The 72,089-nt window shown below is 36.5% G+C and overlaps 2 long non-coding RNA genes across 2 annotated transcripts; both read left to right on the top strand.

Moving 5' to 3' along the window:
- The first annotated feature begins 48,983 nt into the window (after window positions 1-48,983).
- LOC113743397 (uncharacterized) lies at window positions 48,984-51,842 on the top strand. Its single transcript, XR_003461096.2, has 3 exons — window positions 48,984-49,190; window positions 51,179-51,236; window positions 51,788-51,842. It is a non-coding gene; the product is annotated as an uncharacterized lncRNA (long non-coding RNA).
- A 14,745-nt stretch (window positions 51,843-66,587) lies between these two features.
- On the top strand, window positions 66,588-71,249 carry LOC113743705 (uncharacterized). Its single transcript, XR_003461174.2, has 3 exons — window positions 66,588-67,118; window positions 68,439-68,520; window positions 69,493-71,249. It is a non-coding gene; the product is annotated as an uncharacterized lncRNA (long non-coding RNA).
- The last annotated feature ends 840 nt before the right edge of the window (window positions 71,250-72,089 follow it).

Here is a 72,089-nt window from a genome sequence, read left to right as displayed (position 1 = left end):
TTCTTTAATTATTTCAATTAGGTCCTTGCTTGTTTTAATTTCTTGAATATGGGTTGTTTACGTTCATTTAAATGTTTTAATTGTTCAATTTCATGTTTATTTTCATTTCTTATGATTATTTGTTAATTAAAGTGGTACCTTAATCATTTTTTTCGTGTTGGAGGGTAGAAAGAGAGTAACTTCATTTCATTAGGTCACCAACTCAAGGGAGGTATACTCTACTCTTTATTTTGATTTTACTTGATCCTATGTGCTCCTATGTGATTTTATGGGTGTAATTGCATGCTTTTTTTTGAATGTTTTCTTTATTTTATTTTATTTTATTTATTTATTCACTTTATTGGTTTTAATTTTGTATATTTATTTTAATTTAATTTTTGATTATTTGAAAGGTGATTAAATGCCAAAATTGTGATAGTTAGGGGGTTCAAGACATGTATTTAGATAGAATATGTAATAGTTAGGTAACTATTTTATTCATTCTTTCCCCCCTTAGATTGTAGTTAGGGTCCCCAAATGTAATAGTTAGGTCTCTATTTGCTTTTATTTGTTTGTGTGTTTTGCAAGCTTGTGTGCTTATTGTTATTCGCTTTCTTAGGGTCTTTGCATCTAGATATCATGCTTATGTGCTATGTGTTTTATGTGATTGTTTAATTGCTTTTACTATGTTTATTTGATTTGTTTAGTTATAATAAATGCCTGACGTCACCACACTAGTCTAACGCTAGTTGTGGCCCTATTTTCTTGATTTCTCGCTAGTCCAATGCTAGTGAAAACTTGTAGACATGGGCTAGTCCAATGCTAGACCCTTAGAGACCGTCCACGCATTAGATCATATTTGTGTGACAAATCATTACATTTCCTGCATATTTTTCTACTTTTTAGAATCCTTACCATTTTTGCATGATATTTCCCCCTATATATATATCCCTTATCGCATATTTCCCCTATATATATCCCTTATCCCCATGTGCAAAACATAACATTTTAGACATGCATTCCATTTAAGAAAATAAGAGTTAACTTAGATCATTTGCTTGATTAGATAGGAAATACACCTCGAATATGGGATATGGATAAGTATGGCTTTTCTAACCTTAGCACGCTCGTATTCCCTCTTTAAAAGGAAAAATTGAGTCACGAATTTTAACCCCCGCATCCGTTATGATGCATTCCTTTAGGTCATGTATATTTGTATAATTATTATTTTCTTTTCTTTTTTTGGAGTCTCATTGTTGCATATTTGTGACCTCTTCAAATCATTACTTTTGGGCGTCATAATTAATGCGATTTACATCAATTAAAATTCGAAGAGACATATTGACCCCACGATATCCTTCTAGGTTTAGGTTTTGCATGCATATAGTGACATCCAAATGTGATAAATTCTTATATTAAAAATAAGAAAATTTTTTGACTTATCACGCAACTAGTCTTGGTTAGGATGAAAGGGTGCCTTGGAATTTATCCTCGCCTTCCCTTTCTTCAAATGTGACTCCCGACCCCTTTTTTCTTGATTTTCGCAGATTTGGAGTCGTTTAAAAGGGTTTTCTATATTTTTTCTTTAAAAAAAATTCATTTTAGGTGATTTGGTACACCTTAACTCAATACCAAGTGGCGACTCCTATTTTTTCATTAAAAACCCTTTTTAAAATATTATTTTAGGTCAAAATCGTTGCACTTTAAGTTCCATTTAGGCCCATTTTCTTCATTTATTTTTCTAAAAATCAAAAACTCCTTTTTACTCAAAATAAATCAAAACTCATTTTTCACTCAAAAATTAATCAAAAATTCATTTTCTAAACACGTTATATTTTTCATTAAAAATAGGGTGTGACAGCTTGGCGACTCCACTGGGGACTTTAGAGAGTCCGAGCATTTGATTTAGTCAATTCTTTTCTTCTTTTAACCTTTTTATATATCACATTTGGAGGATTTAGGTTGCATTTTTCCTTTTTTAGGGTTTTTCTTGCATTTATTGCATTTTTCCTTTTTTAGGGTTTTTCTTGCATTTATTACATTTTTCCTTTTTTAGGATTTTTCTTGCATTTAACATGTGCAATCATCTCGATATCCGTGTATGTGATGAATAAAGTCTTTTATTTCATTCACTTATGTTTATATATCGCGCTTGCATCTTGGGGGGAGGGGACAGCCACCCTGGAGCCTTCACTCACATTTGATAGTATTTAATCTCTTCCTTCAAAAGGAACACTTAATACGTGCATACGTTTTACTTTATAACCCCTCATTTCTTTTTACTTTTAGTGGTTGTCACACCACTCCACCCCATTAAGATTTGGATCGATCCATTTGAACACGTGGCCGTGGCACGACGTGCGCGTAGCAATGTCCGAGGGATCACTCGAACCACCGACTCTTGGGCATTGGGATTGATGACCCTTCGCCTTTGGTCTGAAGGTTTGGGGACCTGAAACCTTCTCAAGTCTAGATGCATTAGTAAGCTCAACCTCATGCATCCACATTAGAAATCGCCTAGGATAGAGTTGATCGTACCTAACTAGGAACACTAGGCATGAAGGGAGGGATTCCACCCATTTTTCCTTATTTTCCTTTTTGCTTTTTGTATCATCTAATTGCCCCAACATGTTATATATATATATATTTTGGCGAAACCCCAATGGGGAAAGGTAGCCAACCCTAAATTTTATTCACGAACGGGAGAGTTACAAGAATAAAAAATAGAACAAAGACTGGAGTAAGCGAGGGCATAGCCAATCAAACCCTAAATGAGCACCTCACGAAGCCGAGGTACTCCGTGACGATCTAGAAGAGCCTCTCCTCTGACCCTGAGAGGCAGGGCCGCGTCTGAGACGTAGATGCGCTGCCCTCCCAATTGCAGAGAAGCCAATGCATCCGCCACCGAATTGGCCTCAAGAAAGACATGGTGAAGGGATGCACCCATCCGCTGGACCAAATGCCTGATTTCCCGCAGTACGATACACACCGGCCACTTTGACCCCATATCCGAGCAAACTAGTTGAACAAGCGCCTTTGAGTCTGACTCTACCGTCAACGCCCCCACCTCGCGATCTGCACATAACTGGAGACCGTGCAGGAGTGATTGCGCCTCCGCTTCCAACACATCTAACTCTCCGAACTCCTTATAATAGGCGAAACACGCCTTCCCACAGTGGTCACGCAGGACCCCTCCCCCAGATGCCCTGCCGTGTAGGATACTGGCATCAGTGTTAAGCTTGAGCCACCCGGTGGTGGCTTTTTCCAAGCAACGGGGGCAACATCTTTATCCCGCCTAAAGTGGCCTCCAAACCTTGCCCATGGACAGTCCCGATCACCTGCAAAGGAGGAACATGTTATGTGATTATTTGTTGAACTAACATTTCCTTGCTTTTTTGTCTTTTGCATTCACAAACATTAGAAAATAAAGAGTTCTGGCATGATACTCTTTTAGAACTTACCCTCTTAGATAGTTTATTGCACGTTTAAATTCCTATGTATTGCATTCATAGATTAATAATTGCATATCATTCTAGGCTCACCCTGGCATACAAAGGGTCCCTTAGGTCATATTTTCATTTCAAATTGCATATTTAATTGCTTTGATAAATGGGCATTATGCAAAACCTTAGGAGGGAATGCAGCATAGGGGATCCCACGATAGGAATAAATCACCTTGTGTCTCGGATATGTAATCCAATGAGACTTACACGTTTATATTTTTATATCATTCAAAGGGGTAGTGCACATGGTAAGGTAGGATCCGATCCCTATTACGATGGTGACATTGGTCTCGAAGATAATAGAGCAATTTTTTCACATTAGAATATGAGCATCTAACAATCATCTTTTGATTATTTTATCAGAATTGGTAAAAATCTCTCGCGTAAAGGACATTAAGTTAAAGAAATTCATAAATAATTCTTTATTGTTGAGATGATAAATATATTGAGTCCAAATCTTGATTTTAGAAGGCTCATAGACTAATGCTTTGCAACAAAATTTGTGAGTTTTAAAACTACAAATCGGTGGACAATCCAATCAATTTTGAATAAACCGTCAATACCATCCAATCCATTTTACCAATTTATTCATTTTTAAAACAATCTAGTCAATTTTTGAATAAATCATCACTCTATCCGATCTATTTAATCAATCAATTTCATTCAATTCATTTGACCAATTTACCCATTTTAGGGCATCCAGTCAATTTTTGAATAAATTATCAATTTTATCCTATCCATTTAACCCATTTATTCTCTTTTAGAGTTTCGATCTAAGGCTCACTGAATAAACTAGTCGAGACATTGCAATCCTTTCAAGTGTAGGCTCTTTCACACATCATTTTATGTGTCAGTCAAAGTGATCAATCCATTCGGATTTCATTCTCATTTTGTGAGGACAGATGTCTCTTGCCACACCAATCAACCAAAATTTTCAAATTGCTTATCACTCGAATATCAATAAGTTGATCGGATTCATCAGGTATTGTATAGTGCCTACCCTATAGGATTGCATTCTCATTCTAGGCCAACTCTTGACATAAAAGGGCTCCCCTATAGGACATGCATACCGATTTTAAAGTTTTGTTTACTAACTCTAGGTATTTTTCTTTTATTTTTTCCCTCCCCTGCATTTATAAAAAAATGTTTCGAAAAGGTGAAAATATTTTTCTATATCTGATAACAATTTTGGTCTAATAAATTTTGAAAATTACAAGTATTACTTGATTCTTAGGCAGACCCTACAATAAAAATTTGAAGAATCCATCTGGAGGCGCTAATCTAAAGCATCTGAGAGATTCCATAATTGTTTGTTAAAAAAAATCCTCTTTATTGATTTGTTAACTCATTTTGTTCCAAAGAAAAGGAGATAAAAAAATGTGTATATGTGGAGCTCTTTAGAAATTTTCTCTTTTCTAATTTGTATTATAGTTGAACAAGAAATTTTGTTTCAAATATTTCCAACAATAAAGTTTTTCATTTAGACAATTATTGTTTTGTATATAATAATGTATATTTCATTCTTTATTGCCTAATTGGGGGATTTCATGATGAATTTTAAGAAATAAGACTAAGTTCAGATTTTTCAACCTCTTGCCTGAAAATTCACAAGTGTATGTTTAATTCTTTAAAAACTTGGCATACACTATATTTGCGATTCAGATTATTCAATAAGAGCACTCAAAATCAAAGAGGTCACTCAAATATGAGGATTTGTCTCAAAAGACCAATGAGATACCTTTTCCCTTTCATTCTCCATATTTTGCCTACTTCTATTAACCCCTCAAAAAAAAATCCGTCACATTGATTGACAAACTACAAATTGTGTCTACTGTGTCTAACCAAATTCAATCCACATATAAGTAAAAGCAAGAATATACATTATTCTTATTTATTTTGAAAATTTTGGAATGATACTTCAAGCGTTCGTTTCTCTATCTATACAGATTTTATCATTTGTTCTCCCATTTGAGCCTTTAAAGGAATAATTTCGTTTCAAATAAGAGCCTTAATGATCATTACCCTATATTGCGAAAATTTTTAAATATCAAAAGGGAATGGATTCTCAATGAGCTATTCTTTACTTTGGTTGTCATGAGGCATAAGAATGATGCTTTGGCCATCGTTTCTACAATCTAAACATTGTTTACCCCTTACATCCTCATTTGAATTTAAATGGGTAGTTCTTTTCAAAAGCACTTATGATCACACCCCACACTGGGGAACGAGATTGGAGAATTTTCAAAAATAGAAAAAAGCAAAAATGCCAAAATTAAAAAGAAAAGAGGGAATTACAAGTTAGGGAAATTTGATTCTACCATTAATATTTGGGCTCCAATTTTGAAAAAAAGAGAGAGAATGGGCATTTATAATTTAAAAAGTTAGGGGATTCTCAATTCCATCATTTTTGGTATTTTGATATTGAGAAAGAAAAAAGATAAGAAAAGAGAAAAGAGAAGAAAAGAAAAAGAAAAATGTTAAAAGGAAAAAAGAATAGTAGAGAAAATGAAAAATGCAAAGAGATTCAATGCTGAATCCCCCAGTGAGTAATGATAAAAGTCAAATAAAGTCTAAATTTTTTAATCCAAAACTGGGGCAATTTTTTAATAATAATGATTTGACCCCTAAAACTTCTTTAATTGTTTCAATTACGTCCTTGCTTGTTTTAATTTCTTGAATATGGGTTGTTTACTTTCATTTAAATGTTTTAATTGTCCAATTTCATGTTTATTTTCATCTCTTATGGTTATTTGTTAATTATAGTGGTACCTTGATCATTTTTTTTCGTGTTGGAGGGTAGAAAGAGAGTAACTTCATTTCATTAGGTCACCAACTCAAGGGAGGTATACTCTACTCTTTATTTTAATTTTACTTGATCCTATGTGTTCCTATGTGATTTTATATGTGTAATTGCATTCTAACATTAATATTTGGTCTCCAATTTTGAAAAAAGAGAGAGAAGGGGCATTTATAATTTAAAAAGTTAGGGGATTCTCAATTCCATCATTTTTGGTATTTTGATATTGAGAAAGAAAAAAGAGAAGAAAAGGGAAAAGAGAAGAAAAGAAAAAGGAAAATGTGAAAAGAAAAAAAGAAGAGTAGAGAAAATGAAAAATGCAAAGAGATTCAATGCTGAATCCCCTAGTGAGTAATGATAAAAGTCAAATAAAGTCCAAAATTTTTGAATCCAAAACTGGGGTAGTTTTTTGGGAAGGAATGTGATCTTAAGTGCATTGTTCTTGAAAATCTTATTTCTTTAACTATCGTCTTCAAGCCATATTACAAGCTCGTAAAGTCTATCGCTGACTTATCTTCCATGACGACTTGAAGTGAGGATCATGCCTCTAAGGGATTTATCAATCACTTGTGATCATAAGACCATAACCTGTTTCTACATTTTTAACCATCGTTTCTACCCATATATTACTAGCTTATGGAACTTATATGTTGACTGAGTTTTCTCAAGAAATAAGAGTGATAAATGATTTACTTTCATCAAGATGTGATATTGAATGGGTTAGACATAATCTGGACATAAAAACAAAATAGATCCTGACATACCATCTCCCTGAGCCACCTCAAAAATCATGAATAATACCCACTTGTTTGATTCTAAAAGATAAGCTAACAAGAAGTGGTGACCCATTACCCTCAACACCGATTATAAAGCGAGGAAGGAATTTTTTACAATTTGGTTTTGTTTTGAAAGATTTACCATGAAGTCTTCTATGTGAGTTTAAACACGACATTTAAATTTCTTTATTTGAAAAAAAACAATTTTTATTCACATTGCATGTCAGTATGTGATCATTTTCTCAATTCTAGGAAACACATTTTTCTTGTTTTGTCCAAATAAATAAAGAGCCATCCGAACAAAATTTTTGCGATTAAATAGACCCACACTGGGGCAAAATTTTATAATATATTTATGAGATTTTTCAAGATAAGTTCAAATTGGGGCAAATGTTTTGTAATATATTTGTGAGATTTCGTCAAATAGGTTCAAATGAGACAAAATTTTATAATACATTTGTAGGGTATGTCCAAAGTCAAGTATATATTTCAAATTTTGATAAGTCAATACTTTGCATGAACCTTAATTGTTATATCATTGCTCAAAAAAAAAAAAGAGAGAAGAAAAGAAAAATAATTTCAAAAATTCAAGTGTTTTTGAAAAATCCCCTTAGTACAGGTTTATGACAGAAATTGATGAAGAAGTACAAGTCAGAATTATGAAAATTTGAAGATCAATCACGAAGGGGGAACAATACTACTACATGACAAAATGATGGATCGGATTGTTCATTTAGAAAAGTACAAATATCATAAGAAAAAAAAAGAAAAAAAAGAAAGAAAGAATAAGAAGAGAGAGAAGTCCAGTTAAAATTAAATTGGGGCAAATTTTAGTTTGAAAAAAGGAGAGAAAAAAAAAAGAAAAAAGGGCCCTACACTGAAGCAAGTTCTTAAAATTGCGATTTCAAAAGTTGGGTTGTATCCTACCAACCTCGGCAGGTTTGGATTTTATCCCACTGACCGTTTTTATCTTTTTATCTTGTTAGGCTTGGGTTGTATCTTACCAATGCCGACAGGTTTGAGTTTTATTCCACTGATCGTTTTTATATTGTTAGACAACCTCGACAGGTTTGGGTTGTATCCCACTAACCGTTTTTATCTTATTGGGATTGGGTTGTATCCCACCAACCTCATCAAGTTTGAGTTTTATCCCACTGACCGTTTTTATCTTGTTGAGTTTGGGTTTTATCCCACCAAACTCGGCAGGATTGAGTTTTATCCCACTGACCATTTTATTTTGTTGGGCTTGAGTTGTATCCCACAAATCTCGCCAGATTTAGGTTTTATCGCACTGATTGTTTTTATCTTGTTGGGTTTGGGTTTTATCTCAGCAATCTCGGCAGGGTTGGGTTTTATTCCACTGACCGTTTTTATCTTGTTGGGCTTGGATTGTATCCCACCAATCTCGGCAGGCTTGGGTTTTATCCCACTGATCGTTTTTATCTTGTTGGGCTTGGGTTGTATCCCACCAACCTCGGTAGGTTTGGGTTTTATCCCACTAACCGTTTTTATCTTGTTGGAGTTGGATTTTATCCCACCAATCTCGGCAGGCTTGGGTTTTATCCCACTGACCGTTTTTATCTTGTTGGGCTTGGGTTGTATCCCACCAACCTCGGCAGGCTCGGATTTTATCCCACTGACCTTTTTATGTTTACATATTTCAGCTCACGACAGAATAATTACAAGTAAGTATTTGGTGTATACATCTTTGTTTCGAGTCTCTTCGAAACTCAGACAAAGAGGAGCAAACTGTAAACACCAAAATTTTCATTTTATTTAATTCAATTTTGGCTTTATTTCTTATTATTTATTCTTGTTTTTATTTTATTTTAGTTGACTAGGTTTGCAAAATGATAGTTAGTGTTTATTTATTTTAGTAAATTAGGTTCATCATTTTTTCTTTTTAAAACATTTTTGCATTAAATTTCTGAAAAAAGAAAAATCTCAAAAAAATTTGTTTTCAATCTTTTTAAGTTCAATTTCTTCCAAATAAAATCTGCAAGGTAATTTTGTTTTGAAAAACAAAATAAACAAAATAAAAAAAATGCAAAAATATGTGGAACACATGCACAATAGATAGGTGGAATGCATGCAAATGGGACAAGTGTCCTCATTTTTTGTTGACACCACAACATCTAGAGGATAGGTGGCTAGGACACTTGGAAGCCTAGAAAAAATTTGAAAAAAAAAGCAAACAAAAGAAAATGGAAAACAAGGGAGAAGCTATGGGAATCAGGGAGGAGGAACCAAGCAAAGAAAAAAGGGTTTTGAGCTAAGAAAGGAAGCACGAAAAAGAGGGGGGGCTGCGGAAGGAAAAAAATAGCAAGGAAGCAAAGATAAAGCTTCTGGCAGCAAGGAGATTGAGAGGAAGAAACAACAGAAAGAAAAGAGAGGAAGAAAACCAGAAAAGAAAACAAGGGGAGAGAGCTACGGGAAGTTAAAGAGACAAGCGAGGAAGGAGAGAAAACGAGGGAGAAAAAGAAAAAACAGGCAAGAGGGTTGGAAGGGAGAGGAGGAGAGCATTTGAGGAGAGTGAGAGAGGAAGGAGGAGACCGTGGGGAGTGAAGGAAATTTGGGAAAAAATAGAAAGAGGAAAATAGGGTTTCGGGCAAGAAGAAAACAGAAAAAGGGAAAAAGGGAGAAAAAGGGGGAAGGAAAAAGAAGAAACCAGCAAAGAAAAAACCTGGGGAGAGTCTGGAGAGGATTAGGAAAGAAAACAGCAAAGGAAACGAGAGGAAAAGAAAGAAAATTGAGAGAGAGGAGGGAGAAAAATTTGCAGAAACCCATTATCAAGCTGACGAATCAGCCCTATTCCTTGCTGAATTTTGGTTGGGATAGTGCTTATTTCGGGGAGATTTCTGTTTTGCACCTTCCCTGGATATCTGGGAACAATTTTGATTCAGCAATCGTCGATCGAAAACACTTCAAAAGCCTTCAAATTGTGGTCCAAAGTAGAGACTTCATCAGCGCTGAATTTTTCTGCAGCAAAGCGTCGTGGGTATCATTTTTCAGAAACTAGCACGATTTCTTGGGGCGTTTCACGTTTGTTTCACTTCACCAACGTTCTCAGGTAACTATGATTTCTTTCTCTGTGAGATTAACATAGTTTTCATGAAGATTTAGGGCCGTTTTGTGTGATTTTTCTAAGATTTGCCATTGCAAATGATCATGACTATCCCTTTGTTGCGTTGTTCTTGTGATTATGATGGGTTTGGTACTGGCTATTTTATTCATTTGATGTGTATCAGGAACTATGAATTCCACTTAGAAACCATGGACAAAGAATGTTTTCTCCTCTACGCAATTTTTTGTAGATTAACGAATTAAAAGCTGTTCCTTTGGTTTCCTTTGCGCGTGATCTGGGTTGGAAATCTTTGAGGGGTGCATGGTATAAGAATGGATTTAGATGATAAGATGCATAAAGTGTTGTTTTGGCTTGAAAGATTGCTGTTGGTTTGGGTTTTGTTACCTGCGTCTGACCTGAAATATTTCATTGCAAAGTTGCAGATGGTTGAATAAGAAAGCTCTTCCAAGCTTTGCATGAAAATTTTTCAAAAATTGCATGTTAACCCCTTAATTTTTATCTAATGCTACTTTGGCCCAAAATTTGGGGAAAATATAATCAATTTTGTCCCGTCAAAATCTTAATTGCTTTTGGCATGCATTAATATGATTTTTGAGTAGATTATTTATGAGTTTTGGGATGAAATTTGAAGGTTTAATAATTTTTGATAGATTTATAGTTTTTGATTTGGATTTTTGAAAAATGATTTAGATTTGGGTAATATTTGTTGTTTGGGATTTTGTGAGAGGGTTTTGATTTATTTTTGTGAATTTTAGCATTTGGCTTTGATAGGTTTCATCTTAAGCCATTAATTTTATTTTATTTTAATTTAGACCCTAACATTTGTAATAATAATGATTTGACCCCTAAAACTTCTTTAATTATTTCAATTAGATCCTTGCTTGTTTTAATTTCTTGAATATGGGTTGTTTACTTTCATTTAAATGTTTTAATTGTTCAATTTTATGTTTATTTTCATCTGTTATGATTATTTGTTAATTAAAGTGGTACCTAAATCATTTTTTTTCGTGTTGGAGGGTAGAAAGAGAGTTACTTCATTTCATTAGGTCACCAACTCAAGGGAGGTATACTCTACTCTTTATTTTGATTTTACTTGATCCTATGTGCTCCTATGTGATTTTATGTGTGTAATTGAATGATTTTTTGAATGTTTTCTTTATTTTATTTTATTTTATTTATTTATTCACTTTATTGGTTTTAATTTTGTATATTTATTTTAATTTAATTTTTGATTATTTGAAAGGCGATTAAATACCAAAATTGTGATAGTTAGGGGGGTTCAAGACATGTATTTAGATAGAATATGTAATAGTTAGGTAGCTATTTTATTTCATTCTTTCTCCTCTTAGATTGTAGTTAGGGCCCCCAAATGTAATAGTTAGGTCTCTATTTGCTTTTATTTGTTTGTGTGTTTTGCATGCTTGTGTGCTTATATGTTACTCGCTTTTTTAGAGTTTTTGCATCTAGATATCATGTTTATGTGCTATGTGTTTTATGTGATATTATGTGTTCAATTGCTTTTACTATGTTTATTTGATTTGTTTAGTTATAATAAATGCATGACGTCACCACACTAGTCCAATACTAGTGAGAACTTGTAGACATGGACTAGTCCAATGCTAGACTCTTAGGAACTGTCCACACGCTAGATCATGTTTGTGTGACAAATCACTACATTTCATGCATAATTTTCTACTTTTTAGGATCCTTACCATTTTTGCATGATATTTCCCCCTATATATATATCCCTTATCATATATTTTCCCTATATATATATCCCTTATTCCCATGTGCGAAACATGACATTTTAGACGTGCATTCCATTTAAGAAAATTAGAGTTAAGTTAGATCATTTGCTTGATTAGATAGGAAATACCCCTCGAATATGGAATATGGACGAGTATGATTTTTCTAATCTTAGCACGCTCGTATTTCCTCTATAAAAGGGAAAATTGAATCAAGAATTGTAGCCCCGCACCCGTTATGATGCATTCCTTTAGGTCATGTATATTTGTATAATTATTATTTTCTTTTCTTTTCTTCGAGTTTCATTGTTGCATATTTGTAACCTCTTCAAATCATTACTTTTGGGCGTCGCAATTAATGCGATTTGCACCAATTAAAATTCGAAGAGACATATTGACCCCCCAATGTCCTCCTAAGTTTAGGTTTTGCATGCATATGGTGACATCCAAATGTGATAAATTCTTAGGTTAAAAATAAAATTTTGTTGACTAAATCACTCAACTAGCCTTGGTTAGGATGAAATGGTGCATTGGATTTTATCTTTGCCTTTCCTTTCTTCAAATGTGACTCCCGACTCCTTTTCTCTTGATTTTCGCAGGGTCTTCTTGATTTTTTTAAAAAAATTCATTTTAGATGACTTGGTACACCTTAACTCAATACCAAGTGGCGACTCCTATTTTTTCATTAAAAATCCTTTTTAAACTATTATTTTTGGGTCAAAATCGTCACACTTTAAGTCCCATTTAGGCCCATTTTCTTTATTTATTTTTCTAAAAATCAAAAACTCCTTTTCACTCAAAATAAATCAAAACTCATTTTTCACTCAAAAATTAATCAAAAATTCATTTTCTAAACACGTTATATTTTTCATTAAAAATGGGGCGCGACAGCTTAGACAAACCCTAAAATTAATAAATCATTTGCAATAGAAAAAATTAAACTGGTCATCTTAGTAATTAGATCATCTATGTCTACTCAAACTTTTAAATGTTTGAGGTTTATTACTAAATTTGTTGCCCACCTCATAATTGAGTAATTAATTTTTGTATGGGTTTTTCTAATAGGTGCCCAATGGACACTCATTAACACACCTAACATTCATATAACTTACCATGTATATACACATACTAATAATAATTATCCTCCCTTGCCTTTATATACTTTTCATATTTAATCTTAACTACCCCCTCTTGAATTTATTTACTTCCCTAATTAATTTTATATTTTCAAAGATATGACACCTGAAATATATCTTATGGACACCCGTTAGACAGACCCTTTTGTATAACAAAGCCAAGGGGTGCTTGGTTCAGACCTAGGAATCGAAATTGTAATTGGAATCACGTCTAAAAATTCAGTATGAGTTTTGATCAAGGATATCATTACAATGACTAGTGTTTGGCATATACTTATAAGCTTTTGGAACCAACTTGTTTTTCATTTTCTTTTCTTTATTTTTTTCTTCTTTCCCTTTTCCTGCTTCCTACTTCCCAGCCCTTAAGTGCTCATGTTTCAGCAAATTCTCTTGAACCATCACCAATCAACCTTGCAATCTGTGGAGCATGGGAGAGTGACTAACAAGACATGAGAGAAAGGCTTACACAAAAAGAAAAAAAAGAAAGGAGAGAGGAGTGGCTGCCATGCAGGATTGTAGGAGAGAGGAAGAGAGTCAAGAGATAATAAAAGGGAAAGATTGACAAGAAAAGAGAAAAAAGAATCAGATGGGGTGGGACTGTTGTGAGGACTCGAAATTTCATTTTTTTCTTACTTTCATTTCATTTTACTGGCTTATTTAATTATTTATTCACCCGTTTACTCCGAATAATTTATTTCATTCATTTTAAACCCATTTGTACGCAAAAATGTCTCATTTATATTTTAAAACGTTTCGCTAGCGAATGTAATTTTTTTTCTGCGGCTCGTTTAGCGAGAAATAACACATGCACGTTTTTTGAGGTAAATTCGATCCAAGAGTGCAATAATTTTGGAGTATTAAGGGTGATCAATAGTAGACTAAAAAAAGTTAACTGAGGAATTAGAGTAAGTGAGTTAAGTTAAACTCAATTAGGAGCACAAATTGCACATTAACCGATCGTTGACTTTTGGGGGCACAAGAGCACTTTATGTCCCATCTTCTTACACAACATCACATCACCACCTACCACCAAAACCTTTCTTCCTCTCCACTCTTGCCTTGGCCGATTCTTCCCCTCCCCATTTCCCCTCAAAATTTTCAGCTTCTAGTCTTCCATTTTTGCTCCACAAAGCTCTCCAAAAATTGCTTCTTGCCTTGGGTCTTCTTGCAAGCTTGGAGGAGGACTTAATCAAGGAAGGAACTTGGTGATTTAAGGGCCCAAAAACCTAGTGTTTACTCTTCTTTTGGCAGCAAGGTAACCACCCCAAGAACCCTTCAACTTTTCCTCTTCAATTCATAGTAGTAAGTTAGTAGTTAGTTAGTGATGGCAAGATAGTTGTTGGGTTGTTGATGGGTTCACAAGAACCTTGACATTAGGTAGTGGACTTGAGGAGGCTTTATAGGTAGTTGCCTTGAGGATTATTGTGTGTTTAATTGCTTGTTTGTTACTTGCTTTGAGGAGATATGGTGTAGTTTGACTTGAAAAGTTAAAAAAGAAAGCTAGAGGAAGATGCATGCATGCTGGCCGAAAATTGCTGGTTGTTCCTCTCTTGTTAATTTCAAAATTTGGATGCTATTTTGGTGCAATAATACTTGATACCTGTTGGTCGTTATATGTATGAAATACCTTCCAAAAAGCTTTCCATTTGGTTGTGTAAAAGTAGGGTTAAAATTGAGGTTGCATTTTGGGAAATTTTCTGAGCAGGAAACCCCAACCAGTGTTCACATTTTTGGTCATAACTTATTATCTGGGAGTTGAAATCGAGTGCCGTTTGTAGCATCTGAAACTAGACTCCGAGAGCTTTCCGTCGGTATAAAATGCACTCTCTGATTCAATCGCCATAGTGAACCGGTAAAAATGACCGAAATTCTTCACTGCTATCATCCGAGAAATAGTCAAAGCTGCACTTTATAACTCAATTTTGTCTATCTTGCAAACGAATTTTAAGGCAGTTCCTTCTTGTGAATTGTAGAATTTTGAATCTAGTTTTCAATGCCACAAACCACACTAAATTTTGAGTTGTGTAACTCTAGTTATGATCAGATTTTGAAACTCCGTCTAGTTCGTCAAAACTGGAATTTCGTAAAACAGGTTCTAAACTTCCATTTTCTTAGAACTGTTGTATCTTGGTGTAGAAAGGTCCGAATCAAGTTATGTCTATTGCATTTGAAACTAGGTTTGGAATTTTAGTTGTGGTATGAATTTCAAAGGTTGATTCCATTTCTACGAATTTTGCCGAATTTCCAAACCTTACTGAATTTACAAGCCTATTTTGCTCTGTCCTATCTAGAACAGTGATTTTGAGCTAAAATTTGAATAACTTTGAATTGGAGTCTGAGAAATGTGTCTTCTAGAAAGTTTTAGTGCTTTGAGTCTAGTTTCCAACGGTATAAAGTTTTCAATTTTTGGACTTAAGAAACTGGAGATACGATTTTTCCAAATAGTGTCACTCTAAACTGGAAATTTTCTATTTTCAACCAAATTGCTCTTTTAAGAACTTTCCACCTTCCTTTGCAATTGTTGGACTATTTTAAGTGCAGTTTCATGGTTTAATATGAGATCTCTTTGAAATTTAAACTCCATTTCGAATCTTAGTTTCCAAGGGATTAATCTCCTTTTTGTGATCCTTCTTGACTCTATAACTTCCCTTGTTTATAACACTTCTCTTCATACTGGAATTATAGACTTCAACCCTATTCTTATGGCCTCAATTTCCATGATTTTGAAACCAAAAAGGGAGCTTTTTGACTAGAATAATTCTTGGTGAATTTCACTAGTTTCATACTTGAATCTTGGAACCTTAACTTTGATATTTTTTCTATGAAAATGAGTGGAGTTTTAAACGAGTTTTAACTCCATTAGTTGGATAATGTGCATGCTCTTTGCTTTTTTAAGGTTTGGACATGAGACTTAAAGTTTTGGGAAATGAAAACCATTTACCCTTTTCCTCGATTTTCATGCTGAAAGTGAAAATGGTACTTTCTCTCGGATATGAGATTACTTACCACGACTTGAATCAAAAATCACCTTGGCTATGATTGTATATGTCTCAGGTGGTCACGAGAACTTCAAAGAGCTCGTTTGACTTCTCGCTTCACTCTTATTTTGCCCTTGGCTAGTGGTGAGTGTCAAGCGCATGTTAAATGGTTATGTGATTCAAATGTTAATTGTACAAGTGTTATACATGAGGCGAGGGTGTACTTTATCGCCCTCACCCACTCTCTCTTTTAATTACGTGATATTTATTACATGAATACATATGATTGGTAATTGTACACGAATATGTTTAACTCATGAGTTCTGAGCGGATGCATGTACCACACCAATTCGGGTGGGAGGTACCTCTCATACCGTCTCAGTGCTATAATTGATTTTCGGAGCGGTAGCATGTACCACACCAATTCGAGTAGGAGGTACTTCTCATGTCGACTCAGAACCATAAACAATTCTAAATTGATTGGAGCGATGTCTCATCGACCACTTCTACTTCTGGGGGGCACCCCAATCCATTGGCCAACCTTGTAACTCGAGTCGGCAAGGGCTTGGTCGAGAAGCTTGGTGAACCATGGAAAATTATAAAACTTGATCTTTTGAGATCTTGCTTGGCATACTCGAGTAGTATCGCCTTTTCTAAATAATGAGCGGGCCCGAAATAGGGGGTGTAACGGTGAACGGGATTCGTGAAGTAAGCGGTGTTCTACGGACTAAATATACCTACCCAATTGACGGAGTGTCATCACGTGGAGGTATATGATCGAGACTCGGCAAAACAAGTGGAATCTATCTCCTAAGAGCTCCCGTATCCTTATTGAGTGTGTTCTATTTTAAAATGTGAATTACTTGAATGTTATAGATTTATTTCTCGTATAAGTGTTATTGTTACTTGAACTATGTGGTTGCATACTTTCCTTGGCCACACTGAGCGTTAGCTCATCCCATTTCATTTGTTATTCCTTAACAGGAGAGTGACGTAAAGGAAGTGATTGGAAGTTACTAGTGAAGCCTAGTCTTTTGTATAGTTTAGTATTTTATAACTGACCTTTGGGGAATTTTAAGATTTGGAACTCGATGTAGTTGACTTGAGATTTGTATCTTTGGATGTACTTGTGCAATGAAATATTATAGTCGTGTTATTATTTTGGCATAGTTAGATGTAGTCATTGGAATTGATCTATTTTTCATTTAAGGATTGTAGTGAGTCCCGACGAGAGTTGGGCAGGCGGTCCGCCGAACCTTTTTGTTTACCTTAGGAGGAGGTGGGGTCGTCACAACTATTGCCATGGAGGATTGGAGGAGAGAGTGAAGCGAAAAGCAAGAGAGAAAATAATGGTGATGGAAGGTTACCGTGGAAAATGGGATGAGAGAGAAAAAATGAAAGAGAAAAAATGATGTTAAAGTGCTGCCATGGAAGTTGGGCCAACGTGATATAATGATAAAGACGATATGTTTTCTTTTGTTTTGTGAAGTCTTCGAGTCAAATTGAGTCAAATTTGGGAATCCACCAAAACCCTCCAATTTATTAGGGATTGAGAATTGCCAAATTTTAATGATTCATTCTAAGATTCTGAATCCAATACATGTAACTCAAACAACAAGAATTGGAATTATTTCAATTTTTTATTCCGATCCCTTTTTACCAAATGACACCTCAGATTCTTTTGTTTCATTTCAAAATTAATCATAAGAGATGTAACAAAAGAAATTTTCAAAATATTAATACAAACCTCCATCACAATTAAAAACAGTTGTTTGATCTTTACATTTTTAGATTTATAGACTTGCTGTCAATGTTTTTATTGAAACCTGCAACTTAATTTTTGTTTACGTTACATATGATTTATCCTCAAAGTTAAAACTTAGGCCTTTTTATTTGGATTTGATGCAGAAATTTGCTAAGGCTTAATTTTATGATTTTATTCTTTTCCATTTCTATTTGAACTTAATATATATTAGTTATTGTATTTATCCCACATTAGTTATGAAAGAGACAGTGTTAGATTATACAGACAAAGGGAAGTATAAGTACAAGCAAGCCGAGTTGAACACTGTGCTACTTGAGTAGCAACTCAAGCTCGAGCTTGAAAATACTATGCTTGAGTACTCATTGAACCTAATCAAATCTTACAAATTATTTAAATTTTTATTTTAAATTTTATACTTATTATTCAATTTTTAGTTTTTATATATTATACTTATTATTTAATATTTATTTTGAATTGCTAAAAATGATGGGTTACTAAAATTTTTTTCGATAGATTTTAGAAAAAAGATCACTGATATAAATGGGTATGTTTGGATACATGATTTTATCTATTTTATTTGGCTTCAAAATAAGTTATCTTGGAATGGTATTTGGATATGAACACATAATGTGTAACTAATATCATGGGTTAAATTTCTTCCTACTATTCATTTTCTAAGGGCCCACCCACTTTATTCAGATTCCTTACCTGTTCCACTGACAAATGCAGTGGTAACCATTAGCGTTTTATGAGGATGAAAAGCAAAAAGCACAATCGGCTCCTTTATTGCTCTCTTTCATCTAATTTTCCCATCCTTCTTTTTTGTTTCTTCTATTTGAAATATATGCATATATATAATATACAATTGGAATCATAAATACACATACACACACTTATATATACATATATGTACTTGTGTATATATACTTATACATATATATAGAGACACATACATATATATACATACAGATATTTATGTATGTATATGTGTGCAGTGACGGAGCCAGGAATTTTTCTTGGGGAGGCCAAAATTTTTCCTAACAATATTATCTTAATATGTTATGTTCAAAATAATTTTCATCTATTTAAATAGATGACATCTAAAAACATCAAATATTAACTTTAATTATAAAGGTATGTCTATTTGATAAATACGTAGCATAGCATAACGAGAATTAAGACAAGAAATAATTTTTGATTAAATATCTTATAACATCACAAACTATTCAAGTTACATATTATGAGAAGATGCTCCAATATGTCACCTGTGAAAAAAATATAACTATGCAGTATAAATATAACTATTTTTAATTAAAAAATATAAAAGTTATGTTAACATATCTTGAAAACTAGAGAGATATGGGGCTCTAGCCCAGGAAATGATTTCAGACATTGGGAGGAAAACTAAAGGGGGTAATATTGCTCTGAAGCTCGATATGATGAAAGCCTATGATTGGGTGTTGTGGCCCTTCTTGATTAAAGTTGTTCAAGCATTTGGTTTTGGGGAACGCTGGATTGATATGGTCTAGCGACCTATCTCCAATGTATAGTTTTCAGTGATTGCGAATGGTTCTCTGTTTGGCTTCTTTAAATCAGCTTTGGGACTTCGATAAGGGGATCCCCTATCTCCTACTTTATTTATTATTGGGGCTGAGGTATTGTCATGTTTATTAAATAATTTAGTGAACCAGTGGGGGTTTCAAGGTTTCAAAGTTTCAAGAGGTTGCCCGATGGTTACACATTTGGGATATGCAGATGATGTGTTTGTTTTTTCTAGTGAAAGTATGTCGTCCTTAAAGTTAGTGATGAGTTCATTGGCTTTTTATAAGGCTACTTCAGGGCAAAAGATCAATGTAGGAAAAAAGTTATTTTTTGGTGCATTCCAAATTATGTCCATCCAAGAGGATGAAAATTCAATGGATAGCTGGCTTTACTTTTAAGCCCTTTCCTATTAAATATTTAGTCTATCCTCTTTTTTGTGGGAAAAGGAAGACAGATTATTTTGTTGGATTGTGCCAAAGCTATTTTGCTTAGAATTGAATCATGGAAGAATTGGTTGTTGTCATTTGGAGGGAAGATTGTATTGGTGAAACATGTCTTATCATCTATGCTAATTCATCTTTTGACCATGGAATCGCCTCTCAAAGCAATCTTTAAAGAGCTTGACGGCATGTTTTCAAACTTCCTTTGGGGTTCTAATGAGGGGGGACCCAAGTATCATTGGATGAGGTGAAGGGACTTGTGTGTTCCATGTGAAGAAGGAGGAGCTAGACTAAGGTTAATAGAGGATATATATAGGGCTTTTTCAATAAAATTGTGGTGGAATTTTCATTCCAATACGTCTCTTTGGACAAAATTTATGAATGCTAAGTTTTGCTTAGAGGTGCATCGAAATCTGGTTTATGTTGATAAGGGCTCAGAGGTGTAGAGAAGGATAATGAAAGTGCGCCATCTTGCTAAACAGCACATTGGATGGATAGTTCATTCTGGAAATTCTAACTTCTGGTTCAACAATTGGTTAGGAAATGGAGTCTTGGCTTCTCGAATGGATAGTGTTTCAGATCATAAGGTTGTTTTTGCTGGTAATAGTACCTGGAATATTCAGCTCATTGCACAATAGGTGCCTCCAATGATTGTTGCTGAGATTGGTTGTGTCGCTCCATCTTCTGGTTAGCTTTCCAACTTGATGGTGTGCACATTGTCACAATCAGGTCTGCTCAATTTAAAGTCAGCTTTTGACCTAGTGCAGTATCACATTAATTGTTCCTTTTTGTTCAAAAGAATTTGGCATCAGGCATTGCCCTTGAAAATTTCTTTTTTTCCTATTGCATCTAAATTGTACCTTATGGAAATTTGGGTTTCAAGGGCCATCTAGATGTGTATGCTATTCTTATCCTGATTTTGAAACTTTGGAGCACGTGTTTGTTGCTGGTGAGATGCCTCTGCAAGTCTGGCATTTTTTTTAGTGATGCTGTCGATGTTTCTTGGACTGGTTCTTCGTTTCAAGTTTGTATGGCAGCCTTGTGGTATAGGAAGTGGTGTAATAAGTTTTTGGAGTTTGTTCATCATGTTCTTCCTCTGTTGATTTGTTGGCATCTATGGAAGTTTAGAAATAGTATGAAATATGAGAGGAATAGAATCGAATAGGTTAAGCTATGAAATTCAATCCTTACTGATTTGTTGGAATTGTTCAGGTTGCAGTTCCCGCTTTGTCAGTTTTCTTCATCTTCTTGGCTACAATTTTACTTGGAGATCTCTAGCTGGACTCCTCCAATATCACACATGTTGATAAAATGGATTCAGCCTCCTCATAATGTCCTAAAACTCAACACAGATGGCTGCTCCAAGGGCAACCCAGGCATTAGTGGAGGAGGGGAGGTGCTTAGAGATGCTCGGGGTAATTTGCTTCTGGCTTTTTCTTGTAGTTTTGGATTGGCTACTAGTTTGCAAGCCGAAGTTTGTGCTCTTCTCTTTGGAGTGAAGTTGTGTTTGCAGAAGGGTTTTAGTAGCTTTGAAGTTGAACTGGATTCGTTGGTCTTAGTACAAATTTTACATAGGAAGTCTAGTTGTCCATGGAAGATTTATAATGAGGTGCAGTAGCTTTTTGCTTTTGGATCTCACTTTCTGCAGATTAGTTATTGTTTTTGTCAGGCTAACCAAGTTGCAGATGTGTTATCGAATGAAGGTTGTTTGCATGTTAGTGAGGTGATTTATTCTATGAGTTCATCGTTACTACCCTTAGCTAAAGGAGCCAGGTGTTAGATAGGAAAGTTATGCATAAACATGTAAGGGAGTAGCCTTGTTTCTATTCATTGTGCTTGGTGATTTATCTAATAAATTAGGGGTTGGCGTCCCTCTCCATGTACGAGGTTAGCGAAAAAAACATATATTGAAATTTCGACCCCTTTTCTTAAAAGAAAATTGAATTGTATGCTCTTTAATAGAACTAAATTCACCTGCGATTGAATCGGTGCTAAATTTTTCAACAATTTCCTTTTCTATGCTTGTTTTGGAGCTTAGTCTTGATTATCTTCATAATTGAAAATGCTCGTTCTGTAGTTGTAGTTGATAAAGAAAGAGTAGAACAAGTCTAATAAATTGGGCTAAACTGTATATTTGTAATGGGCCAATAAAGTAACTATTTTTGTTTTACCCTATTTATAATTATGAATTTAGTCATTTTATTGTAATATATCAAATTGAGTCAACTTACTATGGATCATCAAATTATATGTTTAATTTTTTTGGAATTGTTTTTATTGGCAAAACCCCATATACGGGGGAGGGATGCCAGCCCTTAATTTTCTAAGCAAAAGTTGACAAAAATTACAAAGAAGTAGAATTGCACCCCCATCCAATGCTAACATTGGTGGGATGATCTGTTCGCAGTACAAAGTCTCACGAAAAGAATTGAAAGTTTGTCCAACCACAGCACCAACCGGACCTTGGGTGGTAGGTCTTCCTCTGAAGAAAAAATAACATCTAGACATAGTTTCAACGATGCTAGAGCATCCGCCACCCTATTTGCCTCCTGGAACGAATGGACCAAAGACACCCCCAACTCCGCCACTAGTACCCGAATATTCCGAACAATGCTACAAAAGGGCTAGCGTGAAGCCCCTTTGGATGCAACCATACTAACCAACATGCTAGAATCCATCTCGGCCATAAACCTTGTAACATTCCTATGTTGGCAAAGCCTTAATCCCGCCAACAATGCCAGAGCTTCTGCTGTGATAACATCGTATTCACCGAACCCTTTGTAAAATACAAAGACCAAGTTCCCTTTCACTGAACGAACTAAACCACCACCAAAAGCACCTCCCATTGAAACACTTGCATCTGTATTCAGCTTGACGGAGTTCATTGGAGGCTTCACCCAAGTAACAACCCGAGGTTGAACTCTCCTCCTCTTAACCTTTCTACACTGTGCCCAAACGAAGTCTATGAGGACAAAGAAATTTTGGCAATTTAGCTAGTTTTTCTACCTTGCATTTTATACATTTAGTTATCCATTTGTTTATTTATCGATTTGATAATGATTTTCTCTTAATGCTTTTATTAAATTTTACATGTGAAAGTTAATGTGTGGGGTAAAATGAAAATTTCCTTTGTAATGTGGTGTAAAAAGAAACTTTTGGAAAAAAAAGAGAACTTTAGTGCAATAAGAGAGAGAATTGGGACACGTGGAACTAGAGACCTCTAGAAGATAACAAGTGTTGGGACATTTGGAGTTAAAAAACTCTAGAAGGTGACACTTGTCACCATGGGAACCAGGGAAGACCTTTGACCAAGTTTTCTTATCATTTAATCTTTCCTTTCTTGCCTTAAAAAATAAATAAATAAAACAACCAAAATTAAGAGGAAAGGAGAGAGAGAGGGCCGAGAGCTAGGAAAAAAAAAGAGAAGAAAAGCTCAACTTTTTCCCTCCATTTTTGCTTCAAATCTTTCCCAACTTTGGATGATTCTTGAAATCTTGCTTGAGTTTGGAAGAAAGTCTTGCTTGGGGGCAACTCTTGGAGGAAACTTGGACTTATTGCTTGATTGAAATTGCTAGAAGAGATATTGGTTTGAAACCTTCTTTTTCCTTCAAGTTTCTAGTAGATTTGTAGTTAGAAGAATTGAATCTTTGATGGGTTATTGATGGATTTCCTTGAAACCTTGATTTAGGTAGATGACTTGAGGAAAATTCCTTATATTTTCATGGCAAGCTAGGTAGATGACTTGAGGTTCATTCTTGTGCTTTTATGATGAATGTTTATGATAGATTTTGGTGTTTTAGAGATTGATATTGTGGTTTGTGTGTATATTTCTTGAAAAGCTTGAATTTTGGTTGGATTTTGTTGCAAATTTTGGTGGAAAAATTCTGTTTTGAAAGCTTCTTGTTGGCTGAAACTTTTAAGTGCTATTAACCCTTAATTTTCAAGAAATTTTGGGGGAAATCTTACTCCACAAATCTTGTTCGACATTAAACTTTGATTGTGAGATGGATTTGAACCAAAATCATGAGCTTAAGTGGGAAGGTTGAGTCAAGTGTTGCTGAAAATTTTGTTCCGTAGGAGACTCTGAGCAGTTTTAAATAATTTATTATATTGTGGTGTAGGAAAATCCAAATTGAGTTCTGCTTTTGCCTTTGAAACTAGATTCAGAATAGTTTATACCGTACAAATTTTAGAATTTTTCTCAATTCCTATGAATATCTGTGATTTTTCAAAATTGACTGAATTTCCACACCTGTTCAGTCTTTCTATTGGATAAAATAGCAACTTGAGGTTGGAATTTGACTGACTTGTGGGCAGAATCTTGCAAATGTGTCTTTTGGGAAATTGTAACCCTTTGAACCTATTTTCCAATGGTATAAAGTTTATAAATTTTGGACTTAAGAATCTTGAGATATGATTTTTCAAATAGCGTCGCGCAAAACTGAAAAATTCTATTTTCTTAAAACTGTTCTTGCCTTCATTTCCAACTTCAAGTTGGAATTGTTGAACCATTTTGAGATTGGTTTTGTGTTTGGAATGGAGATAACTTGGGTGATTTGGGGTGATTTTCTTTTGAGTAATGTGACTTGGTATAGTGGATCTCATAACACTTTATAAATATAATTTTAGGACGTGGAAGTGAGGTTGGAAGTGCATACGAGACGAACACTTGAACTTGTGCCGTGGTGAGTGTCAAGTGCGTGTTTCTTGATATATTGACTTGAATGATATATGTTTCCATGTGTTATGTGTTTGAATATTGAACTTGATGGGATGAGGGTGTACCTTATCACATGTATCCTCCCCTTCTTGAATGATCATGTACTTGCTTGAAATTGATTGACTTGTACTTGTGCTTGTGCTTGTGCTTGACTTGTAAGTGCTGAACGGCAGCATGTACCACATTCAATTCGAATGGGAGGTGCCTCTCATCGCATCTCAGTACCTTTAGCTTGATTAAGTCAATTGGCGAGTTATCTCATCGATCCTAGTACTGAACAGCAGCATGTACCACACTCAATCCGAGTGGGAGGTGCCTCTCATCCCATCTCAGTACTTTTATCTTGATTAAGTTGATTGGCGAGTTATCTCATCGACCATACTTGTTCCTGCGCGGGTATACTCGAATATTACTAAAATCCTTGTGGACGTTCAGGCTCGGTAGAGGGTGAAACGGTGGATGGGGATTCGTGTCAAGTGAATTCTACGGACTTGTTACTTGCATGGTTGGCAGAGTGTCAACAAAAGAAAATGATATCCAAGATTGTGAAATGGCAAACTTGTGGATTAGCTTCTGAGAGCTCTTGTATTCTCTTAATGAACGTGCTTTAGTTCTTTTGTGGCTTTAAGTGAAATTATTTTTGTTATTCTATATATGTGCTACTTGAATTGATTTATGGTACTTGCTTTACTTGCTTGCTTGTTTTCTTGGTCTCACTGAGCTTCCGCTCATCCCTTTAAGTTTGTTATTCTTTAACAGGAATTTGAAGTGATGAATTGGAGGCCCTAGACTAGCCAGTTTTTGTTTAGAGCTAGTGTAATTCCTTGAGCAACTTTTGGACATTTGGAAGTGTAGGTTTCATTTGTATTTGAAATATTATGGTTGTAATAGTTAAAGCTATGGCCTAAAGATTATGGCTATTTTTATTCGAGAACTTTCCTAGTTTTAAGAAATTGTTTGGTTTGAAAATCTTGATTGGGTTCGAGTAAGTGCGTGAGTCCTGACGAGAGTTGGTCAGGCAGTCCGCTGACCCCTCTGGTTCGCCTTAGGGGGCGGTGAAGGCGTCACAGGTGGTATAAGAGTTTTAAGCTTCGAATCACTGTTGTGTATCCTAGTCTAAAAGGTTAAGATGGTGGACTATGGGACTCCTTCAAAGACTAAGTAGCATATAGAAAAGCCTGTATCATGACAGTTCTTGAGATTTGCTACTTCAGAGACTAACCCATGGGATTGGTAGAAACAAACAAATTGAGGGCCAATGAAATGTCATGTCTTAAGTGAAAGGCTATGTGTTTAGTGACAAGAATAGTAGTGAGAAAAATTGAATAAGACTTGAATAATCATTGTAATTGTAGAAATGGAAGGAATTGATGTGATTATTGGATGACATATTCTTATCCTAATCGCGTGATACTAGCTATAGAAGATAGAAACAGTGGTTGATAGTTGTGAAGGAAGAACCTATCTCCAGGTACAAGGACCGAGGCAAATTTTGAGGATGTAGAATGATTGCATTCGAGAGCTTGAAGTTAATGTGATGGAGGAGCAAGAATGGACCAATATTTTATGCACAGTTCAAGGAGGACGATGATTGCAACAGCCGAATGGAAAAACATATATGGGATAGAATAGAGAGGATAAAGTTTAAGGGCAAAATCTAAGACATGAAGGATCTGGGTGCTGGATGTAGGACTAAACCAAGTGAGGATATTGGCATTTTGAGCACTGTCGTGGATTAGAATAGTAACTCCCTAGTTAGGGTTTCTATCTATGATCGTTTGATTTGAAATTTGTTGCTTGCCTTGAATGTGTAATTTGCAAGCACTTCAGACTTGTTTAATTACTGATATAATTGGATTTGATAAATATTTGGACTTGTTATATGATTATTGCATTAATCTTGTAATATCTGATCATTGTATTTTGACTTATGAGTGACTAGTATTATATTTATTGATATATGATCAATGTATGGTTATGATTGCCTAGCATTGTATGCATCTATGATTACGTGGTCCCTGTCTTTTATGCCTATATGTCCTTAGCCTTGTGTGAAAAAAAAAACAATGAAGAATTATGGTGGGGGTATAAATCTAGGTCCCTCCAAGGTCGGGGAATGGATGTAGTTAGTACAGGAGTACAATTTGAAGATACATGATGAATACCTTATTACGTGATCGTGATTGGGGATAGTGGTGTTTGAGTTGCAAAGTCAAACGATGGTTCGCTTTTCGCTTTAGCACATGAGACGACTGGATGCTAGCAATGATGACTTGGTACTTAACCTATGTTTGATCATAATGGTATGTGAATGGAGATAGTCAGAATCTAAGGATTATAAACTTTTACTCATGTGGTGGTGAAAGATTTCGGTTCTATGATTACTAGTTAAGGCTTAACGATCCAGAGTCATGGGGATGGAAGCCATATCTTTGAGTTTTAGGTACAAGCGAGATAGCTTGTGGGAAGAATTTTAATGTATCTTTTGCTAATGAAACTTGTTTTACTTGACTTTTGGAAATTCTTGGTTCTTCTTGTTTAAGACTCATACTCAAGTTTTCCCTGATACGTGTTGTAAAGTTTGATGTAAAGAATTGATTTAAAAGTTTTTAGTCCAATATTTTATTTCCTCGCCTTTCTAGATATCCTCTCAAGATATTAATAGGAAAAGTTGATACAAATAGGCCTCTTGGAGCAGCTTGGAATTTTGCGACCTTGTTATCTTATTTTAATTAATTGGATGACTTTCTTTTAAGATACTTTCTTGAAACTTGAGTTATTTGGATGATTTTCTTTACTGATATTTTTTTTTGAAATTTCTTTAACCCTATATTTCATATCCTCACTATTATACCTATTACATAAAGTTGACTAATAGTTTTCATTAAAAAAAATTCTAGAATGTAAGCATTTATTCTTGAGAAAGTTATTTTAATGATCATCCAACCTATAACATTTCAAACATTTTACTATTGTTCTATAGATTTATGCTTCACCTTTGGTAAAGGGGAATGAATCCAAGAGCCCCTAGTGAATTTGATGCAAGGGTTGAATCGATAGGAGAACTGCTGACTTTGGACAGTAGGATATACCATTGTAGAGCTGTAAGAATTAAGTTTTGATTCCATGTTCAATTGAAGATGAAACAAAGGTACAATACGGAATCCGTTATGACTGTTAGGGTATTGGATTATCGATAGTTTATAAGTTTCTAGATATGCTTATTATGATATGCTATACAGGAAATCGATGCCATAATGATAGACAGTGACGAGCAAAGGTCAGAATTTCGAGAATGAAATTCTTTTAAGGGGGAGAGGAAGTAAGGACTTAGAAATTTTGGCAATTTAGCTAGTTTTTTCTACCTTGCATTTTATTCATTTAGTTATCTATTTGTTTATTTATCGATTTGATAATGATTTTCTCTTAATGCTTTTATTAAATTTTACATGTGAAAGTTAATGTGTGGGGTAAAATGAAAATTTCCTTTGTAGTGGGGTGTAAAAAGGAACTTTTGAAAAAAAAGGAGGACTTTAGTGCAATAAGAGAGAGAATTGGGACACTTGGAACTAGAGAGCTCTAGAAGGTAACAAGTGTTGGGACACTTAGAGTTAAAAAACTCTAGAAGGTGACAAGTGTCACCATAGGAACCAGGGGAGACCTTTGACCAAGTTTTCTTATTATTTAATCTTTCCTTTCTTGTCTTAAAAAAAATAAATAAAACAACCAAAATCAAGAGAAAAGGAGAGAGAGAGGACGGAGAGCTAGCAAAAAAAAAAGAGAAGAAAAGCTTAACTTTTTCCCTCCATTTTTGTTTCAAATCTTTCCCAACTATGGATGATTCTTGGAATCTTGCTTGAGTTTGGAAGAAATTCTTGCTTAGGGGCAACTCTTGGAGGAAATTTGGACTTGCTGCTTGATTGAAATTATTGGGAGAGGTATTGGTTTGAAACCCTCTTTTTCCTTCAAGTTTCTAGTAGATTTGTAGTTAGAAAAATTGAATCTTTGATGGGTTTCCTTGAAACATTGATTTAGGTAAATGACTTGAGGGAAATTCCTTATATTTTCATGGCAAGTTAGGTAGATGACTTGAGATACATTCTTATGTTTTTATGATGAATGTTTATGGTAGATTTTGGTGTTTTAAAGTTTGATATTGTGACTTGTGTGTATATTTCTTGAAAAGCTTGAATCTTGGTTGGATTTTGTTGCAAATTTTGATGGAAAAATTCTGTTTTGAAAGTTTCTTGTTGGCCGAAACTTTTAAGTGATATTAACCCTTAATTTTCAAGAAATTTTGGAAAAAATCTTGCTCCACAAATTTTGTTGGACATTAAACTTTGATTGTGAGTTAGATTTGAACCAAAATCATGAGTTTAAGTGCGAAGGTTAAGTCAAGTGTTGCTGAAAATTTTGTTCCCCAAGAAACTCTAAGCAGTTTTGAGAAATCAGTTATATTTTGGTGTAGAAAAATTTAAATTGAGTTTTTCTTGTTGCGTTTGAAACTAGATTCAGAATACTTTATACCTTGAAAATTCAGAATTTTTCTTAATTCGTATGAATATTTTTGATTTTTCACAGTTGACTAAATTTCCACCCCTGTTCTGTCTTTCTACTGGATAAAATAGCAACTTGAGGAATTTGACTGACTTTTGAGCAGAATCTTGCAAATGCGTCTTCTGGAAAATTGTAATCCTTTGAATCTATTTTCCAATGGTATAAAGTTTATAAATATTGGACTTAAGAATCTTGAGATATGATTTTTCAAATAGCGTCGTGCAAAGCTGAAAAATTCTGTTTTCTTAAAAATATTCTTGCATTCATTTCCAAATTCAAGTTGAAATTTTTGAACCATTTTGATCTTGGTTTGGTGTTTGGAATGCAGATAACTTGGTTGATTTGGGGTGATTTTCTTTTGAGCAATGTGACTTGACGTAGTGGATTTCTTGATACTTTATAAATGTAATTTTAGGATGTGAAAGTGAGGTTGGAAGCGCATACGAGACGAACACTTGAACTTGTGCCCTAATGAGTGTCAAGTACGTGTTTCTTGATATATTGACTTGAATGATATATGTTGCCACGTGTTATGTGTTTGAATATTTAATTTGATGAGGTGAGGGTGTACTTTATCACACTCATTCTCCCCTTCTTGAATGATCATCTACTTGCTTAAAATTGATTGACTTGTACTTGTACTTGACTTGTAAGTGGCATGTACCACACTCAATCTGAGTGGGAGGTGCCTCTTATCCCGTCTCAGTACCTTTATCTTGATTAAGTTGATTGAAGAGTTATCACATCGACCCTAGTGTTGAGCGGCAACATGTACCACACTTAATTCGAGTGGGAGGTGCCTCTCATCCCGTCTCAGTACCTTTATCTTGATTAAGTTGATTGGAGAGTTATCTCATCGACCATACTTGTTCTTGCGTGAGTATACTCGGGTATTACCAAAACCTTTGTGGACGTTCGGGCCCGGTAGATAGTGAAACAGTGGATGGAGATTCGTGTCAAATGAATTCTACGGACTTGAAATTGATATCCGAAATCGTGAAATGACAAACTTGTGGATTGGCTTTTGAGAGCTCACGTATCCTCTTAATGAACGTGCTTTAGTTCTTTTGTGGCTTTACGTGAAACTATTTTTGTTATTTTGTATATGTTCTACTTGTGTTGATTTATGGTACTTGATTTACTTGTTTGCTTATTTTCTTGGCCTCACTGAGCTTCCGCTCATCCCTTTAAGTTTGTTATTCCTTAACCGAAATTTGAAATGAAAAATTGGAGGCGCGCTAGACTAACCAATTTTTGTTTAGAGTTATTGTAATTTCTTGAGCAACTTTTGGACATTTGGAAGTGTAGGTTTTATTTGCATTTGAAATATTATGGTTGTAATAGTTAAAGTTATGGCCTAAGAATTGTGGCTATTGTTATTCGAGTATTTTCTTGGTTTTAAGAATTTGTTTGGCTTGAAAATCTTGATTGGGTTCGAGTGAGTGCGTGAGTCTTGGCGAGAGTTAGGCAGGCGGTCCGCTGACCCCTCTGGTTCGCCTTAGGGGGTGGTGGGAGCGTCACACAGTCTGAGTCTCCTTTAAAATATTCCTTCTTCAGCACTCCTGCCGGACTCAATTGATCAATAGCGTTATGGACCTAGCAAATTATCTGCTCAGAGGACATGGCCGAGCCCTCAAAGCGAGTGTTATTCCGTGACCTCCAAGTAAACTACACAATCAGGAGAGGAATAATAACCTGAAAATGGTTCCGTGATACAAAGTAATGTGAGAAAAATCAACTGACAAATCTCGCATTAACCCCCCTGCCCTGGAGAGGAATTCCGAAGGGATTACCAAAGTACTGCCATACCTCTGATGCAACGGATCGTACTGCAAATAAATAGTTTCCCATTTCTATAGCATTTCCACAACAACAACACCTAGAAGCTAGCCCTAGCCCCAGTCCCCGTCGCTGAAGGAGATCATCCAATGGAAGCCATTTCCGCAGCAACCTCCACCCAAAGAAGGAAATTTTTAAAGGATCACTGGACTCCATACCAGGGCATCAATAGTCGACAAATTGTTTTTCAAACGAAGCTGCTCCCAAGCTGAGAAAACAGAGAAATCCCTTGAAGATGATGCAGCCCATATCAACTAGTCCCGATGCGTCGGGAAGACTCGCAACTATAATATCCTGGACACCGTGCACTCTAGTAGCAACAGACGAAGCAGCTGCTTATTCCATCCATTAGACCTATATAATTCTCCTACTAATAATAGAGGGCTCTCTACGCCCGGCACCAGCCTAGCCAAGGGGACCTCAGTACACCACCTATCATTCCAAAAATCCACAAGCCACTTGCCCAAGCATCAACAAATGTTCCTTTCGGCAACTTCCCTAATCTCCAACAAGCGACGCCACATAATTGACGGCCGATCGATTGTAACTACCGAGGGATGAGCTCCTTTTATATACTTACTGTGCATGAACTTCGCCCAAACCGATTCATTTTCCCTCAACTTCCACCAGAGCTTACAGGAGAACGCCTTTGTCATTGAGTCAAACGAGCGGATGCCTAATCCTCCTTCTACTGGAAAGCACACTTTCTCCCACGATGCCCAGTGAACACTCTTAGCCTCAAAAGGACCATCCTAAAGAAATGCGTTGCAAAGCCTTCCCAATGCCGATAACGCAGCCATCGGAGGCTAGAACACTTGGAGCCAATACAACGGAACAGAGCTTAGGACATGGCATAGGAGGACTATCTTGCCAACCATGGATAGCAGTTTCGGGCTCCAATGGAACAACTTGTGCCATAATCAAGATAAAAGGCCATCAAACATGGCACAAATAACCCTGCCCCTGACTAACAGAATCCCCAAGTAGGTGAAAAGCAATCGTTGCTCCTTAAACCCGAGCACTGACCGTACTAAATTCAATTAAGCTTCTGTCACTCTAGATGATAGGGAAAAACTATTACTGTGAGAACCCTCACTTAAAAATATAAATTCTCCTAAATCACTTGCCTTGTCCTAAGATTAAATCAATTAAAACATTTCCTTGCATTGTATTGCATTACCTTTTATATGAATTGTAACATCTTCTTGAATTGGCATCATTTTATTTCACCATATACACTACGATCAAATATCCTTTTAATTGTGTTTGAGACTTTATGTGATAGTTTAAGGGTGTTAATTAGACATTTGTAATACTTGGAGGGAAGAAACATGATTTGGCTAAGTTTAAAGGAAGAATAGCCAAGATTGAGACAAGTGGCAAGGCCTTAACCATTCAACTTATTTGATCAAGGAAATTAGAAGAATTTAAACCTTGTTGGCTCCATTTTCTCCTTCTTATGGCCGGCCATCTTAAGCATCCAAGAGAAGAAGAAAAATTCCATTTTCTTGCTTGAAAAGCTTAGCTTGAACTTTGAACAAAAACCAAAAGAGAGGGAACCCTAGTTGGTTGAGTGAACTATCTTCAAGGCTTGTGTGTGATTCAAGCTTGGAGCTCTTGTTTGGTGGACTTTTCGGTGATTCAAGCTTCACTTAAGAAAGGTAATGATCCTTAAATCTTAGCTTTATTGTGTTATATCAAGTGTTTGAGGTTTTGATGGCAAACTAGAAGTTGAGTTGATGTTATTTGTGGTTAAATTCCTTAAGTTAAACAAGTGGAAGTAGGGTTGATTGTATGGCATGGCATGTGTTTGATATTTTGTCTAAGCTTTTTTTATAGTTTTCCTTGAGGTATTAACATGTTATGGACCCTCTTAAAGTTAGAGATAATTCTTGGAATGTTGTTTAAGTTAACAATAATGAAAAGATGGAGGTTGGAGTTGAATGTAAACTTGGGGACTATTTTCTTTCTCTTTGCTGCCCAGCCATGGAGTGGAGGTTTTTCCTTGATTTTTGTGACTTACTGAACCTTAATTAAGCTTAAGAAAACTTGGTTAAACATTGGACTAAGCTTATGTGTGAGTTGAGGTGAAATGGAGCAAGTAAAGTAGTTGTTTTGGACAAGATAGCGGACTGTTTTTGGTTCTTCCTTGTTGGCCGGACTGTCATGGTTCATTTCCTCATTTTGTGTATCGAATTTAAAGCTTAAATGGTGCTATTTAACTTGACCCCTATATTATGAACTTTAAGGAATTGAATTGGATGAATTTGAGCCAAAATGAATGAGGTTAGAAAGGAGGAATGGGGTAAACTTTGTCATTGTATCGAGCTGATTTGGACAGGAAAATCAGTCATCTTCTCCGGACTAGTGGTGTTGATAAGAGAGGAACTAGAGTTTACATTTTAAACCGTTGCAAAGCCCTTCGAGTCTAGTTTCCAACGCCACTAACGGCACATGATTCTGACTTTTCTACAGTGAGTTACGGCCATTTTTCCGAGACTGCGCGTGCATGACTGTTTTTCCGCGAAGACACTTTTGAATTTGAATAAGACTTTTCTTTTGCTCAACTTTCTTGCACTTGTCGAACTCCTTTTCTTATGACCTGTTCTTACATTTGGGCCTAACTTGCATGGTAAATTGAGTCGATTAACAACCCACTTGGTCACCAAATGAACTTATGTTTGGGTTGGAAAATGAACCTAGATTGTTAATAATTTCACTCGTTGCCCTAGGACTGGGAAACGGAGGTGAGCGTAACCAAGGAATTTGACGTATAAGCTCTGTATTTCTTAACAGGTGAGTGTTCCATTGCATGTTACCTGTCTATATGAAATATCTGAATACTTGATCTATGACTGGTTAATCTAAACATTTGTTTTGACAAATTTGAGACGAGCATGTATTGTATCACACTCGACCTCCTTTGATTCCACTGAGACTCTGTATACTGCTATTATAAGATGTGATTTCTCTATATTTGACTGTGTGTGAGTTGTTTGGGTGACATCCCATCAACTACTATGACTGTTTGGGTACCCAACCTCATAGGTGAGTCGGTTCTATCGAACCAGCAAGGGCTTGGTCGAGAAGGCTGATGAACCCTAAGGACTGTTTACTGAAATCTGGTATACTCGAGTATTACCTAATTATACTGTTTGAGGTGCTCGGGCCTGATAAGGAGGTTGACTGGTGGATGAAAATTGGAGTAAGTGATGTTCTACGGACATTAAATTCTTTGGTTTGCCAACGTTGACAGAGAGTCAACGGATTTTCGATACAATCAAGCTCAAGTGGATTTGGCTTTTGGAAGCCACCCGTATCCTTGAATTGAATTGTGATTAACTTGTTCTAGTATTGTACTGCGTTCACTTATTTATATTACGTCTCTAATTGGTTATGTGCTTACATGTTTATTTGGAATCTCACTGAGTTTTAGCTTACCCCACTCCTTTTGTTTTCCTTAGCAGATCTGGGATGGAATTGTGGTCAAGAACTTTCATAACCTTAACACTTATCTTGAACTTGTATTTTGGATTGTAACATTTTGTTTAGAAGATTTTACGTTTGACTCTTGTAAACTTGAATTTGTAAGTTTGCCGCATACTATGTAAATTAAGTTTGGAGTTATAAGTTTGACTTTTAGCTCTATATTCTAAGTTGGGAAACTGGCGTGGCAGTTATATTTTCATTATGGTTTGTACCATTTACTTCGAAGATATTTTGTTAGTTTTCTCGAATTGCTAACTCATTAGTCGACTGAGTCCCGACGAGAGTTGGACAGATAGTTCGCTAATTCTTAGGGTTCGCCCTGAGGAGAGGTGTGGCTGTCACAGTTACCCACATTCACCTTTTGTCCTAAATAGGATTGATAAAGATGCAAGAAATCCCTAATCGATGTCAAAGCATTAGACGAGTAGCGGGAGAATATAATTGTGTCGTCTACAAAAGCTAATTATGGGATTCGCGAGCCAGCCGACACAAAGTAATGACTTTCTTTAAAGTCTAATAGCTATTTTATTCCCCTCCCAAGAAACTCTGTCACAAATAAAAATAGCACGGGAGAAAGCAGGTCACCCTGTCACACATCCTGGAAGGACTTAAAAAAATGAAAGGTTCCCCATTGACTAACACCGATAATCAAGAATTAGAGAATATCCGAAGAAGCAGATCCACTTCTTTCTCAAAACCAAACTGTTTGAGCATAAAAAGCAAAAAGGACCAGTCAATCCTATCATACGCCTTTTCTATGTCCAATTTCAATATTAAGTTTGACTAAACCAATTTCCTATCCAGGTCATTGAGCAGCTTCTGAGCCAGTAAAATGTTATCCAGGATCCTGCGCCCTGGAACAAACCCTATTTGCCATTGCGAGATAATTTACGGGAGGATCCTGTTTATCCTATTAACCAGAATCTTTGAAATTACTTTAGAGCTCACATTGCAGAAGCTAATAGGTCTAAATTCCTGCCAATGAGACGCACCCTCCACTTTAGGTAGGAGGACCAAAAGAGGGCTAGTCCATCCCTTCGATTGCTCCATCCCTTTGAAGAAATCCTGCTCTGCCATAACGATATCCTCTTTAATAATATTCCAACAACACTAGTAAAAACCTGCACCAAACTCATCAGGACCCGGAGCACTATCAACATCCAATTTGAAAACAATATTGCGGATCTACTCTATTTTGGGTGGAGCTTTCATCATCTCATTGTCATTAATAGTAACCCTGGGGACGTCGAAAGGGAGAGCAATACATGGTACCCGCTGCCAGTTCGAGGAGAATAACCCCGCGACGAAGGAAACTGTTGAGTTCTTTATGTCTTGTAAATCCTCATGCCACCCTCCATCATCTCGCTTAATATGATAAATGAAATTGGAATTTTGTCGTTGTCGGATCATGGAATGAAAGAATGCAGTGTTGGCGTCTCCTTCCCGAAACCACTTAATCCTCACTTTTTAACGCCATAGTACGGACTCCATAGAAAACTCCATATTATAGTACACTTTGGCTTCATGGAGATGAACCTTAGCCCCTTCATCCCAGTAGGAATCAAATTTTGCCTCCCTTTGCTTTAGCAATTACTCAGCCATCTTTACGTTAAATGACACATTACCAAAAACCTCATGATTCCACCACTTCAACCTCTTTTGTACTACCATTAGCTTACCATAAAACTTAATCATCCCTACTCCTCGGACGTCTTGAGCCCATGCCTCCAAAACAACCTCTAGAAATTGAGGATGCCACTGCCAAACATTGAGGAAACGAAAATAGGATGCACCATAATAGCACTTGCACACTTAATCACCAAAGGAGCATGGTCCAAACATCCTCTTGCCAGGTGGGATACCCTCAAAATCGAATAAGCCACCATCCATTTTTCATTCACTAAGGCTCGATCCAAATGCTGCCAGACAAAACCATTAGTCCATGTAAAATGAGGACTATCAAAATTGAGAGACGAGAGCCCACACTTGAACATGGATGTATTAAACTTCTCCATGTTTCAGGCATTTGCCGGGGCTCAGCCTTCTCATTCCTCCACAGTGGAAATAACATTATAATCCCCCACTGCCATCCACGACTGATTGGAGGAAATAGACGATGCAATATTCTCTATTGCTTCCCAAAGGAGGCGTCATCCCACTCGTGTACACTTTGCATATATCCCCGGCAGCCAAAAAGAAGCCTCGGAGGCAAAAGAAACTTGAGCATGGATCATCTGATTAGCATTGATGCGCACAACATCCAACCAAAAACACCAAATTTTTCCCCCAATAAAATTGGATGAATGGTTAAAGTGTAACATCCTATGCATTTCCTCCATCTAGGCTATATCAAACATAGGTTCTATGAGAATCAGCACACGAACAGAATTTTCCTGACATAACTTCCGCAAATAACGCACAAAATCTCAACGGGAAGCCCTTTTTATATTCCAAACCAACAGATTAATTGGATCTAACATGGGAACGTAGAGTGTGACAAGTTTACGACATTTGAACCTGCACATTTCTTTCCCCCTTGCGTGGCCTGCCGTACCTCTTTTTCGTAGCTACTTGCTTATCCTTTGACACCAATCTATTGATTAAAGCTATATCCTTCTCATCTAAAGCAGCTGACTAGGGGCAGACATCTTCCAGCAACTCCGAATGTCGCAATTTCACATTTAGTTCAAGCTGGAAACTCCTCATATCCTCCAGCAAAACAGCCAGCTTTCCTACATTATGACATGAATTCTTACGCATCAAATTGCTTGCCCTTAGACACCGTAGCGATGATTTTAACAAACGGTCCACTGTAAGTTCTTCTCCATCCCCTTCTGAATCATCCATCAGGTGTTCCAAAGCTCCAAACGCATTTGAGAGTTTATAATAGACCGTCTGACATCCAAAGAAACTATAGAAAGACATGAAAAGAATCTGCTCGTATCCTGCAACCCAGCCAGCCTATTGGCCGACGAGTTCGCCTTTCTATACATGACTAATAATAGCTCGAAGACTCTTTAGTAATTAGCGGATATCCTTGATCATATTACATAAAGGCTACCCAACTAAGGAATTCACTCGTATTAGCCTTACCAACACTTTCGAGTCCACCTCAACCCCCAAGTTGGACATTTGTCCTTCCACACATAATTGAAGACCATATCTAAGAGCCATGCTTCTGCTAGGATAACCTCCATCTTCCCAAATTCCTTGTAAAAGGTGAAGACTAGCTCCCCTTCATGATTGCGCACTAGCTCGCCCCCTACTGCCCTACCCCCTCTAACTCTCGCATCCGTGTTAAGTTTTAAATAGCCTTCAGGGAGCCTAATCCAGGTAACAATAAAATGTCTATAAGATTTGGTCGGATGAATGGCAAATCATGCCGACACACAATCCAAATCCCTCTGAACTTGTGAAAGTCGTAGTCCTTTAGCCCTACCAAGCTGCTCCATAAAATCCTCCACCAACCAGATGACATGTGCTAAAGAGAACGCTACCTCTTGAAACATTGCCAAATACTATTGCTTCTATATGCACTAGCAAATGACAAAAGGAAGCATTGTTCTAATATGACATTTCGATCTCGACTGCACTGAGAGATACCATGACATCACCTTGGAAAATTTGTTTGCTGACCGAGTATCTAATATTCCAAAATATTTTTAAAAGTGTTCCCAAACCGATACTGCCACCGAGCCCCATACAAATACATGCATGACATCTTCTTCCGATTGAAAACAACAAGGACATCTAGATGCTAATTGTATGTCGCATAGCCTAAAGATCGATTCTAATGGGATGTAATTACGCATCATACCCCAAGCAAAAAATGACACTTTGAGAGGGAGAGCAGAGCTCCAAATGATCTTGTTCAACACTATAGTATGTCATTTTTGCCTCCATTCATCCCATGCAGTTTTAACCGAAAAATAGCCATTAGCAGATGGTTTCCATACCGTACATTCCTCTAGTGAAGGATCTAGTTGTAATTCCATAATCGTGGACACCAGGTTCATTGGCACAAGGCTAGTTAACTTACCCGCTTCCCTGCCATTCACCCCATAGAATTACGAACTATTTCCACTAATAGAGAGTCAGACAACCAATGATCGTGCCAAAAATCTATGAATCCTCGCCCTAAGCACCACTGCGTTCAACTCTCAATAAAATCCCTTACTTCCATCAACTACCTCTAAAGCGAAGAAGGACGCTCAATCACAACTATCGAAGGGTGATGCCCTTTAACAACCCTTTAATAAACTTAGCATGCATAAATGAAGCCCATATCGAGTTATTCTCACTTAGTCACTACCAAAGCTTACACAAAAAAGCATCAATCATATCCTCCAGGTGTCGCATTCCTAACCCCCCTCCTCCACTGGGTAACAAACTTTCTTCCAGGAAGTCCAATGCTTTTTGTGTTCTGACACATTCCTATCCGATAGAAAACCATTGCACATTCTTCCTATCTTCACCAAAACTTCTTTCGAAGGTTTAAGAACCTATATCAGATACATCAGAATAGAAGATAAAACTTGTCTCAGGAGAACTAGTTTAAAGTAACCTCGTACTCCAATGGTGTAGCCTTATCTTCATTTTACTTAAAACCCCATCATAGTAGACACAAAGTTATTTGCCACACATGATAGGAGCCCCTAGGTACGTAAACAGGTTATTCTGTTGCTAGAATCCCAATATAGATGACACTGGCAAAGTCTGCTCCTCCGTTGCATGCTTCGAAGTAATAAATGAACTCTTTTGGGAGTTAATCTTCTATCCCGAAAAAAATTGATAATCTTGAAAAACCCCTTGCACTGCCTCTAGGCAGTCTCTAGAACATAACCAGTATATCATTCGCAAATGCTAAAGACGAAACACGTACACCTGTAGACCCATAATATCTTCTCTCATTTTGTAGGAACACATGTTGAAGTCCCCTTCCCAAATATTCTGCAATTAGCAGGAAAAGAGCTGGAGATAAATGATCTCCTTGATGTACCCCTCGCGTAGACCGAAAGAAACCCGCAGGCTCACCATTTATTAGGACTGAGAACCATGAATTGACAGGGTATGAAATAGTAGATCAATCCCTCATTCTAGGAAACTGAAAGAACAGAGCATAAAAATAAAAAATGACCACTCCACCTAGTCATACGCCTTCTCCATGTCTAGTTTCAACATGACATTTGGATGATTCAACCTCTTATCCATGTCTAATGCAAGCTCCTGGGCGACTAGTATATTATCAGATATACTTCTACCAAGAACAAACCCTGTCTGCCACTGAGAATAAGATGCGACAGAAGACCATTAATTCTGTTAGCCAAAACTTTGGATATAATTTTGGAGCAAACGTTGTGTGACAGCTCATCTCACCCTAAGGCGAACCAAAGGGTTCGGCGGATCGCTTGCCCAACTCTCGCCAGGACTACGGAGTCGAATCACATAAACCCGATATAGCGCACAAACGAATACCCAAGAGAACAATCAATCAATCAAATGCCGCACTCGTCCGATCGTCCAATGGTTACAAGTAGCATCCCAACAAACGCAAAGGTACCATCTCAAATTAATACACTTACGGTACATGATAAAACACTTATATATATACATTGAAAACTTTACAATTAAAAGCGTGATACTTAAGTAAAAGACAATTAGGGTTCTGATTACACAAGAGCTAACAAAAGAACGTTTACACTAGCTCAATCATTTTCTCAAAATCACGGTTCAAAGTGTGGTTCCCTGTAAGGAAAACAAAGATAACGGGAAGGGGGTGAGCTTACGATCAATGAGGTACCAAAATAATAGCGAGTAGGAATCATGGAATTTCATATTCAATTAGTCACATATGCAAACCAAATAAGGAAATAAACAACACCATAGATAGAAAGGATACAGGTGGGTCTCAGGAGCCAAATTTCTATTTGTAGTACTTGATCAACCCGTTGACTCTCCGTCAACGTAAATAGAACCAACATATCCGTAGACCCCACTTTACACCAATTTTCGTCCACCAAACATACCCCTACCGGGCCCGAACGCCGAACAGAAGTGGTAATACTCGAGTATATCGGAATCAAGGGTCTCAATACCCAAAGATTCCTAGAACAGACTACTGCGGTTCGTTATCTAATTGACCAGACCCTTGCCGGCTCAACTCGAATAACTAGCCACAGGTGTTGAGCTCAGAGGTCACAGAAAGGTCGTTGGATACCAGCCTCCAAACGACGTCCGAACAGTCTCAGATACAAATAACAGATTTCACACAATAAATAGGCATATGAACAGACAAGAGAACGAGTGTGATAAAGTACACCCTCGTCTCAAACAGAATAAACAGATAGTGCAGTCACTTAAATCACAGATTGCAGGGGCAGAAACCAAGTTAAGCAGCAAATGAGGGGAGTGGTACACTCACCGGTTCCAGTACAGATACTTCAAAAGGTTTTTACCCAAAATGGCTTTAATCGCCAAGAAATCCTAAAATAATCAAGATAAAACAGTTATAGTTCGCACATCCACAAATCCAGTAAATGGAATGTATAAATGAGACTCGACTACATGTCGTATGCCTTTTAAGGTTCAGTACTAGTACAGAAAAATAAAATGTGAGTTTTGCGTAAAAAGATAACAGTTGGTCCTAGGGTTACAAACAACCCTCAAAACCCTTCATTTTTACTAAGATCAACTCAATTGAAGGAATCGCGTAGCCCTAAAATTTTGGACAGCATGCCCTCTGTATTTACCTATTTTCCAGCCACTTATGGCTTCATTATTTTCCTCAATCAATCCCAAAGTCATACACAATATAAATTCATCACAATAGCCGTTCAATAGGCTCAAAGGCATTCAAGTACAAGATTTAGCTAGGAAAATGACCGGAAATGAGCTTTAAGCTAGGAAACCAAAAAGGCAGATTCACCGCTACTTAGCGTATTAGACATAATCGAAACTATGCTTATTGGATTGAAGTGAACGATATACCGTTTCGAAGCTAAGACAGAGGGTTATAACTTTGATGAAGACTACTTAGTTCAGTTCTCACCCTAACTAGGTCAAATTTACCAAAACAACCCCAGATTTTTTAGTTCGAAGCTTACTGTGAAATTCAACTAGCAGTCCTGATTCATTCAAGCATATCTCAGCACACACAACTCCGATTCAGGTAATTCCAAAGCCATTTGAAAGCTAAGATACAAGGCTATAATTCTTCAGAAGACATCGACAATCAATTCAGTAATATTCCTGGTCAAACTAACCACTTACAGAGGCTGATTATCATTTTTGACAGAAACAGGGCAGCAGGGGTAATTCTGTCTTTTCACAGGATACGGAGGTCGGATTGGGCTGAAATTTTACAGGCAGTTATAAAACATCATTTCCTACAACTTTCATTTTTTTAGCTAAGGCTAATTCAGCCTTCTTCCTATCCAAATAGTACCGGGCAAAACTGAAACCCTAATCTGGAATTTTCCGCACAAAGTGGAAATTTTCCGCAATTAGCTACAATTTACGCACTATAGCTTCATTCTAGACTATCCCAAGTCATCATCCATGACCACACAATATTAAACATATAAAACAGAAAATTCAAGAATAAATATAAAAATTCACCAATCTCTACCAAAAGTCAAGAAATCTTCCACCAAATCACATCTTTAACCAACACAAGTCATTAATTTAACATTATCAAGACCAAAGATGGAATTCCTTAGCTACTCACCTTGCAACCTCAAGAAAGGAAGCTACTTAGCACCATTTTCTTCCAACCCACTTCACCAACTACTTCAATACCACCTAGCTAAGGGTTTCTATGGAGTGATTTGAAGTTTTATCGGTTAGATTTGAAGATTGGAGCAAGTTTTGGAAGGAATATGTTGAAGGTTTTTCTTTCTTTTCTCTCCAAGATGTTTGGCCAAGAGGATGAAGTAAGTGATGAATTGTTAGTCAATTTTGGTTAATTGGTAAAGGTAAGTAAGATGGTCAAAGTCAAGAATAAATCACAAGGTGACACTTGTCACCCTTATTTAATGCAACTCTATCCTTTTGTCTCTCCAATGATAATCCATCTAGGTAACTTCTAATTATCTCTTAACACCTGATAAATTAAACCCGGTATACACAATTTAACCTAATTGGCCGAATTTTATCAAACTTACCGCACTAGTGGATCCCACATCCGGTATACACTCTTAAAACCTTATAAACTAACTTATACTAGAAAAATGATTTAAAAACCATATTTACTCATAAAAATTATTTTTAACTTTTCCGAATAAAGAAAATGTGGAAAAACGTGCAATTAAAAGAAAATAAAACCTAGAAATTAAGAAAATTATGGGTCCTCACACGTTGCATAAGCTAATTGGTCTAAATTCTCTCTAGCTGGTAGCTCCCACTACTTTTGGGACCAGTACTATCAACATACTAATAAAAGCTCACGGTTGTTATGCCCCTTTGAAGAAATTCGTGACCACCTCTACCAAATCTGCTTCTACAATTGACCAACACTACTGATAAAAGCCAACTCCAAATGTGAGGACCCGAAAAATTTTCTTATTTTATTTTATTTTACTGGATTAATTAATTATTTAATTCGACTATTTAAAATCCATTTATATGGAAAAACGCCTCTCTTATGTTTTTAAAGCGTTTTGTTAGAAAAGTTACTTTTCGAAAACTCGTTTAGTTCAGAACAACGAGTACCCATTTTTCAAGACTACATTTGAATTGAGAGTGTATTAATTTTGGAAAAATAAGAATGATCAATAGTAGATTAAGAAAAGTCGTGAGGACTCGCAAAATTCATTTATTTTAAACTCCTGTTACGAGTTTATTTATATATTTAATTGCCTGTTTGTCTCGAATATTATTTTCTAACCTTTTTAGACCCAATTACATGGAATTATAGCTCCATTATATTTTTAAAGTGACTTGTTTCAAAAATTAATTTTTGAAAGCTCGTTTAGTGAAAATAGTGAAAACGTGTTTGGAAATTTTAACCGATTGAGAGTACAATAAGTTTGAAAAATTGGAGACTTGTAAAATAGTTCTAAAATAGGTAATTTTATGTTGAAATACTCAAGTGATAGTTAGTAGTACTATCGTTATAAGAATTTCTTAGAAGTTTCGCTTTATCTCTCTTAAATTGGGAATACGCGTTTTCACACGCGCGATTTAACTGAGAGACTTTAGACCATCATTTTGGAACAATTAAGAGTGAATAATATTTATATGAATATAAGTGTATTGGAGATTTAGTGCACTAGTGAAATAAACTCGAGAGGAATCGAGCACAAAACGCGCGCGTACACGCGCGAAGGAGAGTTGACTTTTGCACCAACTTGGGCCACACATTAAAGCTTCTCAAGGAAGCTTCATTTGATCAATACACTCTCTCTCCTAGTCTCTCTTGCCAGCCATCAAGCTGCAAAAATAACCCAAGAGCTCTTCAATTTTCCATCTCCAAATCTTGCAAAAATCATCAACCAAATCAAACCAAAATTGAACTACACCTAGTTGAACACTTGGAGATTGTATCTAGCTAAAAAAGGGGGAGCTTTTCACGATTTTCTTGGAGCAAGGAGGGACCAAAAATTTCTGTTTTGCACACCAAGTGAAGTAGGTAACGATCAAACCTTGAAAACTTGGTTTATGGAAGTTATAGTGCTCATATATACTCATGCATGTTAATGGGTAGCATTATTTTGAGGAAAATTTGGTTGAGTGGGTTCTATGAACTCCCACCTTGCATATATGGACTGATTTGTGATGTTTTGATGGTAATAATGTTTATTTAGTGTTTAAACTAGTGGATTAACGTTGGGTTGTTGATAGAAACTCAAGGATGGTGCAATGACCAAAAGTGACTATTTTGCCCCTACTTTGTTCGAGCACTTTGGTGCGAAATTTTGAGGTTCTAATAGATTTCTTATGTTTTTTATATGTTATATTGAATGTGTAAAAAGTTTCATTGAAAAATAACTTGATTTGGTCACCCAAATGTTGGATTTACGAAAGCTTAGAAATCTGGAAACTATTCCCGTATTCACCCAGGCAGTGTTTTTGTTTCGGCTATATCTTTTTACTCCAATGTCGAAATTGAGTGCCATTTGTGGCACTGGAAACTAGACATTTCCAACTTTCCAACGGTATAAAATTCACATTCTGGTTCTATCTGAGTGAGCCAAACCACTTATTTGAAAATTGCTGTCCTGTTTCATTGTTTCCTGGAAGGCAGCACATGAGCTGTAACTTGATGCTCATGAACGAGCTAGTTATGGGCAGATTTTGAAAACGGTTTCTTTCAGTAAATATAGCCCTATAAATCTAGTTTTCAACGCCATCAACCATGCTCAATTCTGAGTTAAATTGAGGGAGTTGTGGCCAAAGTTTTGGACTGACTCAGTAATGGAATTCTTTACTTTGGACCAATCCTTGACTAATCTTGGTTTGGGACTTGTACTCGAAATTCTTGGTGTAACTCACCTACCAAATATGTCTTGAACCCTTACTAGATTTGATTATTCTAAATGGGACATGTTTTAGGCATTTTCCTTGGTCACAAGTTTAGAAAAAGAAATTTCCATGCACAAGGCAGTTTTGCCTTGAAATTTTGGGAACTTGAGTGATTTTGTTAAGTGACTTCCCGTACTTATTTATCCATGAAATTTGGTAGAGGGATATCCCTTATATGTTAGAATAATTATACCAAATTTGGTACTATTCCGAGATCGTTTCATTGTTCAACTAGATTTCCAAAATTCATGATTTGAGTTTGGGAAACCCTTGTTTAACAAGGAAATTTTGGTAAATTTGGGTCACCATATCTTGGTGCTCAAAACTTCAATTCTTGTTCCGTTTGTTTTGCTCTAAACATGGATTGCAACTCTAATAGATTTCCAAATTGCAAAGGCTGGTTCAAATTGAGTGAATTTTGCCGAATTTTCAAAGTTGGCCAAAAACCAACTTAAAACTGTCTTGATAACTCAAGTTATCAACTTCAAGCCAAAATTTGAATGCCTTCCACTTAGATTCATGGAAAGGTTTCTTCTAGAAACTTTTAATAATTTGAAAGACGTTTCCAACGGTACCAAGTTTTCCAATTTTGGACATTCAGGGAGTGAGTTATGATTTTTCAAAGAATACTCCAAAAATAAAAAATTTTGGCCATTTTGAAAAGAATCCGCGCTGGAATAATTTCATAGAATCCGGCCGTGTATCCGGCCAATTCTTGGCCGGATAGTTGGCCTGATTGGTGGTGAGTTTTGAAAAAAAAAATTGGGTTTCTTCACTGCCTTGAATCCAGCCAGAAATCCAGTCGGATATCCGGCTAGTTCTTGGCCGGATTGTGACGTGGCAGGTTTACTTTCGACTTCGGTCGTTCGTTTTGAAAATGAATTATATGTACTTGTTTCCATCCAATGATTTTGAGGATGAAAATTGGATTATTCTTGAGTTTTTGAACTCCACTCTTGGGCCTCGATTTTACGAGGAAATTTAGGCTCATCATTGCGATATTTTCTATATTGTACTAGTGTGTGACCTTTCGTGATAATTGGGAATTTTAAGTGATAGTGTGTGATAGTTAATTGTTATTTTCTCAGACGCTCAAGGGGATCTTCAAGAGGAACTCGGAGCGGACGCCTAAACACTTGTTTGAGCGCTTACTCTCTTGTTTCAATAGGTGAGTGTTCCATATAGGAGTACGTAATTTGAATGAGTCTATGACATACTTATTCCATGATCATTAAGTGTTAAGTGCTATATGTTAAGTATTTACCACACTCATGGATATTTAAGTAGGGTATACTTGAATTACTCGACTTGAGATACTTGAATTACATATTTATGTAATGTGTCTAAATGATTAATGATGCTATGGCTGCATAAGTCGGTTGGAGGGAATCTCCTCGACTCTTAAATGGTAAATGTGGGACACGGCCAATGGCGGCCTATTAAAATGACAAATGTCTACCAATTAACCGTAATTACTTACCGTTAACCGTTAACCGTAACTACGTATCGTTTACCAACCTACTTGATTACCTATTTACTTGGTTACCTGCTTACTTGATTACTTGATTATTTGAATTACTTGATTACCGTAAATTACATGTTCTTATGAAATTGTCCACCCTCTTAGGGCGAGTGTGTACTTTATCTCACTCGACCTACTCAAATGATAAAATTTTACCATTCATCGGTTTACTTGATTACTTGTGCATGTTGTAAGCTCTAAGCTGAACTTGGGCCCTGCCCTTGGTTACTGACCTACTCGAGCCAGGATTGGGTTCGGTCGGGTAGGTTGGAACCCTGGGCCACCGTTTCAGTATACTCGAGTATTACCACTGGAGGGATAAGGCGATGGCCAGACAGTACCGTGGGGACCGGAAGTTATAAGGTGCAGTTGACTGAAATAGTTCCAATGGAACACCGTATCCTTCAATAGCCTTCCAATTCAACGAACGGACGCAGAAAGTACCCTACGATACCAGAGCACAGCTCCCAACAATGCACCAAAACAACAAGTCGAACAAACTAAGAGCGGTGCTAGTGCTAATCAAAATAACAAATTTTAGCAATTGGACACAATTCCACCCACAACCTCAACAACTGTCTCCAATTGGACAGTCAAATACTCAACTCAACCTACTAAAATCAGCAAATGACCCAAGAATAGGGAAATTCCAGCAACAGTAGTTCGGAGACTAACAGGAGCAACACTTTCAGCGCAAAAGCCTAATAGTCAATGGTGCATAACAAAAAATTAAAGCAGAGCAAAATTAAAGCAGCCACAAGAACCTCTTACAAATCGCAACCAATGGTACACAGAAGCGGCACCTAAATGCCCAACCCAAAATTGCAACGAACGCCCCACAGAAGCAGAAAACCCCCAAAATCAACTCCCAATAACTTCCAAAGAAAATAGCTATCAGAGGGTCTAGAAAATATCAATCTCAAGGGCGAAAAGAAGTCCCAAACAAATGAATTGGGATAGTAACTATGGCCATGAAATCAGCAATCAATGCACTAAGTATTATAGTTGCTGGATTGAACAAATAAATGCACAACTCTGCCAACTACAATTCAGCAGAGGCCCGAATACTTTAGCTACTTAAATCAACAGTCATAGGGCATCAAGAATTCAGCAAAATAATTTAGCAGGGGCCCGAAAACCAAAATTCAACATAGAACCCAAAGTCTGTGCCCAATTCAATCTAGAAATCTATTCCAGAAATAGTACTCCAAATATAAGTAATTTACCTTAGAAAGTTGGGCCAATAAATTGGGAAAAACAAATACCTCCGCTTCATACCAGAGACACCAAGCAGATGGCCATGGGTGGTGGAGCAGTGGAGCAGCGGAGGAGCTGTTGGCCGTGAGATGGTGACGAAGTGGAGAGAGAGCAGAGGGAGATGGCGGCGGTTGGCGGAGCTTGGTCGAACTGGTGGTGGCACGAGCTCAAGAGGCAGCGGCGCGCTTGGAGTTGCGCACGGAGATGTGGCGAGCTGGCAAAGAGGCGGTGGGCGAAGCTTCGTGCGCGCGAGCAGCGCGCGACGGTGGCTCTGGTCGCTGACGAAGTTGGAGGAGAGCTGGCGGTGGTCGCGCGTGGTGGAGCTCGTGGCGCGCGACGGCGGCTAGGAGGCGCGCAGTAGGGAGGCAGGCACGGCCGTGGGCTGTGGGTGAAGTGGAGAGAGGCTGGTGAGGCGGACGAGCTGTGAGGACCTCAAAAATTTCATTATCCTCTGGAAAATTAAATCAAAATATTATTGAAAATATTAAAATTATCCAATAATATGTATTTATATTTAAATAATATTGTTTTCAATCATTCAAATGTTACATTTCAATTTATTTGAATTTTTAAGATTTAATTGACGGTTCGCGTTCGGCAAAGCCCTAAGTTGAATTTTCGCGCACCAACGCGCGAATTAGTCCTAAGTTGAAATGTAGTATATGTGGAGGCTATAAAAAGGTATAATTAAGTTGGAGAAATGTTAGATGAGGAATGTGAGGACTCGCAATTTATTTCTTTTAAATTCCCATTCTGAGGTTATTTAATTAGTTAATTGTTCAATTATTTCGAATATTATTTTCTAGCCCTATTGGACCCAATTCTATAGCATTATAGCTCATGAGTAATTTTAAGGCAATTAGTTCGCAATTCAAGTCTTGAAAGTTGTTAAGTGTGAATAGTGCCCGTAGGCTCAGGAATAGTAACTGACTTGAGAGTTCATGAGCCCGAATAATGGGAGATTTATACCCTAGTCTTAAAATAGGTATTTTTATGCCTAAATATCCATGTATTAGTTAGAAATGCCATCGTTATAAGAATTTCTCAAAAATTTCACCTTATCGTGCATAAGTGGGAAATACGCGTTTTACGCGCGCGATTTATTTGAAGGACTTTAGAACCTTATTTTGAGGTCATTAAGAGTGAATGATAATTACATGAATATATGTGCATTAGAGGTTTAGTGCATAGTTAAAACAAACCTCAGAGGAAACGGGCGCGAAACGCGCGCGCGATACACTGTTCACAGTTGACTTGGGAGCACAAAAGTTGTACCACACTCAAGCTTCTTAAGGAAGCTCTCCATTTCAGATTTTTCCCTCCCTTTCCCCTCACCATAACCGCCGGTCTCTACTCTCTCTCACACTCCAAATTTCACAATTTTTCCTCCACCATTTTCTTGCTCCAATTCACACCAAATTCACCACACAAGCTCAAGACAACTTGGACAATCACTTGGACAAAGAAGGAGCTGCACATTCACGGATTTTCTTGGGGCTTTTGGGACACCAAAATCTGACCTTTTAGCACACAAGTAAGGTAACCATGAGCCACTCTTCAATTCTTGTTCAATGAAGGCTAACTCACACTTAAGAGCTTGATTATGCTTATGGGTAGCTTATTATTGTTGGAAATTGTTAAATGTGGGCTCTATGAACTCCCACTTTGAGTTGATGGCTGTGATGATGGTTTTATTGTTGAATTAGTGCTTAAGGAAGTAGATTAAAGGTGCATTATTGCTAGAAACTTCATTGAGCTCTTGAAGCAAAAAGTTCCGATTCTGCCCCTGCCAAGACCGACCTTTTTCATGCTAAATTCTGAGGTTTTAACGGCTCGTATTTGATGTTTTTGTGTTGTTGGAGTTGTGTGTAAAGTTTCATTGAAAGATATTGAGGTTTGGTTGACCAAAGGTGATGAATTCCAAAACCAGCAAAATCTGGAAATTTTTCCCGTATGGCTCAGGCAGCCATTTTGTTTCGATCATAACTCTGCCCTCCGACATCGAAATTGAGTGCCGTTAGTGCCATTAGAAACTAGACTCTTCCAGCTTTCCAACGGTGTAAAATTCACATCCTGGTTCCACCTGAGTGAACCGTGGCAGTCTTTTAAAGTCACCTGTCCTGCTCCACTGGTTCACTGGAAGCCAGGATATGAGCTGCGTTTTGTTGCCAGATTTCGAGCTAGTTATGAGTAGAATTTTAAAACGATTTCTTCTGAAAAATTGTATCCCTATGAGTTTAGTTTCCAACGCTACCAACCATGCTCAAATCTAAGTTGAATTGAATGAGATGTGACCAAAATACGAAAACTGCTCTGCTGTTGAACCAAACTGTCCAAATTTTCCCAGTTTGTGTTCGAGTTTTTGATCTGATTCTTGACAAGAAATTGAGCTTCATGGATTGTGTAAATGTTAAGCTGAATGTCTATGGTCATTTGAGGGAAAATTCACCACTTTCTTAGTTGAAATGATGTTGAGGAATTGAAGGAAAATGAAGGTATATGCTGTCCAAAAAATTCTGGAAATTTTCCAGATTTTAGTCGAATTTTGGGGGTCAATTTTGACAAATTTTTGAACTACTTGGGCTGTATACATGTTAACCTATATGGGTAGTATTGTTTGGGTGAAAATGTAGCTTTTGGGTAGTTGAAAAATTTTGGATAAATTGAAGGGGAAATGGACTACTTGCTACCGAATGCACCTGAAATTTTTCCAGCTTTGAATGATAATTGTGAACTGTTTTCACGATAACTTGAGCTCAAATGATTTGTGTATTAATTAAGGGGTTTGTATAGCTCAATTTGGGACAAAAATTTAGTAGAGGTTACGTCCAAAAAGTGGACCAAAATCTTATTCTTCAAGAAGATACCAAAACATAATTTTTGTTTGAAATTAGAAATGGTTTGACGTTTGGATTTCATCGTGGGTAAATGTGGACCAAAGTTGTCCCGAAAATGTTTTCTAGCATTAACCGTTGTTACTAGGTCCACTTTGAGTTGATAACCTTGAATTTTATTAGACCAAATGCCCTATTTTGAGGAATTTGTCAAATCTGGAAATTTTCCTAAAAACTCAAGTTTTTGTCTTCATGAAAATCATTGGACTAAGTTGGTCATGGAATTTGGCAAACTTAAGGAGTTTCTATTTTATAGAAATTCTAACGACTAGTTTTACTTGGTTTATATGATTGCCTCTTAAAGGAATTTCCCAAGATATGTTTGGGAAAAATTTGAGGGGAAAATTCCTCTAAATGGTTTAAATGTGATTTTTCTCAACTTGTGACACCAAATTGGTGTTAAATGGCTTATATGATTCTAGAACTTGGATGTTAGAATATTTGACGAATGTAGCAAGTTTTTGGGTTTTAAAGAAACCTCAAAATTTAATTTCACTCGATTTGTGGATTTCACTTTGAGAAAACAATTAATACTAGTTTGGGATTTTTGAGTGAAATTAAATGCTAGTTGACTCGAGTTAAATTCGCCAACTCAAAAGTGGAAATTTATGTGAATTATTTGTATGATTTTAGGAGTTGGTGAAGAGCACAATCTCGATCAAAGTTTGGAATTCTAGACACTTCACTTGAGGTGAGTGTCTCTTGCATGAATCGTTTAACTGCTAGTTGAACTACTTGTTAAAAGTACTTGCTAGAGATATCATGAAATGTTATATGCTATGTGATTGCGTGAAATGCCACAAGTACAAGTGTTGCAATGTCGATTGGAGCGTGGTCTCGTCGACTAAATAAACCAAACGGATGCACGTACCACGCTCTATTAGAGTGGGAGGTACCTCTCTGCCGTCTTGGTAAAAGTGCTTGCAATATTCGTGTTGGAGTCGGGCCCGAAAATAAGGGGGAAGACGTTGCTAGGAGATGTGTAGATTAGGGAAAATGTCTACATGGAGTTTAGGTAGTGAAAGTTGACGGAGTGTCAACTACTATAAATTTTCTGATCAAGTGCGTGGACTTTGGCTCCTGAGAGTCCCGTATCCTTTTCTTGTCATGTTATTTCGCTTTCTTAAATTGTTAAGTGCTTACTTGTCTATTTGTACTTGTTAAATTGCCTTATGTGAATTGCATGTTTCGAGGCACCACTGAGCTATTGGCTCATCCCTTCCAAATTATTTTCCTTGACAGGTTCTGAAATGCATGAAGTCTTGGAGAACTAGAACAGAAATGTTATATTTTGAATGCTCACTTTTGTAATTGTACTTTTGGAAACGTTAGTATTTTTTGGATGATTTTTGTGTTTTTGGGAAAATGTGAATCCTGTGGTGCTTCTGTGCCCTGGATTAGGAACTTTAAATTGTAAATTAAGTTGAATTTAAGTATACTAAGCTCGACGTTTTCGTTGGTACTTGGAATTGTGTTTTGGGTTGTATAAGTTGAATTGTATGAATTATTTAAGTACGTGACTTGCTCGAGAAGTAATGTTTATTTTCGATTTATATTTGGTGAAATTAGTTACTAGAGTGCGTGAGTCCTAGCGAGAGCTAGGCAGGCGACCCGCCAACCCTTTGGTTCGCCTTAGCGAGAAGTGGGGCCGCCACACGAGCGGCAAGAGGGCTAGCGGTGGAGCTGGGCGTGCGGCAATGGCGAAGCTGCGGCGCTCGGCTGTTGGAGGTGGAGGTCCATGGGCTCCAAGCGACAGGCGGCGGCGAGGGATTTCGGCCAAAGAGAGAAAAAGAAAAGAAGAAGAAGGATGCGGGGAAGAAGAGGAAGAAAAGAGAAAGAAAGAAAGAAAAGAAAGAAAGAAAGAAGAAAAAAGAAAAAGAAAAGAGAAAAAGAAAAAAAATTGGTTTTGGGGGTTTTTTTCAATGTTTTTTCCAATTTTTTTCGGATTTAAATTTTCAAAATTTGAATTTTTGAAGAAAAAGAAAAAAATGTTTTTTTTTTGAATTTTTGAATTTTTTAATTTTCTCAATGTGAAATTTTTAATTTTTAATTTTTTTTTTTTGGGTTTTGGGTCGTTAAATACAGCGTGGGCACGCCAAGATTATAAAACGTCCACTGACCTCAGGAGTCACTAACATGGCGTAGGCACGCCAAGATTGCATTTCCTGCCAATGTCACGAGATGTTGAGATTTGACCAACACCGCGTGGGCACACCAAGATTGGCAAACGTCCACTGACCTCAGGAGTCACAAACACCGCGTGGGCACGCCAAGATTGCTGTCCTGACCACAGTGGAGGAAAACATTAAGACCGACCACAACTTAAATAAGAAACGACATAATTAAAGAATTTAACAACGAAAAAAAATAAAATCAATATTTGGGTTGCCTCCCAAAAAGCGCCTTTTTTTAATGTCTTTGGCTAGACATTGTCATCTTTGCTCAGGGAGGATAAAATTTTGTGGCTCGTTTCAATACTTCATCCTTTATATAGTCCTGATAACTCTCGTAAATAGAGTAATCCTTGAGCACACGAGCTACAGTTTTCCTTGGACTAGCAGATGGCGCCAAATAATCAAGCAGTGATCTCAATTCTTCATCCACTTCTCCATCAAGAGCACTCAACGGTTCAAGATATTTGACCATAACTACTCTTAACTTATTTCTGCCATGAGACTCAAAAACTTCCAGTATAACAAAATCAATCTCATTAACAGAAATCATAAAGTAAGAGTTAAGAAAATGCGGGTTAGGGAATGGAGGTGGTGTCACCACATTTGATGATTCTTCACTGGATTCTTTCACTTGAATGGGTTGCGGTTGGGGTTCCATTTCTTTCTTTTCGGCTTCTTTTTCAACTGCATCTGTAGATCTCTCATTTTGACACTCTTGCATCTCCTCATCACTAGTCAAGCAAATTGCACTCTCATTTTCTTCAAAATCAACAATGGTTTTCGAGGGCAATTCTTCAATTTGAGAAGCCAATCGACTTATTCTGGATGTCAATAGACATATTTGATCTGCCAGATTACTCATTGCATCCTTCATCATCCCATTTCCCATTTGTGTCTCCTGTTGGAATTGATATGTATTAGTAGCTATTGATTCAACTATTTCTTCAAGAGACATACCTGACATAGATGATGATTCTTGAGACTCATACTGTTGAAAATTCATTGGCCTTGTTGTATAATTATAACTGGAGTTATCCCACCATCCTTGATCATACCCGTTTGGATTAGGGTTATACCACGTTTGAGACCAGGGTGAAAAATCTCCATAATTATTGAGTGGGACACTCTGATTATCTTAATATTCGGGGCACATACCGGTTGAATGATCCCTGACATAACAAATTTTACAGGTTGCAGCAGTCATTCTTTCTCTAATAGAGTTTAGTGCCTCTGAATATGCAAACTTAGCAAAAAAACAAGCCTCATTGCCTTCCCTGGAAACAAAATCCAGTCTATCACCAAAATACGAGGTGTTAGAAGCCATAAACTATATAAAAAAAATAAGAGAAAAATAAATAAAAAATTAAAAACAAGATGAACTCAAAAAGAAACAAATTAATCTGGCACCAGTCCCCGGCAACGGCGCCAAAAATTGACAGGGTGTCAAACCTGTGCAATAATAAATACCTGCTTAAATAAAATATAATTTCTGTAGATAGTGATAAGTAGGGTCGAATCCACAGGGATTGGGGATAATTTATTTCTTTTAGAGTCCGAAGTATGGGGGGTTTTTTGGAGAATATAAAATAACTAATTAACTAACTAATAAAACAACTAATAGAAATTAATAGAAATTAATCAATAACCAATATGACTTTAGCCGAAGGTACAACTTTTCAGACACGGTCCATGCAACTGATCATCGACGCAAAGATAATTCAATTACTCATTAATAGATTTGTTATGGTTGCCATACACGCGATGAACAACTAGCCTTTCCTTAATTTCTCGATAGTTAAGGTACGACCGTTAACTATTTCTCTAACCAAGAAATAACCCTAGGTACGACCATAGGATTTAATTACTTGACTGCATTAATAATTAGAAAAGCCCAACCCTAACCAACAAACACGCTACGAGGGTTTGTTTAAATTAGATCATACGTTTCCGTAACATGAAACCAATCACGCTAATCGCCACAGGTATTAATCGATAGAACAATTACGGATTCAATCAATTAATATGACAGTAGATTATTAGGTTAATTCGAATATCGGGCCCTTGACATTCAAATAACAAAACAATCATAAACAATTAAATCAAGAAACGTACAAATACCAATAAATAAAATAAATAAATAAAATAATTAGATCTCACAGATGTTCGGAACCGAGTCCTCAAATTGACCTTCGACTAGAAAAAATGAATTAGTTCATCTTCATGGAGGAAATCCCATGCAAAATTGCAGAAGTAATTATTCTAAAACAAAGCTATGTTTCCGTCCTCACCCTAGAAGAAAACGGCAAAACTATAAATAAAGTAATGAATACGAAGGAACTAGCTAGAAGCAAAAACAAAACGAAGCTCTCCTACTCTAAAACAAAAACTACTTCTTGTCTCGTGGTCCCCACGAATAAGGAACAAGCCACAAAGACTAATGCCTTTCTTCTCCTCTGTACGTTTGTTTCCTTAAAGCCAAAAGAAATGACTCAATGCTATCTATCTAGTGGTCCCCACCGAATTGAGAGTCCAAAGGCCAAAGAATTGGAGCTCTGCGAAGTCCTTGATTTTAGTTTCCTCTTCATAGGAAAGCTTCTAATCAGCAAAAGAGATGCAATCCGTCTGTGGCACCTTGTGGCCCCGGGTTTGTGAAGCTCTTTGGAGTCTCCCACATGTGGAGCAATTTTCCTCAACAGGTCCTCCTTTTTAGTATATTTCAGTTCAACTTCCCTGTAGATAGGTCCAAATACCAAATATAAGTATATATTAACAATTTAAACAATATTTGGCAAGGACAAAGGGGGAAATTAACAATAAAATTACTAACAATTAGCATCATATCAATTGTAGTGAGTCCTGGCGAGAGATGGGCAGGCGTCCCGCGGATACCCTTTGGTTCGCTTTAGGGAGAAGTGGGGCGTCACACCAAATCCATCCAGACCCGGGGCGCTCTCCAAACTCAAAGAGAGGCTGCCCCAAGACTTGTCTATTCGAAGAAAATAAATTAGCAAAAAAATTAATGGCTGAGGCTTTAATGCTGTCCATATCCTCCAACCATTGCCCCAAATCAGTTTTTAACCTCACTATGAAATTCATACTCCTTCTTTGTCTTACTCCCGATAGCCATTTGATCGCCACTTTCTGCTTCCAATACCCACATTCCACAGCAAGCTTTCTATTATAACTCGCTTTAGCTTTATGAGCCATATTCTGGACCCCTCGTCTCTCATTGAGTCATACTCAGCCTCTCTCAGCTGATACTCTGTTTCAGCCTCCTTAACCGTGCTGGCAACTATGCTAGCAACCGTGTCTCAGCTGATACTCTCTCATTCTGTTCCATTCCCACAACCATGCTCGCAACTTCCCAAGTTTTTTGGCAAATTTAAACATTGCCATAGCCCCTATACACTCCTCTGACACCTATTTAATAAGCTACTCAAATCCCTCTTGCCGATGCCATACACAGAGATATTGAAATGAGCTTCGAAAATAGTCATGCGCATCACATTGAATCAGCAAAGGTGCATGATTTGATCTCCCTCTCATCAAATGAGACGCTCTTGTAATGTCAAATGGTTCTCCCCATGCACCATTGGCTAACCCTCTATCTAGTCGTTGCCAAACCGAACCATTAGTCTAAGTGAATGACTGACCATCATATTCCACTGCAGAGAGACTACACTGAAATACAACGTTATTGAATTCCTCCATGTTTTTAATGTTCACTGGTTTTCTCCCCACGCGTTCATCTGCCGAGGAGATCACATTGAAATTTCCCCCAACCATCCATGCCCCTTCTAGCCGGACAAGCTGTAGAGCTTGCCACAGCCTATGTCTCCCAACGCGCATGCATTTTGCATAAATTGTGGAGAACCAAAAAGAGTATCTCGAATTAATCTTCACATGCATATGAACCATCTGTTTCGCATGCTCTAAAAAGTCAATGTCCATGTCCCTGAACCAAAAGACCCTGGCTTTTCCCTCTAAGTAAAACTGTTGCATTGTCAAAACCTAACAACATTCAGATATTCATCAGTTGTGATCTATCTGTCATAGGCTCTAACAATACCAGTAGCCGAATATGATGTTGCAAACATAACCTCTTCAACTGCCATTGAGCGTCTTTACGAGATATAACCCATATATTCCATACTAAGAAATTGGTTGACTTAATCGTTCAAGACAGTTGGAAATCAAATATGTGATTTAAACTCCAATAGTTTCTTGTTATAATTAGGTGGCCTTCCCTTCTTTATCAGTTTAATTAACAACTAAATGTCCTTAGCATCAAGTAATGTCGTGCAAGGGACCTCACTTTCCAAGAGATCCGCCTCTTTCAGTCTACTCTCCAGCCCCGCTTGGAAATCCATTAGCTGCTTGACTAAAACGGCCAGGTTCCCCTCCTAATCTGCAGATTTGAGTCTACTAATAATACCAACCCTTTCCTGCTGGTGCAAAGGCGAACTCGACATTGAACTAGCTTTTACTCTGTCCCTGTGCTTCCACTCCTCTAACGCAGCAACTGATTCGACAGATGGAGTTCTTTCTTCCCACTCTTTGGATACATTACTCATTGTTCCTGACCTGCAAAGCCAACATCAGGTTTCTTCCATACCACTTACAGATCTTTCCTATCATTGGTTTGGCTCAACTGCTTGCACATCAAAATTTCCTTACGGTCAACTACTAATGGAAGTCTTTGCTGTTCCAAATTCCTAGTCTCAAGGTCCAAAGAAGATGTCTGTTTTCCTTCTCCCTCGTCAGCTTCCGTATCTGTCATTTGTTGCATACTACCTTGACCCGTGGTCTTCTCATGCTACTCACCTATTATCGTTTTACCCTTGTCTAGCTGCTGCTTCTGAACATAAATGAGCCTTCGGACTTGAAATCTCTTATTTGAAATCTAATGAAATCTTTCATTTGAAGTCCACTGAAACTTTATTAGTCTTTGTAAAAGGTGACCTCACCATCAATTGTAAACTCTTTGTTCATATCTTCTTTACATGCAGGATAGATATCTTTGTCATGTTGTATTAACTGGCAAAACCTTTTCATCACCTGAGAACTACTTCTGAGGTGTCTTCTATCAATATACCGAATCTTTGTTTTAAGAAAATTTTCAGCAACCATCACCGAGTGTTCTTTGCTGGGGAAATCATTACTAAAGAATTTACTCGAGAACTTGAATAAGTCTTGAATCCTTTTTTGAATGCTCCTTCTATTCTAGAAACAATTGTTCTTAATCCAATTACTCTTCTGTAATGGACATCTTTTTCTTTGAATTTTTGAAAATCAATTCTGGTAGTTGGAACCTTGATCATGAAGTTTTCTGCTTTACCAATAGTGATAAAATAGTAAGCATCATATATCTTGATAAAAATCTGGTCCTGCTGATAAAAATGTTAACAGCAAAATATCTCTTGGAGAGATTGTTGGATTATTTGTGTAACAATCTTTGACAACTTCCTGAATCCATCTGGGCAATAGAGAAATCTCTGGAAAATGAGGATTGGTCATGTAGATGGAATTGATGGCTCCAAAATTATACCAATCTCTAATATCCTTTGCATCAACTCCTTGAACAAAGTTAAGCCGTGGATAAACTCCTGTAAAATCAATGTAACATGTATCTATATTGTTGAGAGAATATAACTCCTACATAATCTGTGCTTGTTCCATGATTGCTAGATGGTACTTAGATAAGAAATCTATAATATTATTTCTCTTTGGAATTGTAGTTCAGGTAATATCCGGCCTAAGAGAAATAGAATCATAAGCAGTTTTAATTTTAGCCTGCTTAGGCTATTGATTATCAGTTTCCTTCGTCTGTGATGAAGAAGTGTCTTTATCTGCAGTTGAATCTGCCATTATCTTTACCCATCTGAATAGGGTAAATAATTTATTTTTGGTTTGTCGATAATCATTGATTTTACTATGACTATTATTGCAATATAAGGCAAGTAATTCAGAATCTTCTTTGGGTATATTTGCAAAATTTGGAATTTTAAGAATATCGTGTACAGATCATTGAAGGCTATCAATCTTTTGTGACATTCGAGCAATGAGCTCATGAATCTATTCTTTCAAGTTTATCTCTGCCATCGCGAGTTAAAAAATCTGCAAGACAGTTTTTGTTAGATCTAATAATTTCAATATCAAAAGTATGCTCAGACAATAACATTTGTCATTTGATAAATCGTTTATATTCAGGCTTTAAAGGTAAATTATTTTAAATAAATGCTTTCACCTAAGTATTATCTATTCTTAATAAAAATTTCTTGGTAATAGAAAATAGTAAAATTTTTGACAACTTTTTACTATTGCTAATAACTCTTTTTCGTTAATATGGTATCTTTATTGTGTTTCGAAAAAACTTCCAAAAGCATAGCTATAAAGAATTTCTCCTATCTTATGGTGATTATTATTATAATCTATCTTCTTTAAAATACCACTCCAAATCTTGTCAGAACCAGCAATTTCTAGTATTAAATCATCTTTATCTTTTGGTAAAGATAATTTTGATAAATCTTTACAATGTGATTTAATCTTTTCAACTTGATCTTCTCAATAAGAAGAAAAATCAAACCTTTGATCTTTTTCCAACAGTTTTTGAAAAGGTTTTCTTATTTTTGCTAGATTTTATATAAAATCTGATGCATAATTTAGAATTGCAAGAAAACTTTGTACTTGTTTTTTATCTACAAGTTTATTAGAAAATTGATTAATCTTTTCAAATATACGCGATTGAAGTTTTACTCCTTTTCCATCTATCTCCATTCCAAGAAACTTTATTTATTGCAATCCCATTTTTGCCTTCTTTTCAGAAGGAGCTAATCCATGTTGTATGCATAAATCTACATAAGTATATAAATTTGTAATATTTTTTTGGCAAACCCCATTCACAGGATGAGATGCCAACCTTAGCTTATTAATGACAACCAGTAAAGAAAGAATTACAGAGAGTTAGAGAAGCCATAAATTAGGAGTACTACTCCCTCACAACTTCAATACGCATATTGGAGAATTACCGATAGTTTAATAAAACTGAAGCTCTAGTTGCCATAGGAAGATTTGTGAAAGACGTAGTGAACAACTCAGACCTTAACTACGATCCAACCAACGTATCTACCAGACCATTTGCTTCCCTAAAAATGTGAAGTACTGAAGTGGACAAGTCCTTCAACAAAGCACAGGTCCTCTGCAATAAGGAACACAAAGGCCATTTGGATATTGTCTCTAAATTAATCAGCGAGACAAGACTCTCCGAATCCACTTCTATAGGCAATCATCCACAATAATTCAATGAACACAATTGAAGACCATGCAACAATGCTAGACTCTCCGTTGTAAGTACATCCACTTCCCCGAACTCCTTATAGAAAGCGAAAATCAACTTCCCTTCAGTATTTAAGTGTGTAATATGTTGAGCAATACTATTGCTGGCAATTAGTATATCATCAACATAAACATGTATAAAAGGATATCTTTTAAAAATATTTTCCATTTTTCTTTAAAATATCTAGGGTGCATTTTTAATCTGAAAGGCATTACAAGCCATTCATATTGTCCTTGAGGGGACGAAAATGCTGTCTATTGAAATGCATTCTTATTTGCCAAAATCCACTGTTGCAATCAAATTTAGAAAATATCTTTTTTCCTGTAGTAGCATTAATCAGACTTTCTTTATGAGGTAAAAAGTATCCATCAAAAATAGTATTATCTTAAAGTTTTTTTATAATTAACTGCCATTCTAGGTTTCTCTCTTACAATCTCGACATGGTTTCTTACTATAAATGTTGGGGAAGAATGTGGAGATCTACTCTAACAAATTATTTTTAATTTTTCTAACTCATCTAATTGTTTTTAAATTCTTTTTTATCCTGAAGACTATATCTCATTGCATTAACTATTATTATTTTATTTTTATCTATCATTCTAATCTAGTCTCTTCTTATTCTTATCCCAGAACTGTAAAGGATTATTTGAATAGCATTGCTTAATCTTTGTCTTAACTGTTTCTAATCTTTCAACTATAGTTTTTATTTGTTTTGGAGTTTTATCTATCGTACAATGTCAATTCAGAGGACAACATCGGGACTGCCGTCGTCGGAGGTTTGCTTACCTGTGGTGTTCAGCGGGGATCGGACACGTGCGACACTGAGCCAGCTTCAGTTCAGAAGCAGCGGTATCATACTCGATAGAAGAACACTGCGGGTGTCAGCTGCGGATCGCGGTAGAAATATTAGCGGCGGCGATGGAGGCAGCGATGGAATAACTAATATCAATAGCGGCAGCGGCAGTGCGCAAAACACCAAAAACAACAACGATGGCGATACTAGGAAAGGAAGTCCGCCGTCGTCGTCGTCCTCATCCTCCTCCAATTACGTGGTGCGGCTGGACAAGTCTTCCTGCATCACTCGGCCACTTGCCGAGATCCTACGAGACCTCAACAAGAGAATTCCAGATAACATCATCAAATCAGCTCCGCATCTGGATCGGGATCATTATCCTACGTTCATCCCCTGGTACCATGCCAACCGCGCATGTTAAGCTTTTATGCCCCAGGTTGGTGTGGTGAAATACGTGATGTTATATTCTCTGAGAATGGAAGTGTTACAGTGGTTTACCGTGTCACCATACGAGGTTCGGATGGTGAGGCACACCGGGAATCAACTGGGACTGTGTCATCCAGCAATGGCCAGGTTGTAGATCTTGTAGCTGCAGCAGAGGAAATAGCATTTTGCCGAGCATGTGCTCGATTTGGACTAGGCTTATATCTCTATCCTGATTAATAGCCTAGTCACAGAAGTTGTTATTGAGAACATGTTTCAATGTTGTTTGTACATGTTATCTTGAAATGCGGCATATATCTTTTTTCCTGGTGTCGTCAATAGAGATATTGGCACAGGGTGGCTATGAATTGCTCTATATTGACTAAGTGGTGGTTGTGAATTTGGGAATGTTGAATTTGGAGATAATAGTACCCTTCCCCTTTCCTGGTTTCACCTTGTCTCTCGTCACCTGTGTAAGTTCGCCATTTCTTCATAAAGTAGGAAAGGCAAGGAAAACTGTAATTGCAGATTTAGTTAAATATGCTTCCTGGTAGAAACAATTGCAATTAATCAGCTTGAAATTATAGCATAAAAAAAAAAGAAGTTTTATCTATCGTACTTTTGATCTTTAAAATGGGTTTTCCTTTTGGAAATAATGGTTTTTCTTTGTATCCTATATCACCACGTTGGGCTGTGCGAGGTTGAAAGGAAATTAGTGTTTTTCTAGCATAAGTAGTTTTGAGTCTATTGACAATAATACATTGACCACATAGTGTTTTAAAATATATTTGTTATTTAAAAGTATCAAAAAAATATATGAAATAATTGAAGAAAATTATTTCCAAATCTATACCGGCATCATACAAGTAAAATGGGGGACATTTTACAAGAAATGATCCAAATAATATTTGAGGTGAAGAAATTCCTTCAAATAACCGTATCTTGTTATTAGAGATATCTAATCCAACGATATCATTTAATTTTTCTGAATATTGATTAGGAAAACATGTTCGTTTACATAAATAAGATCCTGATCCACTATCTACATAGGTAGCAAAATATTCTACTTTAAAATCTTTATAGGTTAGTCCAATTAAAATATAAATACTAGTTGGACTAGCAAAATATTCTATTAAAATCTATAATAGTTTCAATTGTCAAAGTGTTCTACCACATTATTACCATTATAGAATTCAAAAAAATAAAAATATCTATGAATTTCTTCTCTATATATCACGCTAATCATTCTACAAGGCCTATTTTTACAAATTACAAAGAGCTCTAAAAGATACAATCAAATTTAAATTGCTTTCAAATTCAACAAACAAAAAATCACTGAATTGCTTGTAATTATAACAATTTTGAATAGTTTTCTATAGTAATAAAGTTGTTAAATACTTTATGCTGAATTTAAAATTTTTTTAAGTAAATTATAGTTCCAGTACATAGCACGGGACACAATGCTAGTATTCTCTGTACAGATTTTTTATTTCTGGAGATGCAACATCAAGTCCATTATTGGCGTTCAAAGGTTGCGAAGCGTATCCATACATTTGTATCGTGAGCTTTTATTAAATAATTTATAGGTTTGGGTGGCCCAAATAGAGCCCTTGCACTTTGGAATCGCCACTGTGGACGTTTTGCATCCAAATCGTGGGCTCCCTTTAGTTGCTTTGGAATCGCCACATGTTGTAAATTCTAGTTCGTCAATGCTTTTGTTTGACTTTTACTTGTGTCATTATGGAATACACCAGCTCAAGTTGAAAATCAATAAGCCCAAAGGCCCCAAACCAATTTTTCAGTCTCCCATTTGTTTGGGGAAAATGACACAAAATGGAGTTTAGGGGTCCCAAGATTAATTACTTTATCTCATTAAATTGTATGATGTGAACACGGAGTCTCTAAGTGTGGAGCTACTTGCTCATTAGAGGAGCTGTCCAAGTCATTTGGAAGGAAGAGATTATAGACGAAAATTTCCAGCTCAAGTTTCATTAGTTTAGTAATTAGTTCGTTCATTATTTTGGGTTGAATTTTTAGTTAATAATCAGACCAGCCCTTATGCTTGGATCCGTGGTCTTAGGCTGAGTTATGGGCCGGGTTTCAAGGTTCATTAGTTGTGTCTTTTGCATTACGATGTAAGAAATGATAAAACATTATTTTTCCTCTTTCAATGAGAGATTATGACATATTTTCAGAACATCGTTTCTTGAGAGTTGCTCTCGTGGCTCTACGATCCTTTCTTGAACACCTAAAATCATCTAGTGTTCGTTAGGCTTATTAATCAAGTTCACGATCCTTGATCGTGGCGCTTTCTAACAATTCCTAGGATTTGCTAATTCGTAGGATTGAAGGTTGAAATAGTATCGAGATTCCAATCACAAGGATTAGAGGGGTCCGGAGTAGGAAATTCCGCCAATTCCCAGCCTGTAACAATTGCCATTGATCTGAAATTTGTTGTTGCGAATATCGCCATCAATGGGATTCACATCAGTTGGCATTACAGCTAGTTGTGATTTTTTAGGTTATATCCTTTGTTTTTGTTCAATTCGTTGGTGTTATTCTTGGTTAGAGTGAATTCGTTGCTATTCAAAAACAAAAAGAGCTGCTAGGGTTTTCGTCTTTGCGTCTTGAGTTTTTCTTGTTTCCATTAGTTTGTTTTGTTATAATCTATCCATAGCTTTTTGCCTTTGTTTCCTCGTGTTTCCAGTCCGGATTTTGGTATTAAATGCATGTTGTTTCTCTGTGAAATTTTTCCAGAAAATTCAGAAAAAAAATTGTTACTATTCATCATACTGTAGCTATTACTATTCATCATACTGTAGCGATTACTGTTCATCCAAGAAAAAAAAATTTGTTAGTGTGTTATCTTTCTTGTATTTGTGTCGAATTCAATAAAAAAATTCCAGCCGTTAGGTTTTCTTGTTGTGACCAAATTAGGGTTTTCGTTTCTAGTTGCTATCCGAATTAGTTTTGTTGATTACCTTTCGTTTCTTGTTTCCAACATCTTGTACTATTGTTGTTTTGGTAGTTTGGTTGAAGTTTTGAGTCAATATATATAGGTATATATGTATATATATATATATCAGTTGTTAGCCTTGGAAAAATTCTAGTTGTGACTTCCTTGGAGTGTGCGAGCCTTGTTCTAGGGTTCTTGCTTATTTGAGTTGTGAATTTGGAAAAAATTGGGCTGACCGTGCATAAATTCTTGGAACCTTGAATCGAAACTCCAGAATTCTTGAAGTTCTTGATTGTTTGAGTAACAATCTCGAAATTTCTTGAAGGTTTAGTTGAGATTCTTGAAGCTTATTAACCCTCCATTCATTCTTGTTGGAAACTGAAGACTCCACTTGGCTCGGGGTAGGTGCAGGTGGTTTTTAGTGTGATTATGTGGTTACAATATTTAGTGTTTTCTCCATTATATTTTTTTATAATTTTTTTTCAATGTAAGTGGGAAGCCATGAACTCCAGATCTCTCACTTACGCTTCCTACTCTTGTATAACCAACCCATTTCCCCTCCCCCTCCCCCTCCCCATTTTCTCCATTCTATTATTGATGCTTTATTTCTAATTTTTTGTAATGTTCCCAAATAAGAGTTATCATTATGAAATCAACAACTATTTTCTAGTTTTGTTATTTAAAAAAGTAACTTTACGAATTCTCAATGCACATACCAATTGAATAGTTTGAATTCAAGGGTTACACATGCAGATTAGGTTAATTTCATTTTGTACCTTTCAACTATATTTCAATTCTCATTTTGATTCATAAACTATAAATAGGGGCATTTTACAGTTTGGGGCTAATATGCCTCAATTTAGAGATATCATAAAAGGAGATAAAACAATAACCTAAAACATCCCAAAATTAGACAAAATAAAGGAGTTTAGGGACTAAATTGAGAATTGTGGTACAGTTTGGGGCTAATATGCCTCAATTTAGAGTTTAGTGATAAAAAATGCAAATCAAAGTATAGCTTAGGGACTAAATTTTCTCAATATAGAGTTTAAAAAACCAAAATGAAAATTAGAGTTTAGTTGAAGGTTGCCAAAGTGGAATTAACTACATGCAAATTCATCCAATGTCACATCATCAAAACATAATGACTATATGCCTCTATACAAAGTTAATTTTTAGAAAACTACTGTAATATAGGTACAAAGACATGATTAATTTGGTATACACATATAATCTTGTATTTATGTGAATTTAGTTCGAGTACCAGGAACAAACATATATATCTATATCTATATATATACTGCCTAAAAAAGTATGAAAGGGCTTGGTAAGCAGCGTATAAGTATTTTGTGGACTTAATGTTTGCTATATCCAAAATACGCCCTTTTGAATCAGACTTAAAAAAAATTCCAAAGTGCCCTTATTTTGTGGTCTTTAATTGTGGATTGTTTGATAGATTGTTCAATGAACACTTGGAAATATGACTTGCTTAAGGATATATTCTGGTTGGATAAAGTAGAGTTGCTCATAAGCATTCCAATTAGTGATGCAAATAATCAACACAAGTTGATTCAGCATTTTAATAAAAATGGTTGTTTTCCAGAGAAGAGTGCGTACCATCTCATCAAGCAACCAACTTTGAGTTGGGAAAACATACCTTCTGGGAGCAATGACACTTCTAGTAACCATTCGAATTCTAAACATTCCCAACAAGATCAAAGTTTTTGTTTGGAGGGCAAACAAGGACATTCTACCAACAAATTCCAAGCTTAAAAGTTGTGCCCTTTCTGTTTATCCTGTGTTCATTTTGTGTAGCACCTAAAGATAATATGAATCACATTTTCTTGAAATTTACTATTGCAATCTAGGTTGGGACACTAAGTTTTGTGAAGCATATGACTCTTTGGAACAATCGAAATGGTGTGGTCTCTGAGAGTTCTTTTAACGACCCTATTAGTCTTGCTTGTTATTCCTCTAAATTACTTCAACAATTTCAGGAAGCTTTCTCAATCTCTACAAACTTAGCACCTTCATTACCAAGATTGTCAAAATCACTAATTAAGTGCGTTTGATAAAATTGAAGTTTGAAAACTGAAATTTAAAATCTAAAGTTTGAATCTATTAAGTTATTGGACTATTAAGTACTAAATCTGATATCACTACTATAAAAATGACCTTTAGTTATACACTTAATATGATATTTTCCTGAAAGCGTCACAACAAAAAGTTAACGTAACATGCAACAGAGAACATCATTAAAGTGGTAAAGAAAACGAGTACGACATCGTATCACTCTAAGTTGTCCTAATAGAAATAATAAATAAAACCCGAAGCGGGAAAGAGAGTGGTGCTACCCTTCAGTGCCTTTTTTCAGCATAAATTCTAACTCCTCTCACTTTACTCTTTGCTCACCCCAGTTCTCTCTCCTCAAAATCACTTTAACTCCTCTTCGCTTTGCTCTTTGTTACTCTTTGTGTAAAAATTATAATTCCTCCACCCCTCTCTTTACCGAATCTCTTGTTTCTTTCTCTTTCTTCTACTTGATTTTTAGTTCTCACCAATTTGAAGGCAAACATGTAAACTTTTGAAGAAGGTAGTTTAATCAACAAATTGGTCAAGAAATTTTGGGACTTATATGGCTTCCACGGCCCACGGTGGTGGCTCTTCTGTCGGAGCTACAACGGGAGTGGTTTTGTGGAGTTTGTATGGGAATTGGTATATGAAATTTTTAACAACCTATCAGCTTTGAGATCTGCCTGGTCCGGAGAGCAACGGTGGAGCCATGGTTTTGATTGGAAATCTGTAGGGAACCCATCTAAAGTTTCCTCTTAAGGGTCATTCTTGGATAGTCTAATGGGAAATAAGGATACTTCATAATTGTATAAATTAAGGTATGGGGATAGTATATTATTGCATTTCTTAATATATCAGTTTCTCTTACTCTTACTTGATAATTGATTATTGTTATTATTGTTATTATTGTTGATTTGCTATGATTGTTAATTTTATTGCGTTCAAGTGTTGATTTTTAATATGTCATGGAGCTGATTAAATCTATTTAGTTTCATTGTTGTAGTAATTTGTGCTGTTAGAAATTTAGTTGGATTTTGTCTGATTTCATTTCTCTTCTTGTATGGTTAGCTAGCAATAGTTCTAGATTAGCAACCTCAAAGAAGGCTTTTACAAATCATTGGTTATTACAGCCATATGCTGTACGATTTGATAGGAAGAGGGTTGATGACTAACGTGTAACCTTTGACAGCACTAATGGTTAATCTGCAGTGCTTGTGCTTGAATATAAGAATCGATATAATAGTATCATACTTCTATACAATATGGCTCTGGTTTAAAAGAAGGCTAGTGTCCTCATAATCTAGTTAGTTGAGTTTGGATATTAATTGTACTGGGTTGTTAGGAAGCTGTATATGGTTTCTTTGTAGTGGTAACTGTCATGACCCAAATCTTTTCTGAAATAAGTTTGGCCTTTTTTGCTATTTCCCTTTGCTTTTGTGTGTGTGTTAATCAAACTTATTTCATGGTTATATGCTTCAAAGGTTTCTTCATGAGCTGTCATTTTTAGTGCTTGGCTTAGGTAGTTTGAGGAAGTCAATATTGTTGATATCTCTATTGTTTTCACGAAATGCATAATCCTTGTCTACCAAAATTACATGAAGTTGCATATTCTTCTTATTAAAACAAAATATGCTATATAGGTGGGTCTTGCTATCGAAAGCATAAAGCCTCCCCAAAAAAAAAAAAATCTCTCTCTCTCTCTACCTTCTCATGCAGGGAATGGGATTTGGAAGTTGATAGTATAACATAAGATAGCATTGTTCGAAAGGCTGAAGGAATTATTGCATTAATTTAAAGAAATTGCTGATGTTAATTCACATTTGAACTCACTCACATGAATGCTTAAACTACATATCTGAAGCATCTTTAACTTTTGGAAGCTTGGGTTTGTCAATTGGAGTTCTAAAATATGGTTTGAAAGCCAACTAACATAGAATTTTTCGAGAGGTGAATTGCTAATAAAACTTGTGAATGCCTATTGAAAAGTAAAGAATAAACTGAATTTCAAATGGTTGGGCAAAGCTCATTTTGTGGGTCAATTTTCTGTCTAGTTGTGATTTCTTTTTAGTTCCATTTTGGTGGATTGATTTGTGGGAGTACTGTGAAGTTTGATTAGTTGAAGTCATTTATATGATCAGGTTGAAGTAAGATTTCATCAATTGAAGAGAGGCTTGTAAAATGTTTAAGAAGGTAGTAGCTAGGACTTATTCAAATATCTAGGTATGATGGCTCTCACCTTTACTTTTTTCTTCTTTGTCATGGCTGAAATTTCTTCTCTATTAGTTGGATTCTCTAATTGTACTACTTTTGTATGTATGTATGCAGTATGTATGTAATGGTTGATGATTGCTGAAGATTGAATTCATGTTAGACGTGTAGACTAAAAAAAAGGAAAGTCATATTAGATTAGACATTAAAACGCCTTAAAAAAATTTTTTTGGGCAACTTTAGTTTGCTTTGCTGATGTCAAAATATATCCCTTGGAAACAAATAAATCAAGGGTACAACAAAGTACAAAATTTTGAAAAAAAGGTTTGGTTTGGAGAAAAAATGTAAAAACTAGAAATATTTAACTAATTGACTGCTAGAATAGTAGATACATAACATGGCCTAACAACCAAATGTGAGTGTTTTTTCACTAATGGCTGATATGGAATGATGCAGTTGTGGAGAAATGCAAATTATCAACCAAGAAAAGATACATAATTACACCAAGTTCTAACAAAATTTAATAGACAGTGACAATAGTTAAAAAAAACATTAGTATTGTTACTGTGGTTCTAGGAACAATATTTAATTTGATTAAGACATTGAACTAGCAAGAACATAATGTACTTTTGATATGTCAATAAAGTTGTGAGAATTTTTATAAATCTATGCTTCACCTTCAGTTGCCATAAGATATTCTAAGTTATTTTTGTTATTTTTGCCATAAGATACTCTAAGTTATTTTTGTTATTGCTTTTGTCTAGTCTATCTTTCAAATTTTTAAAGGATCTAGCGGTTTTGGGGCCATCTAGTGCTTTTTTAGGGGAAAAGGTATGGTTGTGCTCATTGGGACCATCTAGTGCTTTTTTTTAGCTTCCTCTTTTTCCTTTTCACTTAGTTGACTAATTGGACTTATAAAAAGATTTATATTTCTTGTTGATTTTACTTTTTTTTTAAATGTGATTTCCTTTTATTTATTCCAAGGAAACGGGAGATAGTTACAAAAGATATAGAGAATAAGCTGGCAGAGCCCAACCACCTAACAATGCACCAGCCTAAAGGATGGGAATTCTCTAGCATCCAAAGCCAAACAGTCGCGGATCCCCTGTAGAAGGTGAGACAGAGAGTCAAAGGCCATACTCGGGTACCCTTGCAGAGCAGCTAACTTATCAGCAACCATATTTGCCTCACGGAAGATGTTCTGAAATGAAAGAGACACCTGTTCCAGAAGTTTGCGAATCTTTCTCAACACATTGCAGTACGACCAACCTCCCAGGGCCGATGATTTGACTAGCGACACCAAAAGTGCTGAGTCCACTTCCACCAAGACCCCCCGTAGCCCCCTTGCAGCACACAGTCACAACCCCTCTAGTGCAGCTAACGTCTCAGCCTGCAAGACCCCCTTCTCCCCAAACTCCTTGTAGAAAGCGAATATAAGTCTACCATTCGAGTCTCTTAGTGCTGTTGACCACACTAGCCCTCCCGTTGACCACACTAGCATCCGTATTTAACTTGTACCGCTGAGTAGGGGGTTTCATCCATGTTACCACCGCTGTCTGCCGTGTACGAGTCACCGAAGATGCCAAGCTCGCCCAATCGCTATCCAGATCACCATAGAACTGTGCCTTCTCAAGTTTCTTTGCTCTTCCCAAGTCATATATGAAATTAACCACCTCCCGGATGACCCTCCGAGCCAAAAACTCTTGCCCTTCAAACCTTGCCTTATTTCATCCCTGCCAGAGGAAGCATGATACAAATATCGGGAGGATACATCTGATATGGTGTGTCGGGATGCGAGGCACAGATGTGCCCCACTTCTTCCATAGAAGTTGAAGATCATCAAGCGGTAAGCGAAGCATGCCAAACATAGTACCAAAGTGCCCACAAATCTCCTTTGCCACCGGACCACTGACAAACAGGTGGGGCACCGACTCCTCCTCCTCCAGACAACAAGAGCATCTGGACACCATGGCCAGCCCCTTTCTGCGGAGCACCGAATCTAAGGTGACAAAGTTATTCAACAGTCTCCAAGCAAATATAGACATTTTCAGCGGAACACCCCTATTCCAGACCATACCATGCATTGAGAAGGCACCTCAACGTTGTCGACATAGCTCCCATGTTGAGATTAGCGAGAAACACCCCGTAGCCGACCCCGTCCACATGATCCGATCCTGCCCATCAAGGTCGAATGGAACCTCCACAATCACATCCACGAGGTGGCACGGAAGCCATTGCAGAAGACGGTCCCTGTTCCACCCTTCTCGACCTAAGAATTCCGCCACCAAGAAATGAGGCTTGTCCCTATGTGCTGGCAACAAAGAACTTAAGGGTCCAAGCTCACACCAAGTGTCTAGCCAAAAGTCCACCATACCCGGACCTAGGCTCCATGTAATGTGAGCATCAGCCATCTCCCGTATACCAATTAGGTGTTTCCATGTCCCCGTCGGTCGTGCTACTTCCACCTGGAGCGGATGCTGGTCCCCGACATATTTAGAGAACATAAAGTCCGACTAGATGATTTTACTTGGCTTTATAGGCTGCAATATTTTTATTATTCTTAAATATTCTTGATTTTGCTGTCTCATTTAATCAAATTGATTTGTTTTAAAGTTTGATAGGCTTAGACACTAAATTGCTTTAAAAAGCATTTTTTTGGGTTGGTAAATTTCCTTTAAAAAACTGCCTTTAGGTAGCTTTACTGTTGTAATATTCCAAAAGTAATTTGTGTCTTCTATTAATTTCCTTGAAATTAGTTTTCTTATCTAAGTAAATGTTTCATGCAAAAATCAGTAATAGTTTAGGTAGCATTATCTTGTAGATGCTAATGAAGCTTTCTTCTTTTTTTTTTAATTAGAATCTATGTGAATATGTCACATGGTCAAGTGATGAGTATAAAGTTGATTTAGAAGATTTTCTTGATTTTACATTTACGAATGAGAGTATATGGGAGATGATTTTTTGCCCATGCATTTGGTGTGGAAACGGGGTTTTTGTCATGAAAGAGCAGACCAAATCACACTTGATATGGAAAGGGTTTATTAAAGGATATACTCAATGGATAGCTCAAGGAGAGCAATCTTCGAGTGTGCATCGTACATCTTCACGTCTCTTCAAATGAAGTTCCACCACTCAATCCCATAAATGATATGCAAGGATTGTTACAAGATGCATTAGGAGTTCTAAACCAGGACCTAGATATGGAAAAAAAATTAGAAACAGAACAGTCGAATATTGGTGCTGAAAAATTCTACAAATTAATAAATTATTCGAAGCAACCACTTTATCCAGAATGCCCGCAATTCTCTAAACTATATTTTCTAGTGTGCTTGTTGCATATTAAATGTCTCAGTAAAATACCCGATTCTGTATTTAATATAATTCTTGATTTGTTGAGGCAACCACTCCCAAAAGGTGTAAATCTACCCAACTCTTATTATGAAACAAAAAAGATAATGAAAGAACTAGAACTTGGATATGAAAAATATGATGCATGTCCTAATGGTTACACATTATATTGGAGAAAAGATGGATCAAAGATAAGATGTGACACTTGTAAACATCTAAGGTGGGTGCCATCA

Source organism: Coffea arabica, chromosome 5e (assembly GCF_036785885.1).
Source record: "Coffea arabica cultivar ET-39 chromosome 5e, Coffea Arabica ET-39 HiFi, whole genome shotgun sequence".
NCBI classification, from domain to species: Eukaryota; Viridiplantae; Streptophyta; class Magnoliopsida; order Gentianales; family Rubiaceae; genus Coffea; species Coffea arabica.
Note: the sequence above shows the minus strand (reverse complement) of the source record. Positions and strands in the feature narration are given on the sequence as shown.